The sequence below is a fragment of the Tachypleus tridentatus genome, chromosome 7 (genome assembly GCF_004210375.1).
Source record: "Tachypleus tridentatus isolate NWPU-2018 chromosome 7, ASM421037v1, whole genome shotgun sequence".
NCBI classification, from domain to species: Eukaryota; Metazoa; Arthropoda; class Merostomata; order Xiphosura; family Limulidae; genus Tachypleus; species Tachypleus tridentatus.
Genome location: NC_134831.1, coordinates 157,891,134 through 157,963,222, shown reverse-complemented (window position 1 = coordinate 157,963,222; position 72,089 = coordinate 157,891,134). Strand labels below are relative to the sequence as shown.

The 72,089-nt window shown below is 32.4% G+C and overlaps 2 protein-coding genes and 1 long non-coding RNA gene across 4 annotated transcripts; 2 read left to right on the top strand and 1 right to left on the bottom strand.

Annotated features, from left to right (window-relative positions):
• The first annotated feature begins 27,193 nt into the window (after window positions 1-27,193).
• Window positions 27,194-34,409, top strand: LOC143258180 (uncharacterized). The gene is made up of 2 exons (XM_076517183.1): window positions 27,194-27,277; window positions 33,576-34,409. Exons 1-2 carry the CDS (start codon window positions 27,238-27,240, stop codon window positions 33,980-33,982), a joined length of 447 nt encoding a protein of 148 aa, XP_076373298.1. The 5' UTR covers window positions 27,194-27,237; the 3' UTR covers window positions 33,983-34,409.
• Window positions 34,410-44,961: 10,552 nt separating this feature from the next.
• On the bottom strand, window positions 44,962-51,526 carry LOC143257002 (uncharacterized). The gene is made up of 3 exons (XR_013031655.1): window positions 51,209-51,526; window positions 47,651-47,735; window positions 44,962-47,302 (listed from the first exon to the last, which is right to left on the bottom strand). It is a non-coding gene; the product is annotated as an uncharacterized LOC143257002 (long non-coding RNA).
• A 3,672-nt stretch (window positions 51,527-55,198) lies between these two features.
• Window positions 55,199-65,033, top strand: LOC143257001 (apicoplast pyruvate carrier 1-like). 2 transcript variants are annotated; one of them, XM_076515034.1, is made up of 10 exons: window positions 55,199-55,329; window positions 55,875-56,142; window positions 58,379-58,505; window positions 59,128-59,255; window positions 60,318-60,444; window positions 61,882-62,190; window positions 62,478-62,600; window positions 63,399-63,608; window positions 63,899-63,998; window positions 64,834-65,033. In XM_076515034.1, exons 1-10 carry the CDS (start codon window positions 55,296-55,298, stop codon window positions 64,947-64,949), a joined length of 1,542 nt encoding a protein of 513 aa, XP_076371149.1. In that variant the 5' UTR covers window positions 55,199-55,295; the 3' UTR covers window positions 64,950-65,033. The 2 variants fall into 2 exon arrangements, with proteins under 2 accessions (XP_076371149.1, XP_076371150.1); XM_076515035.1 differs by lacking the exons at window positions 55,199-55,329; window positions 55,875-56,142 and adding an exon at window positions 57,082-57,248.
• Window positions 65,034-72,089: the final 7,056 nt, after the last annotated feature.

The window sequence follows — 72,089 nt, the reverse complement described above, 5'->3', positions numbered from 1 at the left end:
AAATGTTTTGGTTTTTATATTTGTACATCGAACTGGGTGAATGATGTAACGTCACAAGAAATTTAGCTTCCTTCCATGAACTTATAACACAGTAATCAATAAAGTTTAATTTAATAATGAATTATTATGTCAGAACTATTTTTGAGACCTTACTCAAAATGGGTCATGGTTAATACCTTCAACAAAACAGCAATATATATAAAGAATAAAACGTATACATCATTGAAATGTCATCTTCAATTATCTAGAAAACAAACACAATAGTAATTATAACTGAAGTATATGATAAACGATGGAAATATAAAACCTTATAACAAGAACAAATAAAAAGTAGGTATTCCAAATGAAATAATTAATTTAAAATAGAATTATATCAAAAGAACGATTTCTGTTTAGGGATAAAGAATAGTTTAATTGTTCAATGACTTTTTTGTTTTTAAAAGTTCAGTATTATACTTGACTGCTGAAGGAAAAATCGGATGTCCTATTTCGGTACTGTGTAGGTAGACAGCACAGTTGTGAGGGTTTGTAATGTATTTTTTGTTACTTTAACGGTTTATTTCATATCGATTATGTCACTTTTAGTCTATCCCTAAAGGGTTTATTATTTAACAGTTATGTTACTAAACATGAAGAGATAAAAATCATTAAAAAGCCAAAAAAAGTTGCATCGTCACTAAGTTTATAATGTATGGCATCTTTTGGCTCAAGATCTATAAAGTTCTCTAAAAATAGGAGTTGTTATGATTTTCTCTTTAAAACGACTTATTAGTAAAGTGAGTTATACATTAGTGAAACATTTACTTTCAATTCTTTTGTAGCAACGTTTTTATATGATGTTTATTGATAATTGCTGAAGATGTTTAATGAAAGTAAACAGACTCTACCTGGAGAAAATTATTTCATTTTTCAACATTTCTTCATATTGTCTCATCCAGTGATATACACCTTATTGAAAATATGCCCTGTCGTAACCAAACAAACCATCTAGCCCCAGTTTGCTTTAAGCTACCATATTGCATGAAGTCATCAGAGCACATTTCAGTTTCAGTGACTAATTGTCGTGTATCATTTTACAATATCAGTTTCTTTCTCAAGAGATACGTAAGAAACAGCACTGTCTTATAAAACTTTGAGAAGGTTTAAAAAATTCTTATCAAAGCAACGACAGATGAACGAACATTATAGTGCTTTATTGCATAAATATTAAACAGTAAATTGAGATGGTATTTAAGATATAGTTTCGAAACATCTTGAAAATAACAAATGTTAAGAAATTCACTTCTCGTATTCTATAGATCTCTCTATCTGTTTCCCTTCAGTTTTTACTTACTTTTCTTGGACAATCGACAGTAATCCACGAGGCAGTGATAATTTTCCAATGATTTTGAGAGAGACTGGCCGTGGTCGATGCCATCCGACCCGCGTGCCTCAATGGGTATTTGACCAGGCCAACTGGCCTTCTTCCACTACTACCGCAGAATTTGATTCTGCCATCGTGTGTAAGCCATCGATAGGTAACTGTGTGACAGCAGTAACTGACTTTATTGCCAAACAGTTGCTCAGTGTATTCCTATAACCTCGACACGTTTCCCATAATATCCCCCCGTTCTTGGTGAAATTTTGCCTACCACATAACAAGAAAAGTTTAAAAGGGGCTTGGGATATCTTTTGTACGTATCCCACGTTTTAAAACCGCATTGAATTTCAGCAGGCAAGTGCACATGCTCGACAGATTAGACGTCAAAGCCAGAAGAAATCTTGGATTAACTACATCCTAGCATCTCTTCTGCCACCAGCTCCAAAGTAATATGGAAAAGATTCGGAAGGCTAGTGGCGAGTATACTTTTGCCCCCTTTCAATCTTGTTCTCCGATGGCCAGGAAGCTGCTGGTGGTCAGAGGCATCGCCAATACTCTTAGCGAAAGCAATTAGCATTTTTCCTTCATCTCCAGCTTCTTAGCCATCAAAGCACGGGCAGTACGATCGTCTCTATCCTTTTGGGCTGATCGTCTCTATGACTATAATCGCCACCTTACACTGGTGGAACTTAAACTTGCTATTCATTGGTCTGGCAATATAACAGTCGGACCTAATAATATTCATTACGAGATGCACCATCTCTCTCCTGCCTATCTTGCTATTATTTTGGTTATTTCTAACCGGATCTGGCAGGAGAATGTTTTCCCGATGCCTTACGCTACAGACTGCCCTCAATAATTTAATGAAGTGGATCACAGCAAACAGTTTTTACTTTTTTCTCTCTCCAAAACTGTTGTCATGCACTTTTGGCGTCAACGGGTATTTACCCTGATTCTGAACTCCGTATTGGTAAAGTTGTGCTTCCCGTGATATCTGAGGAAAAGTTCTCGGGGCTGATCTTTGACCGTAAGCTGACCATTAATCCACACACAAAGCAGCTACGTGTCAATTGTACGAGGGCACTGAACATCCTCCGTGTCCTCTCGTCCACCTCTCGGGGAGCGGATCGATTTTCTATGCAAAAAATCTACCATGCCCTTATTCGCTGAAACTGGATTATGGGTCGTGGGTCTGCCAAGACTTCGACCTTTCAAATGTTGGACCCTTTTCACCATCATGTGCTTTGGCTCTGCGCAGGGGCCATCCGAACGTCTCCAGTTTAGCGTTTACACACGGAGTCCCACGAACCCCCGCTATACTTTCGTCGTTTGCAATTGTCTTCAATGTATGTTTCAAAACTTCGATCTTTACCACAACATCCCAAATGGGGTTGTGTTTTCCTCTTTATGTACGCCACACTGTAGGTCTATCTTTGAATGACATAGCGGTTTCCACAAATCAGCCCATCCCACCATGGCTAATGACTATCCCCAAATGTGACCTATCTTTCTGTCATCTGAAAAAGGCAGATACTCATGACTAGAAGTTTCTCTCCTTCTATTATTTCAACATATTTCGAACCATACTTCCATTCCCATTTATATAGATGGTTCGAAATCAGGTGACTTTGTGGGCTCTGTCATGGTTTGCTGTTATTCAGTTTTTACACACAGAATCTTCCCTACAGTTTCTGTGTTCACTGCCAAATTTTACTCTATTTCTCTTGTTCTGAATCACACTGAAGCTATGTAGTACACGAACTGTACTATTTATACCGATTCACTGAATTCTCTGTTTGCTTCACGTCAATTTTCACTCCGTTCTCGTCTATGTTCAAGTTCAATTGGCTCACTTCTCTTTATTATCCACTTCTATCAAGTTTTTTTTTTCTGGATAACAGGCTACGTTGGTATTCACGGGAATGAGCTCGCTGACATTGGCATTTTCAAATGTTTATGGTCCTAGAAAAAATAAAGTACTATGTATTGAATGTACTTACCTTGTAAAACAACATTCACAAACATGAATGGGTAATATGAACAAATGAAAAGGACTGAAAAAATGAAAAATTATTTCATTTTTAGAGCTTTTTTGGTGACACATGAAGTTGAAGTTCAATATTACCGAACGGTTTTTCGTTATCAAAGTTCACATTAACTGAATCTCATTTTAATGATGCAAATACTTATTCTTTTTGTATTGTTTTTCTACGGCCTACTTATTTCGTAATTGATTCACTAAGTTGTTTACAACACGATTGTCTTGACGTTGCGTATACAGTAGTTATTTCACTGAATATTGTTTCCTCCTGTTTCAAAAATATGAATACAGTTGCTTACATCTTTAAGTGTGTATCTGAAAATGTAAATATTTCTACTGAACGAAAAGTAACACTACACTTGTTCACAAAATCAGTCAAAATGCTGGAGAAGAAACAAAGGGAACAAGTTTTATTAATGAAACATGGTTCGGACACACATAATAGTGGTACTTACCACTATTTTACAAAACTCTTACACTCATTCCAAAAAGTGTTAATGGGAGTAATGAAGAATTTCCGACAGTTTGATTGAAACAAGAAATATACTTCCACTTCCATCTTTTGACATAGAGTAGAATTAAGTATCTTCCAGGTTATTTATTTTTATAATATTATCAGTCATCTAGCCTTTTGTTCATTATGTAACTAACATGTCTCCCAGCAGAAATTAAAATATCGAGTTTTGATATGACGTAGTTAAACTAAGAGCATGTCATTACTGAGATGACATATTTCGAGATGTGTGATTACAACTGAATTTTTTATACAGTTTGTTTGCAATTCATAATATGTCTATAGAAACTAATTAGACTAAAATTATCTCAGCTCGCTTTAACGAAAACTATGACTATTAAATAAGTCAAACTTATTCATATGATATAATACGAATTTAATTTGTAGTCTAATGTTCCATTTGTAAACTTATTTTAATCAAATTTCTCTACTCTAATTTGAGTCTCGTAGTAATATTTGGTACGTAGGCAACATAATCAATAGAATTGCACCAGTAACACTTGCCATTATCATAAAAGAAAGCAGGAACATTTTCTAAAATTCAATCGTTGTTAAAGAACCTGAAAAAAGTATTGAAAGTTTACTCTTTGATGAAAAGTAAATTGGTTTGTGAATGAATTTAATTCTACTTCAATGATAATGAAAGGCATTAGTTATGTTTTCCACTTTAAGTCTAGTAATTTAAGTTTTAATTTTACATAAGGAGAAATCCAAGAACTTTTTTTAAATATACACGTTATTTTAGTGTTTGTGCTTCTTTCTAAACACTTTAAATTCAATAATATAAATATTTTACTTTAACAAACAGATTCTTGTGGGTAATGTATAATGATTTACACTCTTCTTCCTGTAGTTGGTTTGTTTGTTACGAAATGGACTATATGTACTCTGCTTACTACGTGTATGAAAACCCGGCTTCAAGCGTTATATGCTCGTAGATATTAAGCTGTGCTACAGTTATTATGCGGACTTATAACGCTAGAAACCAATATTCAAAATAATGATAAAAGAAGAAGGTAGTAGTAGATTAAACTCATAGATAAATGAATTATGTTTTGTTATTAAAATACGTCACTCCAGTTTATTAACTGACATATTATTTAGCCAGTCTCAATTTTCAAAATTTCCAAGTTCGGTAGGTTTAAAAAAAGATGAATAAATAATGTTTGAGCATATAAAACTATTGAGAACACTTAAAAGGGTTTTCTTAAAGTTAGGAAATATTTCAATGAAAAAACTAGGAACCTAAGAACTTTATTTATTAATAACCATTGATAATTAATTAGGCATCAATTAGTGCTTTCTGAGGATATTAACTCACGGAATTTAAAAATGTTTTTTCGTGTAAGCTCTAAAATAAATAATACTGACTTTAATCAATAATGTAAAGGATTTAATGAGTTATGTTCGATAATATAATCTAGATTATTTTATTTCGAGATATTCTAAACAACTGTAACCAATAAAATGAATTAATAATTCCTAAAATAAAGAGTCAGCAAGTCTTTTTAATAAAAAGCAAAATAAGATACCAGAAATCTGAAACAAGTTGTGAGTGTTTTATTTCAATAAACATCAGGTACGTTTACTAAAAACATCTAATTTAACCATAAGAAGCAGATTGGAGATTACTAGGATTTATAAAGAGGGGAGTTCTGAGTGTGTCTTATAAGGAAATAAGTCCTAAAATTTGGTTAGCAGAAGCGACTTTTAGCCACCAACTATTTGCCTATTTCTATAGATAGTGCTCCAAAATGAAAAAAGACCATTTATCTTATGTGCACAAGATGATTGAAAAATTAAACAAATGGTCAGAATAGAAACACTGTTACCTTTCAGAAATGTTGTGCTTATTCTACCCAAAGTAAAGCATCAGTCAGAGGGCTCTCGTGCAGCCAAACATGATGGAGTACGAGGTTGTAGAAGCTAGAAACTAGAGAAACTTGGAGATGTTGAAGTCTCGTTACAGCTTCTGAGAGCTGAGGATTAGAAAATAACAAAACACTTATGTAAGGCCTTTCATAAAATATTGATCAATGAACAAGCACCAATAGAGTGCAAAAAAAACTTATTATTAGGTAGTTAAAGAAAGTTAATCACTAGAAATAATCCACCAACTGGCTTTATACACACTCTTGTCCCTCATTAACAAATGTTTCAGTCACATCATCATTACAAATATCAGAAGCAATAACAGAAATCATCTTTGAGAGCAAAGTTAGTTTTAGAAAAGGAAAGTCATGCATACATCAGAGTTTTATACTATGACAGATTTTGGAATAAATACAAAATGTAACAGCATGTTATATGTGGTCTTCATAGACTTTTAACACATTGGCTCCCACACGACCCACCGGAGGGTCGTTATAGTCTTCTAGGAAGACCAACACGACCCACCAATGGGTCTTTATAGGGTCACTTATTGGCTGGGACACAATGGCGACATACACATTCTTCCTGAAAAAAGATTTGCTCTTTTGTTTTGAATTTTGCGCAAAGCTATTCAAGGGCTATCTACGTTAGTCGTCCCTAATTTAGCACTGTAAGACTAGAGGGAAGGCAGCTAGTCATCACCATCCAAACCGACGAATAGTGGGATTGACCGTTACATTATAACGCCCCCACGGCTGAAAGGGCGAGCATGTGTATTGCGACGAGGATTCAAATCCGCGAGTCTCAGATAACGAGTCGAACGCCTTAACCCACCTGGCTATACTGGACCTCCTAAGAAAAGGTAATTGTGAAATGACTAGTGAGACTTTGGAAAGTGTACACAAAATAGACTTGAGAGCCAACGTGTTAAGGAACTTCGACAGCACACATAGAGAGCCTTTATGTGAAATCCTACGACATTTGATCTTCAGTTTTGAATAAATAAAACACTTAATGTATTTTTATACGACTCAGAATGCTAAAGTATGATTTCCTAAATCACCAACATAAAATACTTCTAGCTCTTTAAGAATGATTCTCTTGCACATAGAGACTCACGTTATTAAAAATGGAGTATTGTCTCTATTCTATGATGCTGGTGAATACGAACTGTATTACAAGTAACAAAAGTAAACCATATTTATTGAGACACATAAATATAAAAGTTATCTGTTGCTTCAAATAATTGTTGATGTTTATAAAAGAAACCTTTGAATTACGAAGTTATTATGATACCAACACAGGGTATTGCCTGAATAAATGTAGTCAGCCAACTTGCAACATCTTGTAGTTAATGTGCAACGTTGGGTTATCAATAATTATATAGTAATAAATATTTCCAATATAAGATAACGTTTAGTATAATTATCTGTAAATAAGGCATCGCTGAAATATCAAGAACAACATAAATTAATACTGGGTTTTAAGTAGAAGTTTAGACTATTAATGCACTGTGTAATCAGATTAACCTGCTACATGGGCCCCGAACCTGATGAGGTGCAGCTACGTTGTGACACATAAGTTTAGCAGCAGGAGATCCGTTGAATGATTCTTTTCTTTGTTAGAACCATTGGTTGAAAAAAGCATTAGAGAAACGTGCCAATAAAATATGGGTCTTTAACTTAATCGAAATCAATGAAACATTTCTTCTCGTAATTTTTAATTTTAGCCACAACATATTCTTTTTAATTTTAATAACCTAACTTGCTTTCACAAGCACATTAACCAACAGACCACGTCCAAACACAAAATTTCCTGAGCGATAACAGTGTATCTTTGATGAGCATATGTTTGTTTTTCAAAACATCGATATCTTGTGCACACAATAAAAATGCTCTTCACTAATTTTGAAGAACAGACTGTTCGGAATTGGATTTATCAATCACATTATTGTCTTGGTATCGATAACAGTCAATACATGTATTTTCTTTAAGGAAAAAAATGTGTTATATTCATTGTTGATACACATCTTTTGGTAAGGCTAGTGTTGCTGAACATACGCTTATGTTAAAAACATATCGAAAAATAAAATAAAATTGTGATATAAATGTTGAAGTTTTAAGTTTATCTTCAAAAAATATTCACTAAACTAATATTAACATACAGCGTTTACTAAAAAACAAAGTTGCCTTTGGGCTATTTGTACTATGACCACCATTATTATGAAGTTCCGAAATTTATTGTTATAAGCAATGAAACATATACCTAAACGCTTTATAGTCTTAAATATGATGGAGAAGTAATTTCTTATTCCTTCAACTCAACATATAAAGAAGTAACTGTGTAATTGTTGGTTACGTTTTCCCACTTCTGTGTCTGTTCTGGAGTTCCGTACTACTACATTTCATTTCGAATTATTCTGTCCCTAATTCAGCCGAGTCATTCAACATTAGTGAATGAAAAAGAAAAAGCCAGCTTAGTCATGTTACAGCCCCCGAGTGGCGCAGTGGTATGTTTGTGGACTTCCAACGCTAACAACAGGGTTTAAATGGTTAGAGTTTTATGGATACACAAACTCATACGCCCTTATTTGTGTAGGTTTTGTATGTTAATAACCGTACGCGTAAAGCGTATATTTAAATATATATATTTAATAATAATAACTGATAAAAACAATTCTAATAGTAATGTTAAGTTTATAGATATGAATAATTATATTTTACAACACACCTGTAAATACTTAAAACCAAACTGATGTTTATATTAACACGGAGACATCATTTGATATTTATTGAATATGACACAATTTCACAAAAGTGCCGCATCTGCTACAGGTGATTGTAGTTTCCAAGTAAAAATTATTAAACATATCGTTTTTCATTGGACTTATTTCAGGACTTGCGAGGAATAAACCTTCTTCTAGTCATTGGGCCATAGTTTAACCAAACTTTGCGGTACGTTCTAAAAGATTAGTGGTTGAATGAGTTTCCGTACACTCAAAAAATAAAAACCTCATTACTGAGGCCACGAACGAAAACCCAAAGACCATAAATATCGAGTCATGTCATGATAGTACATTGTAACACGTGAAACTATACAGGTAGTAAGTATACCATGTAAAATCAGATGAAATCATGAGTGATAGAAAATGTTGAAAGCCTGATATCAAATTCTCACATAGGTAAAGAAGAAGATTTCTAAGACTTTCTTTTTCTATCATGTAGTTCCTGTAAAAACCTTAATTACAGGCTGAAATAGGAATTACCAATCGTAAGTAGATAAACAATAAATATTACAGTTGGAACATTACTGCATTTAGATTAGGGGTGGGCGACTTATTTTTCTTCGTAACCACAACTCTGGCGAATGAAAAGAACGTTGGCTACACTATTCAAAAGAAAAATAAATAAAAGAAGTTATTTTAATCAAATTAATTGCATATCAACTAACCTTCAATGTGAAAATTAATGGGGTTTTTATCAACAAGTTTCGTGAAATTTGGCTTAATATCTATGCTCAATGAGCATCTTAGCTCTGCCTCTAAATTTATGTCAGTAAGCCGAGATTTGTATCTATACTTAAGAAATTCTAGCATAGAAATTGTTGAATCTCACACTCATGTAAATCCAAACATGGAAAATAATTTTGAAATTGCTGTCTTTAAATCTGAAATACTCTCATTTATCAGAATAGTGATCCACATCTCTCTGATAAAATAATTTGTTTATCTTTTATATGTTCTACAATTTGCAGGGTAAGCATCTCGTCTTCAAATCCACACTTATAAAAAATATATAATTTCCTTACTGAAATTTCCTAAGTCAAATTGAAATGGATCATGCAAAATTCAAATATCAATTTCAAATTTTTAAATTCAAAAGTAGGTGATTCAAGTGTTTGAGATAGATTTTTGATCCAGTTCACATAGAGATCATCTTTAGCATCAGATAAATCATAGTCCATGTTATTTCTAGAAGACTATTCAACTTTGCAAAATGTGCCAAATTATTCTTTATAATTCTTATGCAAGGATGTTCAGCTTTAATTGAAATTCATGAAGATATTGTGATTGCTTGCTTATTATATTACCTCTTCCTTGAACTTCGTATTAAAATTATTCAAGTAAGCCATCATGTCGTACAGAAAGTGCAAATCACACAGTATGAGAAAGTTTCAATTTCATGGACAATTTCAATCTTACCTTTTTCAACAAGATACTCTTTCATTTGAGGAAATAAGGAAGTAAATCGTTCCAAGATTTTTCCTCTACTTAACCATCTTACATTTACAAAATCAGTAAGATCATCAAAAGTGCAGTTACTGCTTTTCTTCAAAGACTCAAAAAACTGTCGATAGATGAGAGAGCTTCCACTTATAGTATAATTCACAATTTTTACAACAATTTCCGTTAAATTTTTAAATTCATCACTTTTAGACATCTGAACACATAAATTTTCCTGATGCAAAATGCAATGGAAAGATGGCTGCGTAGACTTCATAATATTTTCAATTAAATGCTGCTTCCAAAGAGAAACAAATCCTAATTTAGCCTCAATCATGGCGGGAACACCATCTGTTGTGACGGAAACCAGTTTTTGTTTTAATCTAGATCGACTTTTTAACACTTCAATAAATTTTCAAAGATATTTTTCCAAATGTTCGATCTTGTAATCCACAAAGGGTAACCGTTTCTTCCCTCCCTTGAAGATCTGAAGTTACATATCTAGCCCAAATATCAACCGTGCAGTGCTACTAACATCTGTTAACTCTTCTAGTGCTAAAAAAGCACAAACAGTCTTTTAGTCGTGCAAGCAATTGATTTTCTATGTATTTCACTAACTCTAGCATTCTGTGTATAATTGTTCTTCGACTTAATTGCAAATTATTTACCTGTTGAGTGTGTGCGTGTGTGTTTTCGTATAGCAAAGCCATATTGGGCTATCTGCTGAGCCCACCAAGGGGAATCAAACCCCTGATTTTAGCGTTATAAATCCGTCGACTTACCGCTGTACTAGCGGTGGCCTTATTTTTTGAACAACATCATCTTTAATTTTTGAATTATAATTCTCCAACAGAGTTTCAATTAGCACTATCAATATTTCTTTTTCTAGTTCAGCTTCAGAAAAGGATTTCTTTTTTAGCTAGAAACCAAGCTACTTCATTGCTAGCTAACATAACTAGTTCTATCGATGATAAAAATATTTTAAGTCTCCATTTTGTTCATGAAGTTGTGCTTTCAGACGGCAAATTTCATTCACAAGACTTTTGCTATCAACTGGAAATTTTACATCAAATTCGTTGTGAAAATTGTTAAAGTGTTGCATAAGGTTGTATACTTTATTATTCTTAGAACCTTTGTGACACAAAAGACTCCCAACTTACACTGAATTATCATGTCACTTTTTTCCAGTCACACACCATTCTCTTTTCGGCAGTAATGCCAGAATAAATTAAACTACCTTTATTTTCTGAGTGTTCACTATCATCTGGATTCTCTTCTCTTCGAATTATCCCCTTATCCATATTTTGGGATTAAAATATATATTTAAACACTTGAAAGTTCCACAATAAAAATATGTTTGCAAGAGCATACAAAACAACGTGCACTCTATAACAAACATCTAAAAAAGACTGAGATTACAAAATGGGCGGAGTTTGTAGCAGTAATGAAGCGCGCGACATTAGCGATGACGTAAGGCAGAGCAGTTTCTGATTGCTAAATTTGCGATAAAAAATAAATGATAGAAAAAGTTGATTGCTAAACTCGAGCCGGCCACAATTGTGCTATCCACTGGCCACATGTGACCAGTGGCCATAGAGTTGCCAACCCGTCATTTAGATGTTAGTTGTCTAAAATAATTTATCAGAAAGGGAGTGTCCATAGATTCATTTTGGATTGAATCTCTTCATTATTGTTCATTACCAAAGCTTAGGTGAGATAAGAGTATTTTTACACTATGCTGTTACTATCGTCGTTCTCTAAAATCATTCTCAAAGTAGTTCATCATCTACATAAATTATTTGAAGAACCCAATAAGTGCTTTTTTTAATGTTGATTATGAACAAATATTAATCAAGTGAAGATAGAACTGAGTACATATCTGTATTAAAATGTACAATTTTTCAAGATCTAAAAACTACAGAAGGAAATAAAAGTTATTCAAAAGCGATAACAGTTTTACCACAAGAAAACCATCAAAGATATACCTGCCAACTATATCAGTGTCAATGAATGCTGCATAAGGAGTATTCGTATATCTTTCAAAAATCTATTAAATGTTTTACGAGACATTTCCATCATTAACTTTAAGGAAAATACTTTATTATGTTAATACTAGACAGCAAGTGAAAACTGTATTAACGAAACCTAATGAACATCTTTGTGTCATTATGCTTTGACATGGTTTAAGGAAATTTTTATCAGAGCTGTGACACGGGGAGAAAAACATGATTATACTTTATTATTACCCCAAAAGTGGAAGCTGTATTAAAGCTATAATTTAAAAACATCTGAGTTGCAAAATTATTCAGAAATCACTTCTGATATTCAACAGTTCCTTAACAAGTCTGTTCTTTCCCTCCACAGGGAAAAATATTGTCACAAATACCCCTGTGAAAGAGACATATGTGTATAAAACAAAAAAACTGCTTGTCTTTTTACAATCACAAAATTTACGTTCATTAATAAATTAAGTGTTTTATTATAATTTAGTTTGAAGAAATAATTAATGCAAAATTGAACCAATCTCACAGTTAATATACATTGACACTCATTATGTATCATCTGAGTAACTGAACTAATTTTGATAATTATATTTATCAGACAACAGTATTAGGCTTAAGGCAATTTTAATACTATTTTTGTGTGCATTGCTGCTTTAGGCTTTATCTAAGAAGAGGATTATATATAGTATTTCAACCACCTTATTTTAAACATATTATTAACATCATGTTTTTTTTTCCGTAAAGAACAGTGTAATTTAACTAACTAATGTCTACCATATCAGCCGATGCTGACACGTTAACCTCAGTAGCAAAAGTCATTTAGTCCAGTTTGTTTACGTATAACATATTTTGTTCAACATGTTTATTACAGTTAGAGCTATACCATACAAAATAGTGTAAAACAACTAACCATATCAACTGAAAACCAGAGGTTATTAACCCAGTTGAGATGTATGTAACATAGAGGTTTTTCTTGCTCTTCGATGTTTCAGATTTCAACAGTTTTAACAACTGTAGAAATAAATTAGTTCAGTCGATTCATGAGTTACACATTTTTTTATTTTCCTTCATGATAACAATTTTTATTGAAACTTCAACATAAAGTATACTAAAAATATGTGTTTTTTTCTAATTTCCCATACAGGTATGTAGAGATATTTACATGTTTCCTTGTTTATAAAGTTCACAAAAGCTACACGAGGGCTTTCTGAGCCAGCGATCCGTAATTTAGTAGTGTGAAACGAGAGGGAAGGCAGATAGTCATTACCATCCACCGCTGACTCTTGGGCTAATATTTTAAAAACGAATAGTGGAATTTACCGTTACATTATTACGTTCCCACGGCTAAAAGGGCGAGCATGTTTGTCGTGATAGGGATTCGAACCCGCAAACCTCAGGTTATGAGTCGAGTGCATTAACCACCTGCCCATGTCAAGCCTATTTACAGGCAAAAATATACTAAACCACAACTTAAATAATTCTGTTTTGAGAGTAAATTTTAGAAATAATGTGATGTTTCATTCTCAAGATCATATAATTTGATGTCATATTTAAAGGAAATGTACTAGTGAAAGTAATCATGAAAATAAGAACTCATTTCTGAAATACGAATAGCTAATTCCGACCTACGAATGAAATAGATACTGTCATACAAAACGTAACAAACCATCCTGAAGAAGAAATAACACGATAGAGAACTAGAAGCAAGAGAAAGGAAAAAGCTGTCTGGAAGAGGAAAAAAACATGAAATATTAGTTAAAGTTCAAACGGTTTACATTATGTATTGTAGCAAGCCATGAACCTTATTTAGGATATCTTCAAATCTAGAATATAAAATGTGTTTAATGTAACTAAACCTTTAGTGAGAGAGTTGGTCTTTAAACAAACTTAACATATAAGAAACATTTATTTAATTATCTCTAATTTACGATTCGGTAATAAAAAGATTGATATTATGGTGTTTTTATCAACATGTTAGTAATCCTTGCTCTACACTTACTGATGTAAAGAACCATTTCAAAAACTTCAGCAGCGTATTTTGTTCCAAAACCTTCAGCAACAGCAGCCGGAATACAAACAAAAACAAGGGGTGTAGTAAAGAGCCCAAAAATCCAGATCATGTACATCACTTTTCCCCCATAAGGTGTCGCTACTAGAGTGAACTGTCTTTACACCCAGTAACAGGAGAATCGTTAGTTGAGGATTTATGCACACACACACACATATATACTGCGATTCCATGTTACTAAATTAAAACAAAATGTTAAAGAATACAATAAACCTGAAGAACATGTTGATAAACAATAAATTACTTTATAATCTTATAATCAAAGATAGTTTTTACTCTACGTGTATGTTATTCTGTACTCATCTTGTGTTAAATTTATATTTCTTTATGTATCTTTTTATTTAAGTGTGAAGAAACTGTACTGAGTACTTGTTAAATCGACTGATTAAATATGTGATTTAAAATTATTTGGATAATCCTATTCCGTGCATTACATTGACTTATTTTAAACAGTTTCAAGTGTTGTTGTTTTTTTTTAATTTTCAAACCTATTTTCACTGTTTCCATATATCTGAGTATTATTATTGAAATAAGTTTTCGCTTTACCACCAAAGCAAACAATTGCTTATACTGTTCTCAAGGCAGAGATCAGGTCCCTAATTTTATTTCTGTAGGCTCTGTGAACGATTTACTATTAAATATATATTTTTATGTCGATGTTTGTTTAAGTTAAAATAATATTCAGAAATGTATATATCTTATCCTGTTAAACCTGTATTGCAAAATTCCCGTTTATTCACTAAAGCTGTAGATAATTATTGAGTGTAGGAATCAAAAACATATGTGTTTACGAAACACAGGTGCATTGTCTATATTGTTGTGCATACTGAAATTTCTAGAAAACCTCCTCACAAGACAGTGAATATTACTGATTTAATACATCTGACTAGAAACGTTTATAAGCTTCAAACATTACTAGCCGTTTAGCTTCAGCTTATTCACACTGGATATTAGAATTTTTAAAAAGGCATTATATACGTTCAGCTGTAAAAACTGGACGTGTGATCAACGAAAGATGTAGAGATGCCTCACTTACTGTTAAGTGAATTTTTTCCACCTAAACACGAAATTAATTTGTTCATCGTGAACATTCGATACGATATCAACAAAGTTCTAGAGTAAAGAAAATGAAGACATACAATTTTAAGTTTGTAAGACCTTTGTATATAGGTTTGTAATGCCCGTTATAGTTAATTGTGTTGTTGTTTGTATATTAAAATATTTTTACTAAAAGGACTTACTAGACTCTATACCGAGTTTCTATAACAGAAAAATGCACACCCCACATAGCCCATTGTGTATCTTTGTGTTTAACAACAAACAATGAAACAAGCACAAGAATAGCGATAAACAAAACTCATGGGTAAATATCACAGCTTTATTTCCCCACCCGATATTGTATTTTTGTCTTTGAAATACTTTCTTTAGCCCGGTAGTTAAAACATCAACATTAAAGTACGACTTTGACTTAAGTAATGTAAAGATTTTATTTCTACTGTATTTTAAAATGAAATAATTAACACTAATATCAAAAAATAGTATTGTACATATATATAATGATAAAATCTAGTTTATTTTTTCCAAAATATTATAAATATTTGAGACCAATTCAACAAAAAACGAATAGGAAAGAGAAGCAGGATTTTGATTGTTTCTTGAGAAAACGTAAAATAAGGAACAATAAAAGTGAAAGTACATTATGTGTTTTATTTCAGGAGGCGTCACATAAGCTTTCATAAATATTAGGTTGAGGAATAATTCGTGAGCGTTTTCAAATAATTTCATTCAAGCATTACATGCAAGACTATACAATACTTCAATACATGAACACATGACACCCAAAACATTTATTATGATACTTTATTTCATGTAATACCTAGGTATATAGTATGCATTGTTTTAAACGAAATTGCAAGAAATTAAATGCGAAAAGCAGATGGTGTCGAAAATGCTCGATTTTGTCCACTTGACATTCCATTTAATGAGCTGAAAATGAAAGCAAAAATTAAAGACATAAGAAAATCAAACACACCATCTATTAGAGCAAAAAATTAGCTACCAAATGACATGAAATATTTTGCGAAAGCGTTTCATTTATGAATATATTTTTTAACTTGAAAAAACGCTCACGAATTATTCCTCAACCCAATATTTAACTTACCCATCAGAAGCAGGGTAACAAAAATGACTGTTCACTATTCATAAAGATAGGAGTTAAAGATATCCCTGAGGTCACTATTCTTGTCAAGAGGCCTTTGTTTTTGGGAAACCACTGTGAAAAGACTGGTAATTTATTTTGTGTTGTGATATTTAAAATAAAGAGACTAAATGTTACATCATTTTATAAGTTTAAAAATAAATCATACGAACTCTATAGATTGGGTTTATTTGTGGTTAATCCTCGGATGATACACCAACTCGTTAGGTGCAACACTCATTAACAAAATTTACAGTCACATGATAATTACCGACATCATCACCAATAACAGAAATAATCTTGGAGGAGAAGCCAGTTTCATAAGAGGGATGTCATCCATACATTAAATTGTCATATTATGATAAATTTTGGAGCAAAGTACAAAGTGTAACAGCATATTATATGTGGTCTCCATAGGCTTCGACAATCTTCATCATAGATAATCATTGTGAAAAGTCCTACAACTTTATGGAATCCAATAAATGATGTTTAGTTTTTAAAATTACATATTTACTGTATTTCTACATGGTTCAAAGTGCAGGAATATGGCATCAATCACCAAGTAGCTTGAGACTTTCCAGATAAAATGCTTCCAACTCTTTAGAATAATTTTCTTGCTAACACTTGTTCAAAACCTTGCAATTGAAACTAGTCTCCATTCAATAATACTGATCAACCCGAAAGGTATTACAAATACAGCTATCATTAAAAGAAGTAAACTATCTTTATTGAGATAAGAAGTGTATAATTTAGCTTTTTCTACAGACGATTATTGATGTTTATAAAATAAACCTGTGAATTACGAATTTATTCTAATATCAACGTAAGGTGTTGCCTGAATAAATATAATCATCCAACATGCAACTTTTTTGTAGTTAACGTCCAACGCTGATTTGTCAATGAAAACATAGTAATAAATATTTCCAACATAAAATAATGTTTAATCTAGTAATGAGAAAATAAAGTATCTCTGAAATATCCACCTAAACCCATATAATCAATGGTCGTTGTATGTACAGGTTTAGTCTGTTAATGCACTGTATAAGCACATTAACCTGCTGTATAATTCTTGCCCCTGATGAGGTTTGACTATGCTATGACACAAAAGTTTAACAGCACGAAACCTCGCTGAATGATGCTTTTATTTTGTTAGAATCAACAGATGAAACAACATCAGAGAAACCTGCTAATAAAGATGAGTGTTTTGAATTTAACCGAAATCGAGAATATCTTGTCCTTTGTAATCTTTAATTTTAGTAACAACCTTTTAATAACATGAACTGCTTTCACAAGTACACTAACTGCTAAGGCACAACTAGACAACATTTTCTAAACGATAACAGTGTATCTCTGCTGAGCATCTCTTTATTTTTCACCACATTGGTACTTTGTGCACGCAGTAGAACCGGCCTTCTCTAATTTTGAAGAACAGGCTGATTGCATTTGAAATATTATTGATCGTGTTATTATCTTGAAATGAATAACAGCTAATACAAGTGTTTAGTTTTAGGCCGAAACGTGTCATGTTCATTGTTGAAACGCATCTTTCAATAAGGCTAATGTTGATGCAGACAGGGTTATGTTATAAACACCTCAAAAAGAATCTTTGCGGAACTATGATTAATATACAGTATTTGCTTGAGCACAAAGTTACATATGGGCTATTTGTACAGGGAACAGCATGGTCATCGAGTTCCAAAATTTATCGATATAAGCATTGAAATGCGCTGAGATTATAGTTTTTTACATGATAGAAAAGTAATTTCTTATTCGTTCAAATCATATATCTAGAAGCAAGCGTGTCATCTATGGCTGTTTTCACGCTTCTAAGTCTGTCCTTGAGTTTTGTATTACGACATTTCACTTCGAACTATTCTATCCCTAATTTAGTTGAGACAAATGGGTAACAAAAATATAAAAAAAGCTCAAACATGTTACGTTATCTTCCGTACTTAGTGTTATATTTACAGGGAGGGCTTTTATAATGAAGTTTGCATGTTACTACCTTTGTCCATTTCGTATGTTGTTTAAAATGTTTTATGTCACTGTCTTAAGTAAAAATGGTTACGTCACCCAGATTTTATATCTAGCGAGACTGTATAACTGTAAAAGTTGATGAAAAGTGACACATACGTTAATATCTGAAGCCATCTGTTTTGAAACATGAGTTTTGGATTAGTACGCCTGTACATCTAAAACTATTAAATAGTGAGCATGCGCACAGTTAGATTAGGTGTGTTAAACATTGTGTGAAGGTTAAAACTTATTTATTAAAATAACTTTTTACTTTTTCGCCTGAATTTTTTATGCAAATAAAACAGAAAAAGAAAGATTGTAATATGTCAGTAGATATTATTGATATCAGTGGTTAAATATCTACTGTTTACGTTAAAGTAGTAATTACTTATTAAACTTTTACTTCTGTTTGGTACCACATTACTATTATACCTTCATTACTTATCAGTTGAATAATATTTCTTTATATGATAACCAGCTTGTTGTTTTGACGTGTTGTTGTTTTTATGTTGTATAAAATTTCATCTCCTAAGTTGCTTATAGATTTACATATTTCCTTTTCTTATATCTTGTAATCTATTCAAGCCAAACCCATTTTAACAAGCCTAAGAAAGCCCCTAATTCAATCCAACGCTGCCATATTCCATCTTTTATTTAATAACTACCAAATTCCATCTTTGATAATCCCTGTAAAATATTTAAACTTGTCATGTTTCATGTAAACAATCCTACGTTGGTGAAACTATAGTAGATTAGGTGACAGACTTCGTGAACATCTCTAGTATGTACATAACGGCATCCTCAACTACACAGTCCTAAAACACTTCAGTTCCTCGAATCATTTTATAACATGCCTCCCATAATAAGTTTTAATGCGATAGCGTATATCATAAACGTAAATGTAACCAAGAATTTATTACATCATATGATTACTAGATTTCGTCTATATCCCTTTGCCACACCTGTAACTTGACACCATCTACACATATTTCCCTTATTATTATCATTAGATTACCATTTTATCATTTTAATTTTATGCTTATTGCGTCTATGTTTCATTTTTAATTTCCAAAACCCAATTTTTATTATTCGAATATTTGTTTTCAGTTTTTAATTGTTTATAGAAATGCATTAACAATGTTTCTTACAACAATATACTTTTGCTAACAAGCTACACGAATTACGTACATAATAAAGAATTTTTATATTCTTATCACTATACGAATTTGTCTAAGCCTTTTTCTTTGTGACGCGGTGTAAAACTATCTGAAGAGGACTTTAACATGAAGTTTTGAACACTTTCTTTTTCATTATTTCATTAGATATAATCCTGTACACTGTTGTTTATAATGTTTATGTATTATGTCATACAATAAATACCATTTTTATATTGTTATTGCTTTGTTTAGCGTTCTTTTACTATACTGTCTGTTATGTACTTTAGAAACAAAGAGTTAATTAAGAATACAAACTAATTTTATACCTAGAGCAAGTTGAATTTCGGGAGGAATATATTATGAAATTGACACAAGCCTCTCCTAGGAGTGGCGTATAGGTACTAAATATGTTAAAGTTTATGTGATCTAACCATTAAAATATTCTGTCTTCAGCTTAAACAAGTTAGTTCACGAGATACAGTTAAAACATAAGTTTTAAGTTATTTTAGATAAGTTATTTAAATTATGAGTATAGTGTTTCTTTATTTTAACCACCTGTTCGCCAGTTTCACATCAATAAATGTATAAATAATAAAAATGATAAAATACTCAAAAGAAATCGAAATTAGGAGAGTGAGATACGGGTGCTCAAGCTCACAACATCCCACATATATATCACCTTTCATTGCCTCCTGTTGTATCTCGCTCGGACAGTAGTAAACCCTCGTATTTATAAAGCTACCATCAGTGGTTCGATTCCCTACGGTGGACATCCTTATGTGGCTTTGCTATAAGAAAAATACACAAACATACTCATGTTCTGGGAAAGTGACTGTTCTCCAAAGTAAAGAAGAAGAAAAATAAGTAATAATAATAGGCATTACAACTTGGGGGTAAGTAAGATATGTCTGTGGATTTCTAACTTTAGAAACCGAGTTTCAATACCAGAGGTAGGCATAGCACAAATATCCCTTTGTGTAGCTTTGTAATTAATTACAAACAAACTAAACTAGTGTTTAATATCGAATTACTTAAATCTTCGAATCTGAGAAAACTTTTTTTCTGTTCTAGAATTCAACTCTAATTGTGCAAACTATTATGTGAGTAGCGTAGTTGTTGTTCATCTAGTAATAGGTGTCACTAGTGTGTAGACATGTTTTATTTTTATTGAGTTCTAAACAGTTGGATAACTCATTTTTATCTATAATATACTAGGTTTGTTTACCACTAATGATTACACTTTATATTGTTCACATATATGTATATATATTCCAAGCTTATAAAATGATATAACATTTAACTTGAATATTAAAAAAGGCATTTTACAAAATACATTATGAAATATTGTTTGAGTGATTTCATAGGAAAAAGGGCAATGTAACTTTGGAGTTACGTAGCTTTAGCTCTTCTATTTTTAAGTAGTGTACACTCATTCTTTGTGAATCCTACTAATTTCCAACCTTCTTCTGACTGGTATGTCACAAGTTTCTCTAAACGTACGTGATGCTTCTTAAAATAAAACATAAAATATCGGTTCTAACTTTTCTTTATATAAATATATTTTTTTCTTTATTAGATCCACTTTTATTTCTTCTAGATGTTGTTTTTTCGTAGTATTGGTATAAACAAATATTCAGGATATCTTTGGAAACGTCACTAGATTTTGTCATCTCCTATAGCCTTTTAAATACTCTACATTATTGTATGAAATCATTTGTAGTTATTTAAAGCGTAAAATGAATATAAAATTTACATTACTTAAGATAAAGATGTTAAAAACCACCACAAAAAATCTATAACCATGAATGTGTGTTTCTTATAGCAAAGTCACCTTGCTGAGCAGACCGTATGGAATCAAACTCCTGATTTTAGCGTTGTAAATCCGTTGATTTATTGCGGTACTAACAGGGGACTTGAATAGGAATAAATGAAATTCTTATATTTTACTTTTCTTTTCATTTTACATGTTTTGGAACAAAATATTTCCTAGCCTAAATTAAACTCTTTTATGTGTTTAATAAAGCTTTGAATGGTTATATGTTATATATTATTGTTTTATAAAATTAATGGGACTTGGAAGTTCTAACTGTTAAAACTGACTAATTGATGTTTTAGCTACCGAACTGGAAAAAGATGTTCTATTATTATATCACACATGTAACTAATGTTATCACTTTCTTCCAAGGTTTTAACTATAACTACTTTTGTTTGTTTCATTTTTTTATAATTAAGCGCAAATGTACGCAAGGGCAATCTGTGCTTGAAACAGAACATTGATCTGTTGTGTCGGGTTTGATCTTGAGCTCAGCATGCAGTAATTGTATGCAAGTACAAAGAAAAAAGAAGGAAATGTTTAATGTTAAAGAATATTTTCCCCTAGTGACAAGATTATAACTGACATAAACTCAAGAAAAAAATATGTTGAATTTGTCTTTTAGTGTTGCCTTTGCTTTTGTCTAGCAGCTAATGGTCAGTTTGTATGTTGAAATTATACTGCAACCTCACACATCAGTGTAAAAAAAACCAAGCCTCAGCAAGATCTTTTACTGGCAGAGTGGATAATTTTTAATACATATTGTAGTCTTCAAATATTCTAAGAAAGTTGACCAGTCGGTCGGTAGGGTTCGTAACAACTGGTAGTACGAGGTTACAACTCTATGCACATTTTTATTGGTTTTTCAAAGTCTTTAACTAACCAGAGTTTTGTTCCCAGATATAAGAAATTTACTAGAACGTATCGCTCTATTGCCTTTGACCACAGCATAGGAATCCCCATAAAAATCTACCACTCAATAAATAGGACTCAACATCTAAGACAATAGCAGAATTCTCAGCCAGGCATTTGATTAAAACCCAATGGCAGAGATTTTGACTTACTCTATGGGTCTTTACGCTCAAAGCTAATCATATTACATACCCTGCTATACAAAGGAGCAGCAAATGAAGGCCTGGACTATTTTATGGAATATTTCAGATAAATAATTGTGTAGAATGAATGAAATTGAGAACAGACAGTTCAACAAATGAATCTGACTGGCGCACTCTTGGATACTCTAAAAGTTATATATCAGGGATAACCGGAGAACAATAGTACATTCGTTTCCAAGTTTCAGTTTGAATTCCACCATGGTGAATAGGATGATCCGTTAGGTCATATTAACATTTGCAAGATTGCCGAAACTGAGGGTATAACCATCAATGTGAACAATACGTGATAACTGCACGTTAATAAAAAATGCTTTGCAATGGCAAGAGAAGGAGGACACTCTGTACCTCCTGGTATGATAGATATTTTTACTTTGGCAAAGACAGTTACCATGATGAACCAGTAAGAAGTACTAACTTTAAACCAGTCGTTAAAGATTAATATACCAGTGATGTCTGCTCTTCAGAGCATTCAGTATATTCGTATTATCCACAGCATTGTGTTGTACCAATATCAAAACTTTACCTTCCAACTACTCATGCTTGCATTGCAATGAAACCTTCAGTGACTGAGCAGGGATAACTAAGTCTGCCTGACGCCACCTTTAACATGACAGATGGCTTTTTAGACTTCATCATACTATATAATGCATTCGCTATTTTTGAGAGGTTGACGAAACTGTAGGACCAGCAATGGTAGAGATTACTGGTCTGTGTCAATGACATTTGGATGCTTGGCCATATGTTCAATTCTGTAGCTGAGAAGTTGTAAAAATAAATTAAAGGGATCATTAAAGTTAGCGTGAAAGTATAACCAGAATAAAGATTGCTAATCCACGCAAGAGTGGAATTTGTCGGTGAACTTTTAATTATGGATGTAATTTTTAAATATCTGGTAATATATGTTATCAACCTATGACAAAACAAGAAGTCCGCAGATACCATAGTTTTTGTCATATTACCAGTGTTTTCCGTCGAATAGCTCCATGATAGATATTATATTATCCAACCTCGTAAAATCTGAGAATCACTTTTCAAGGTTAAGAAAATACAGTCAAGCATTCTAATCAATATAACTTTATCAGTGAATCGTCAGTGCATGTCAGTCAATTCAAAAACAAACAAGGAGTTTCTCTCACACACTGACATAACTCATAGTAAAATCATAAAAATGTTATGGTAATTGTATTGTAGAATATAATGAATCTTATTAAGTGGTATTAAAAGATCTTGTACACATATTTTTTTTTATGTTTTCTGTTAACTTTCAACAGTTCAGACAGTTATGTGAGTAAAAAGACAATGATTGAAAGAGTTTTGAAAGCCTTGCTTTCTAAACCGCTAGCAATGAAGTGCTCAATTGAAGACGCTACCTGAAAGCTCCAAATTCCAGTTTAAAGAGAATTCTATCAGGTGGTTTTTCACGGTATGATATAAGCTCTACATTTCTTTGTTTACTACTGCGATTATTACATACGTGAGGAGTGTCATATGATTGGAAAACCAGTGATGGATAGGGAAATGTGCCTTTGTTTTTGAAACAATGAATGTAATTTTTATGTTGCGACAATCACTATCTCGATCCACTTAAATGGATCTTACTAAATTTTAATCACGTGTTTGTGATGCTAAACAATACATAAGTCGCATTGGAATGTTTTACAGCACAATGTTTCAGTTTTGATGATGAATTACTTGCCAGGCAGTGAATTGTTATTGTAGAATATGTGTGTTCAGAAGTAATCACAAAACAACACAATGGACTATCTGTACTTTATTTATCACAGGTATCGAAATCCGGTTTTTAGATGTGTAAGTCCATAGACATACCGCTGTGCCACTGGGGAACTTTTATTGTAGATTTGAAATGTTTTTCTTTCTTGTTTATTGCATACACTTTATTGTATGTTAGATTGAGAGGGTCTGCTGTCATTTGCATTCTTCATTTATTTTGTTCTATAATTTATGTTGTTGTTTTTTCTCGTCATGAAATGACTTTAAGCTTTCCTGGATATGCATGTGTGTGGAAAAGAAAACAGTTGTTTTTATTATTAGTATCATGTGTAAAGGATTACATATGCATTGCTTTTTTATTTATAAATATATTTATATATTGTTCAACACACAGTATTAATTGACTGTTTCCCACAACTTCTGTTTTCACGCATGTGTTAAAAGATTTCCAGTTCAATAATATAATCATATTTATTAAAGAGTGGATGGTTTATGAATGTACAGAAGAATAGTTTGTTGTAATGGATGCAGAACGTGAATAGTAGAACTTCATGGCTGCCTGCCATGACGACTTAGCAACATGACCCTAACGACACGCTCTCAAATGGCAACTTCTGGAACTATGACCTCGTAATCTTTCATGACACTCTCCTCGTTACCAAGCTTCTATCTTCATGTGTAATAGCGGCATATCATCTTCTGCCTATAAAGTACAAACCTTACTACTTACAGGAACACAACCACATTAAGTCTCTCATAAATGCTTGTATAAGGATTTTTTTATACATAAATGAAAACTCTATCTATACATTAAATGAAATAATAAATCACTGCGTTTTATTGTAACACTCAACTATGAATAATGAAGACAAAGAAATGAGAGGGTGACTTGTGATGATGATAATAATAAATTTTGAGGCTGAGTAGTTAGCTTAAGGCCGATGAATCACCTGTATTTTCGGAAAGCTCTGCTACAAACTCCATTGAAACACATGTAGAAGTTGAAGGAATGAGATAAGGAAGAGTAACAGCAGCTGACTCTCACGTCAGTAATACTTGGCTCTTTCACCTTCCTCCATAAATCTTTCAATATTCCTCTGTCGGGTACTATTATGTCATTAAACCCCATTTTAACTTAATGTTTCTCTCTGTTATGGAATCCATTTCTGCGACCACATCTTCCTTGCATAGGAAAGCTGACAGCCTTTACTGTGATGATGAGTTTAGTGGGTTCTGTTCCTTCAGCATCTTCATCACTATCACTGGAAGCTTTCGGATCTTCAAGTTCTTTATTTGTTGGATATTGGTAATGAGGTTTCGCAGCAAACCACCTACTCATTCCTTATTTTCAATATGTTTAGCAAGTAATACAGCATTGGCAACTTCCTTCTTAATCGTCGGAAATTTGTCGAAATCGTTCACGACTTCAGCCCAAAGATAATGCCAGCATGCATTTATGGAAGACTCTTTCACCTCATTCCATCCTATTCTGGAGATAATAATTTTGCCTCCCAGTACCACTTCCATCCTGTAACCGATAGACCAAGGCCTAATAAAATTATTCAAGTCTCACTATACAAGGAATGTCTACCGACATGCAACCCAAGCCATAAACACTGCTGTTTATAAAAAACAATAACTTAACCACACTTGAAAAGCTTACAACATTAGGTACTGTATTGCTCTGTGTCAGAATCATGCACAGGAACATTATTCAAAACGAGAAGAATCTTACAGTCGAGGTTCTTCTTCACCAGGTATTCTTTAACCTCATATACTAAATGATTGTGCAACAAGTCATTCAATAGCATTCTAATTATCTAAGCCTTTTTATTTCAGCATCAAACAAGAATAAAATGTCGCTTATTCTTACCTTTCAATGTGGATGGAATTACGAAATGATACATTAACAAAGACTTTCATTTTAAATCACCTCATATGTTCCTGAAAAAAAAAAAAAGTAATTTGATCCAACCCTGAAATTCCTTTAACCCAGACACTATCTTCTGCTCCTTGGTGTTGTTTGTCCTGTTCCCCATCTCTTATGAAAGAGCCCTGTCTCATCTCCATTAAACACCTGTTGAAGATTCTATATGTAAAAACGGCTCGTTTGGGTTGAGAAAATATTTTCTCAACCCAAACGAGCCGTTTTTGCATATAAATTTCTCAACAAGTGGGTTTCTCGACATTACTGATTGTTGAAGATTCTATCATTTTTCTTAATAACTTCAAAAAACCACGACGGGAACTGAGCGGCTGCATCACTATCGGCTAACCCAGCTTCACCTTGCACGTTGAAGTGTTGGTTATATTTGACAAACCAGCCTTTATTGGCCTAAAACTCACTGGCATCTGCAGCACTTCCTCTCGCACTGGAGACTACACATTCGTACAAACAACACGATTTTTCAGGTATAGTTATGCTGTCAACAACAGAGCTTCTTCACTGATCTACACATTAAATAATTTCTACATTTTCTACCATGAATGGATTCCTCCTAAACACTTGAGAAACCTTAGCACTTATAGGAGCAAATGCTTTAAAACTTACACAGATTTTTATCTTCACTCCTTCATTCATGCCATATTCCCGGCCTGTGGAGACTACACTCATTTCGCTTTGTTACTTATCAATGATCTGAACTTTCTCAACTAATGTCATAAGTTTGCGGCTTTTCTTTATCCTATGAACTCTTAAAGATACTTTTCTTTCGATTCCATACTGCTACCTAAAGGTAATAGTGAAAGGCAACAAAAAACGGCAAAAAATAAACTGACTACACGGCACTGAACTTAGCCTTATCACTCAGACACATGGTGGGTATGGGGTGAAAGCTGGGAAACTGGAAATATAACGATCTAAGGTGCTCATACTTTTGCGTGTTCGGTGAATAACACATGATCGAAGTTTCTGTGTTCGGCAGACGATTGGTTGCTTTTATTTTTCCAGGTTGGTCCGTGTTGGTCGAATTCGCATTGTCGGAGGATTTACTGTGCTACCGTTTACGCTAGTTGCGACATCTCACGGTACAAATATTATATTTAATCTAAATTTGTGATCCACTTGCTACATTTCCTGTCCAAATTGTATGCATTCCTGCTGCTGTTGCTGAAATGTTTGGAAAACAATGCACAACTGTGATTTATGGAATGATCTACTTTGTGGCGGTAAGTAACTAATATAATATGTGTATTTTCAACTAACTGACAAGTTACAAGATTTATATATATTTCTTGGTTGCGTCTAAAGCTTTTATTCAAACAACAAGAAGTATAACGTCTTTGATCAAACAATCGTTTCGTACCAAGAAATGCATTAAAAATATTTAAATAAAACATGTTCCACTCAGACATATCATTTAGTTTCTATATATGGTTATCAAAACTAACTTTTTCTACTTCATCTGCATATTATCTCTTGAAGTTACACTAGTCTTACTTTTATTAATCATCTGAGTGATTAGTAATAATATATTTTCATTCACCTGATACACGAGTCTACTGTTATCTTTGTTTTTAACCATTAAAAATTAAATGACCGCACGTTTTCTTTTCGCTGATACGTCAGTTTACTGATCCATTTAACTACTAATTCACTATGTATGCCTTCATGTAGGGTACTTGGGGCTGTAGCGTTTCCAATAATTATTCTGTACTTTGGACGGTTAGGAACATCTTGCTTAATTGGAAGTATTTGATTCACTGGTAAATTATGTGAGTTTGTATGAAAAAAAGTACCAATAAAATGCATTCAGTTATTTTATATCACAACTTCTATACTAATAAATGTGCTGAAATGTCAGGTTTCAAATAAATAACAGATTGATAACATTAAAAGTAAAATATTTAGCCAAGTCTAGTCGCCTTTCAATTCATTATCACATTTCATTTTTTTCATAGCCATTATCAAAACGTTATCATGATCACAAAAGCCAAGTGCTGGCCGACCAACTGACAATCAGTCAGTCGGAAACACTCGATTTCTCAGAATTACGTGGCTTGCACGAGTCCATCCCCAATGATACAGCGGAATGTCGTTAGACTTACAACACTAGAAACCGATTTTCGATATCGATGGTGAAACAGATAGTTCAGTGTGTAGCTATAGATCAACTACAAACAACTCCACCCTTTTTCCTATAGTATTTCCTCTTTTTATTACCCGATCTACTTTTAGTTGAATTTAATCGCTGGTATGGATTTAAATAGCTCCTACATTTTCCTAATATTTTTTCTGTTATATAAAGCTTGTCAAAGAGGGGGTTTTTGTACCAAGGATTAACTTAGCACTGAATGAAATTGATTTGTTGTGAAGAGACGTTTCTGAACGATGATTGAGAATTTACAAGAAATATGGTTTTAAGAGAACTATTACAATAATAAATTTGATGTGATAATAAAACAGCTTCGATCAATGAATGCTGGGAAGACCATCTTTAGGTAAAGAAGGTATTGTTCATGATAAACTCTGGTCTTCGGAAGCTAGAAGGAACTGTACTTTTATCATGTCTGTTTACGGGAGACAAAGTTCCACATGTATATTGGAGGATTTAAATTTGGTAGGTTTTGGTTTCCCGTAATTATTGACTGGCTTTTATTCTAGCTGAATCAAATATTCTCCAAACAGTAAATTTTAGTCTTTACAAAAAATCTGATGTATTATAAATGATTCCCCTCGGCGGACTTAACAGATAGCCCGATGTGGTTTTGATATAAGAAAACAAAACAAAACAGTATTACAAATGGAAAGACGTCACAAACGCTTTATAACACTTCATTGTAAATCGGCTTCAGCACTGGTTTCATGTAGGAAATCCAAACTTAAGTTTTCATCTTCTAACATGAATATATAAAATACATAAAGTTCATGTGTTTAGTTGTGAAGTAACTAGACTCAATGTAATTGGGTTTAAAGACCTAAGATATTGTAGTTAGTCATTAATCTCACTGAAATGTTCATCCATTATGTATGTGGGGAAGAGAGTGTAGGCACACATCACCCATAGTTGGCTGATTATATAAGTTTTGATATAGTAACAGGAAATTGTGTAACGACACATCGTCTGTTGTACCTTAAAGATTTCTCGATAAAAAGCACACAATTAGGGTACACTTCTACTATTTCTTTAGATTTTTGCTCAAAATTTAAACCTTCGAATACTTAATCTGTTAAATGGGTCAAATATCACAAAGCAGAGTGTACAGTTAGCATCTAATTAGGTCATAAGAGCAATGAAAAGAAAAATATCACCCAACATTACTCGAGTACTTAATTTGTTAAATAGGTCAAGTATTACAAAGCAGGGTGTACAATTAGCATCTGATGAGGTCATAAGAGCAATGATAAGAAAACATTACCCAACATTGTTCTTTGTACACATTCAGCGAAAACCATCAGCAAACACTTATAAACATTAATTCTATATTGAAGCCTAGTACATGCATTTTTCTTCATAGAAATAATATCTATAACTTTCACAGTTTAGTGGACAAACATAGCCTATTTTATTCTTACATAGGTTTTCTTGCATCAATGGTATTTCCTGAAAAATACTAACAAAACCAGTAAAGTCCCATGGTAGAAATGAACTGATCATCATCCGTGTTATTTCATGATTTACAACATCTTACTGTTGATTGGATATAGAAGATTTCTTTAAATAAAGAATATTCATTTTTGTGGTTTCCTTTCCTGTGTAAAGTACATTTAACTGCAAGGTGTGTTTTACTGATGATCTACTGTTGTTGCGGTTATGAAAGTTGAGATGACTTGTTGCTGTAAAAACTGTTATTATATCAGATGGAAGATTTATATAAAACAGCGTAATAAAGCATTAACAATGTAACATAGCTTTGTTTTATCTACTAAATATTTTTATTTTGTTTTAACGTTCCCTAGTGACAGAGTGATACGTCTGCGGACTTACAACACTAAAAATTGGGTTATGATACCTGTGGTAGGGAGAGCACAGATAGCCATATGTATAACTTTGTGCTAAATTACAAACAACAACAACAACTGTTTTAACAATGGATTCCAGGTAGTGGAGTGATGTAAAATTGCAGTATTTAACATATTATTTGACAAATTTGCAATAAAAATGTGAGAAAAATCTGACTTTTACAGTTATAGTTAATGTTCTGTGTTGTTATATATCAGATGAAATATATTAGTTTTGTTTTCATTACGTTCAATTTGTGCATGGCAATAGATGTTGGTTCTCAAATTGTGATCATTGACTGCCATATGACCAATAAATGAAGGCCAGTAGGAGGGACTAACTGAGTAGAAAGTATACAATAAAACAATAGTAGGCTGAATGAAATGTACTTGACAATCCAGTATCTTAGAGTTAAAAGATGTTTCAATTAGTATTGTTTGTGAATATCAAATGTTATCGAGCTGTCAACTTGTCAGAGGAATAAATTTGAAGAACGCAATCCAAAATTTTAGGTGAATAATACTATTATTTCTTTACATGTCTAAACAATAACAATATGTATCTTGATGAATTTCTAAACTACAGTAGTTTTAAACAACGTGAGTCTAGATCAAAAACAGAAAGTAGGAAGTCAGAAACAGAAAATAATTGTCTGATTTATCCTCAAATGTTGGGAATGTCATGAATGTACATTTAGCTTTCTCTATTGTTATGTAAAGTTGGAAAATATTATAAGTTCATTTTTAGTGACTGTTAAGTTTTGTGGCATCAAATACTGTTCTTCTTTGTTAGATCAGCTATTTTGGTTATAAATTATATTCTGTAACGGTAAACAGTAAACATGTTGTATTTGTAAAATGAGAAAAAAATCTATTTTGTAAATAAAAGAAACAACAAAATTCGAATGTTGTTTTAAAACTTTTTAGAAATTTTATTCTTCAAAGCTTCAAAAATAGAATGTATGCTAATTATTTGTGATAAATCTTGCATAAAGACGTACTTTCCTAACTAGAAGTTTTGTTAATAAATGTTAAGTATGTATGATACTTGATAAGTTTATAATAACATATTACGCTATGATGAAACACGTCAGTTTTAAGTGATATGGAGGAGTAATAGTGGTGTAAATCTTCTGAATAAATATAATTTCTACCATCATATTTTGTGGGATGTATCTTATGTTAAATTAACGGTGATTTATTCTATTAGACTAAAAACACGCTAGAAAACGTATTTTTCTCAGGTTATTATCATACTGGACTGTAAGTAAGTATTTTATAAAGTAACATATTTTTGTAAATTATGTGTTAGTATATTTTGAAGTTTTATTAATAAATATTTCAGTATGTCGAATATTTACATGTACGCTGAAAACACCGTTTCGATGAACCTGGTGGGCGGAGCACCGACAGATCGTTGAGCATATTTGTTCTTAATTTCAAACAAAGAGGCAAATACTTAAATATACTGAAGATGAGTGTATGTATGAAGTTATAATGAAGATCACAGAACTGTGATTTGTAACTGACGGCTTGTATAATTTTTAAGTGAAAGGAAAATTAATGCTACTGCAACAGTTTCAAAATACACGTGAGGAAATATCAGCTTTGAAATAGTAGGTAAACTAGTTTCTCTGAGTCTATTAACTGAAATCTTATATGTTTAGTTTGCATTGGATCATTTATTCCTTTATTTATATTGTTTGAAGATGAGCACAAAGCTACACAATGAACCATTTGTGCTCTGTCCACCACAAGTATCGAAACTCGGTTTCTAGTGTTGTGAGTCTGCATACATATCATTGTGCCACTGGAACGCCTTTGTTTATATAGTGATATGTTTTTAGTGCGATGTATTAACGTCTTTTCAGTTTGTTTTCATATACCGATACAAATAATTAAAATATAAGCAGAAAAAGTTGTCTGAAAAATTAATCCTGTGTTTTATAAGAATAAAAATATATAATTTTATAAAGACACGTAGCAATCGATATATTTACCCACCATCAAACCCAAAGCTGAACAAAAACGCAGCTTGGCGAACTAATGAATGAATATTCGCTGTAAAATTGTTAAAAAAGTTGTAAGTGACGCTACCAGCTTGGCCACAGATTTTTATTTCATTCCTTTAAATCACACACTAAATTTTTTGTGGCACACTTTTTCACACCTAATTAGTTTTTAATTACAAATATGTATATATCCGTATACTAGTATCATTTTTTGGTACAAAAGAGACATAATTGAGAATCCAATGTATCTTTGCCTGAAATATCACTTACTCATTTAGATTAAAATTTGTTGAAATGGTCTTTTTTTTTCATTCCATAAACAATTATGTAGTTATTTAAGCAACATTATAAGTACAATAAGTTTTAGTTCTGCTTAGTCGACGGCCTGGCATGGTCAGGTGGTTAAGACACTTAACTCGTAATCTGAGGGTCGCGGGTTCGAAAGTCTGTCACTCCATGCTTGAACTTTCAGCTGTAGGTGCGTAATAATGTAACGATCAATCCCACTATTCGTTGGTAAACGAGTGGCCCAATAGTTGGTGATGACTAGCAGCCTTTCCTCTAGTCTTATATTACTAAATTAGGGACATCTAGCACAGATAGTCTTCGTGTAGCTTTGCGCGAAATTCAAACGAAACCAAACTGCTCAGCCTATACCAAGAAATAATTATTGTTAACATACAGACGTTTTAAAGGTGGTTTTAAATGGGTGATTTTTATGGTCACCATTTTGTTTCATCATGATCCCTATTATTAAACACTGCCGTGCTTAATGATAAGCTGTTTGTAGTACATACGTGTATTTTGAAGTTTTGTGAATAAATATTTTAATATGTGCGACAACAGTTTTACTTAGACTGTGATTTTACATATATACACCGATGATAGCATACCAATATGAATTATTGTATTAGTTGGTTAAATACATTTGTTAGAAACGTGAATAATCAATCCATGGAGTCTCATTGTACAGAAACAATACAAGGATTTTACGCTAACTAAAATGAACATGTCCTGTCAAATATTAAGAAGTAAAATATCGTGAATACACATTCAGTGTTTTGTATCACTATATAAAGTGAAATAACTACATTTACTGTTTTTAAATTCAATGACATAGAAAAGCTTTCTATTACTAGTTAAGTTAAAGAAAGGTGAATATTAAATTTAGAATCTACTGTTTTTGAATTTGTATAAAAATATACGACTATATAGATTTTGAGCAATTTATTTTCAATATTAAATGTAATCTAAATACATGTATGAGATTCATGTCTCATTAATGAATACATACTTATAAATAGCAACGTATATAATGTATTGTAATTGGCTTTTCGACCTTTTGTTTTCATAAAATATTTTCTGTTATATTGAACTCTTTGGTACTTATAACTTAGTCGGACACCAAAGTTAGGCTTCGTACCAACGTGTACGGTTTTCATAACGTGACAATAATACAGGGTGTTCGGAAAGTCACTGTGCAGTTTTGTAATCATATTTTATTATATTTCAGATTTCAATTCCAATATGGTTTTAACAACTGAAGAACGTGTATGGCTCGTCGAACACGTATTCCGAGAAGGTGTTAGATACACAGATGTGGTGCTACAGCGATTTGCTGAAAAATTCTCAGATACACCTGTTCCACATCACAATGCAGTTCGTAACCTTGTTGATACGTTTCGGGAAACAGGATCAGTGGATGATGCCAAACGCTGTGGAAGACCAGCAAAGCTATCGAAGGAGAAAAAGTTGGATATTTCTGACAATGTGATGCAGAGTCCATCAAAATCATTACGAATGTTAGCTCAGCAACATGATATTGGTCTTAAAACTGCTCATAAGGCCGTCAGAAAGAAATTAAAGCTCTTCCCATACAAAATAATGACGGTACAAGAACTGGAAGCAACGGTCAGATGACAAGTGATGAAATCAATTACTCATGGTTTCAACAGGATGGTGCTACTGCCCACACATCTCACAAAGCTATGCAGTTATTAAAGGAATGTTTTGGCGACCGCATTATTTTTAAAGACGTATGGCCCCCACGCTCACCAAATCTTAATCCACCAGATGGATGACTTGAAAGCAGCGATAACAGCATTCATTCAGTCAATTTCAAGCCAGCAACTGATAGCAGTGTTTAGAAACAAAATAAGAAGAATCCAGGCCTGTATTGATGCCAACGGGAATCACTTTCAACATTGTTTATAATTGTCATTCATATTTACCTCCTGTATTCTATATTGAAACATGTCTATTAATAAATATATAAGTGCACAATGACTTTCCGAACACCCTGTAAAATAAGTTATTTCCAGGTCCAGGTTGTAATATTCTTATCAACTTTGCCCTTATATAATGATTTCTGTCGATTTTGCCTATCATAACTCATTGCTATTTTTGTTTAATTTGAATTCAGTTTATAAATGTATCTTGAACATTTAAAAATAAATTATTGCATCAAAACAAGAAACAGTGCTATTTCTCTTTTCTTTATTTTATTTTCAATTACTAACTATTAATACTTGTAAAAAAATTAATGCTACATTATAAAAAAAGTTTCAGTGGGTTAGCGGTAGACCTATAGGACTGTAATAAGAAAACACAAGTTTCGATTCCCTGTGGTGAATAAAACGCAGATAACCAATTTTGAAGCTTGCTCAAAAGAAACAAAATCAAACAAAAATTGTGGTTAACTTTACAGTGTTGTTTGTTTTGAAGTCTAGCTATTAATTAGACATTTGTACTCTGTCCTGGTTTATAGTGTTGTGAATCCGTAAACTTGGCACTAAACCACAGATGATGTGGTTAGTGCTGGATATTGTGTTAGAACTTGGAAGAGATACACACATTAATCTCAGATAAGTGAGCACTACAGTGGCATAAGGGTAACACACATTAAGAAATTAATTATGTTAGCTTTAATTGCTTGTTAGGAAAAGCTTATATCATGAATTATTTTTTATATAAATAATTGATGTTCGTTTTCATTTTTTAAACTTTGAGCATATTAAGAAAACTATTGCCTATGGTAAACAGTTTAACAGTTTTACCATAGAGGCAGTTTTAACGTAATCATTTACAAATAAAGCAGACTTCTTCCGTATCCATTTGTGCAATTTCTTTTGACAATATTACTTGAAACACCAGCATTCTGACTGACAGAGACAGGAAGTTAGGGAGCAATCTGAGGGTCATGACGTTGAATCACCGTCTTGCCAAACATGTTCGTCCTGTCAGCTGTGAAAGTGTTACATATTGACAATTAATCCCATTGTTCAATGATAAAAGAGTAGCCCAAAAGATTATGGTGGGTGATGATGACTAGCTAACTTCCCTCTGAGTCTTTCACCTCAACTGATAAGTTAGGAACAAACAGCATAGCCAATCCTCGTGTGGCTATGCGCGAAATTGAAACCAAATCAAATTGACAGTTCAGGAACACTAACTACAAGGGCTACACCTACTCCAACACAGGAAGTTTATCGTAATACAGATACATTCTAGTTTTACATTTCCTCATTACTCTTCTACAAACGACAGTTCATTTTCTAATATTATCCTTTTCATGCTATTTTCCGGTACTTCACGAACAAAAAGTGCAACATGAAGCTGTGCCACATCTTTCTGGAAGAAACATTTCACGATAACACCATCAAATTCTAACTGACAGATATAAGATTAGAGTCCTTGAAAATAATTTATACTTTTATCAGCTAAATGATCACTGTTGATAGAGGAAGACAAAATTTACTATATTCTCCCCACATATCATAACTGATACAAATTGTAAAACTAAATATGTATCCCTCAGTACAGTATGACAGTTTTATTAAAAATATTTAAAAAATCATAATAAACTACGAGGAGAAGTAGTGGAGTAGAATCAGTTTATAAGAGGTTTACATATTGGGTGTATGTAACAGAGTAGAATCAGTTTATAGGAGGTTTACATATTGGGTGTATGTAACAGAGTAGAATCACAAAAAGGAAGTTTTCATCTTGTCTATATGTAGCGGAGTAGAATCAGTTTATAGGAGGTTTACATATTGGGTGTATGTAACAGAGTAGAATCAGTTTATAGGAGGTTTACATATTGGGTGTATGTAACAGAGTAGAATCACTAAAAGGAAGTTTTCATCTTGTCTATATGTAGCGGAGTAGAATGGATGTTGTAATTTTGCAGTTTAGGTACATGGAGCAAACGAAAGGAAATGAAATATAACCAAAGGCTGACAGAAAGGTTTGTTTCTCTTCACTCCGCTGCTTGTCTGAGTGTTAAAGAGCGCCGAAATTCAAATAATCTTGATTTACTATGATCGAAACATGAAATTGCATTAGTTAATTAGGTGTATTGCAGGAAATCAGGAAAAGCCGAAAGGGAAAATGAGACAGAAGCGAAGGAAGGAGAGCTTCGTAAGACGATTTATTGACAGCCGGGAAGATGTGAGTTGTGGGCTGTCAAAGAGAAATAAGCAAGGAAATGCAGGCCACGTACATCAGTTGCTCTTAGAAAATCGTGAGACGTAATCGTAAATGAGACGTAAATATTTTTTTCCATAACATTTGTTATTTTTAGGTTCATATTGTTCATTTTGTTTGTTTCTTTGTTTGTATGTAATTAAGCACAAAGCTACACAATGCACTATCTGTGCTTTGCCCACCGCCAGTATCAATACTTGGATTCTAGCAGTGTGAGCCCGCAGAAATACTGCTGTGCCAATAGGGGCAGGTTTATATTGAACAAGTTAAACAAGTTGTGCGAATGATCTGAAGAAACGTAAGACAGACATTTTCAGGGCTTGGACTAATGGATCCAAATATGAATGGAAATTTTCCTGTAAGATGTAACAGAAGAACCCCGATAAAACCCACTTTCACTGGTATGACTCTATTGGTGCCTGTAACTGAAAGAAAATCATGGTATATATGGTTATACATTTTTATTAAGGGTGTAAATCATGTTTAATAAGGAAAGGTATCGTTGCCATGTGTGTGGGGTGGCGGCTAGTGATGGGAATTAACGTGTTAGTGCAGAGCATTTGCGTGCTTTATTACACACATACACGTCACTTTGATGGGACTACTAGCTAGCTCTATTCTTGTTTGTCTCACACCCTTAAAAACTGACTTTTCCCAGCGAATATATTTAATGTTCTCATAGGAATAATAATGCCCAAAATTATTAACTGAAGTTGAACGGTTGGTAATATTTGAAATATATAATGTTCTGGTCAAATTCTGTAGTTTTCTAATGAATAGGTGTTAATCACAGTTATACCTTCCTAGACCCAGAGCACATTGGCTGTAGCTGTCCAGTAATTCTCCATCATCCTATCTTGACGCGTTAGTTTTGTACAAATCACGAGAATTTGTAGAATGTTCAACAAAATTCTCGCGCTATTTCGTCAGAGAAGTATTATTGATGTTTACACTCAGGAATATTCTACATATTACTAGACCATGAAAAAACACTATACAGAAAGAAGTGTAAGCGTTATAATAAACGTAATACGATAAATCCATTACAGAATATACTATTATAACCAGCCATGTAAAAATTGCTATTATTGTTAAGCATTGTTTCATTTATGACAAAGACATGTATATATTCTTTTTCACAGAAACATTTCATATTTTTCATTGTTTAGATCACCTTGAATGTCAATGGAAAGCATATTTATAAATATAAATAAACCTGATAATTCTTTAGGTTGATCCGAGCAAAGCCGTATTCTCTAAGTGCTTCAGCTTTACTCATTATGAAGCCAAAAAAGTACGGAGTAGACTTGACAATGTCTAGAGTCATTTCATTTCTGTTGAATATATTACTGGATGTTATACAAACAACTAGGTTCAGCTTAAAACTAATTAGTTACTTAATTGAGAATAGAATGTTGTATCTCTACGTTTAACGTTTGCTTGCCTTAATCGAGCTCCTATACTTACGTAATCAGGAAATATATTTAAGAGCGTTTCGAACACACGTCTTTCCTCTATAATAATTAACTTTCTGTGAAAAAAAAGATTAAATACGATTTTATATTAGAAAACGTTAACACTTTGATTACTGAAGCACTTTTTAAATTATTTTCTGAGTATGTTACGTAGTTACATTCAAAGTTAATTAAACCACTTTACTATCAATATATTTTAATAAAATTATCATTAATAAGTATGTTGTGATTTAAAGTTTTACGTAATTGACGTTTCATGTCTATTCTTTTTCTTTACAAACTTGTGAAACGGTAAATAAAATTTCAGTTTTATTGTCATGTGAGACGCTCATGATTAAAAGTATTTTAACTTTTCTTTCTTTTGTCTCTGTTCCACTATGTGTTATGTACCAGTTTTGTTTAGCAAATTAAACTAAACGTGTTTACCACTACCTTACTTGAAATTTCACAAATGGAGTTTCAAGAAAGACTGTAAATGTTCTCTATACGATAGAAGCCACGTCTACTTTCATAATTAGAAAGGGATGCTTCTTCCCAACAGCTTTGAATTGAATTATACTCTTATACCCAACAGAAAGCTCAGATTTAAATACTATACTTTTCAGGATTATCTTAATATTGATGCAATATATCCATTCACAAGTCAACCCGCCGCTAAGTCCATTGTTGATGATCATTGCCCATCGCTCTTGGAAACTTTTTTACCTTCCACATATTAATTTGAGAAACAGTTAAATTACCTTTAGGTTTTACTTTTACATATTAATTAATTATGAATAATTTCTTTCAAATTTTTAATTTAAAAGGTTTAAATATTTTTTATAAAATAAACAAAACTTCCCCTCACTTCACAAGGCTTAAATTTAAAGGGAGTGTAAAACTTTTGCCAGAATCTAAAGATTCTCTGCATTCGTTAACGTGTGCCAACATAAATAATCAAAGATGTAGAAAGGGACTACAGAATAAAATATTTGATAGAAACTCTAAGTAAAAAGGAAAAGATATAATGTTATGCGTATGACCCAAGAAAGATATTTTAAGATTATTCAACGAAGACACAAAATATATGTATATATTTCCGCTTCTTAATTTTAAAGAGTTCGTTGGACGATATGTTGATGATAATAACCAGACTTTATAATATTGGAGAGAAAATGAAAAATATAAACATTTGCCTTAATTTTTTTTTTTTTTGATATTCGTTTATCAGATTCTATAAAGTAGGAAAATGAAATGTAAAAACTGTAAGGTACAAAATACGAGGTTTGATCAAAATGTTCTAAGGCTTCTTGCTGCTTTTACAGGTGCCAGTACAAAGGCAGTGAGCTTCACTGAGATGTGTATAAAGTACAAATAGCGCTCTACCTCATGATTAAGGAATTTCTCCAGACTTGATACCCGTGTTGCTAAAATGTGTTCAAAGACAGAAGTATATCTTGCCACTGTCGTAATAAAAATGAACAGATAAGAAGAATAACGTGTTTGCATCAAATTTTGTGTGAAAATGGTAAAGAAGGAACAGAAATCCTGAAACTGTCAAGAGCTGCCTTTGTTGATGACTGCTCAATTAAGGCTGTCGTTTATTAGTGGATAAAACACTTCCAAGATGACCGGGAATCGGTCAAAGATGAGCCACATTCTGGGCGACCGTCGATATCGTCTACTGATGAAACGGGTTTGCTAAGATGAAAGAAAAACTTCAAAGTGAACGACGATTAATTATCCGCTAAATTCCTGATAAACTAGACATTTCTTTGGATCGTGTCAGGCGATTTTAACTGAAAAACTTTGCATGTGTCGAATGTCTGCAAAATTTGTTTCAAGGCTGTTGAAGGATAACCAAAAGTTTCACCGCTGGCAAGTGTGTGGGGATCTGAAAAGAAGGCTAGAAATTCATCTTAATTTCATCACATCATTATTACTGCTGATGCATCATGGATATATGGTTGTGACCTTGAAACGAAACTTCAGTCATCCCAGTGGAAGTCTCCATCATCACTGCCTACGATAAAGGCACAAGAGTCATGATCAAATGTGAAGATAATGTTTATCGTGTTTTTTTTATGTTCGAGGTATGTTCATCATGAATTCGTACCTCATGACCAGACATTTAACCACGCCTTTTATAAAGAGGTCTTAATTCGATTGAGGGAGAAAGTTAGAAGAAACCGCCTCTAGCTGTTGGACTGTGTCTTGAGTGTCACGCTTTTCAGTGTGAAAATTAATACTATCACTGCACAGTTTCCTCCTATCCTCGCAGACAGACTCTACCTTGACAATTTTTACATTTAGTGTCAGGCATGAGGTGTATTGAGTGGTAGCTTCAGACTGCCCTCAATTATTTTTTGATGTGAACTGCAGCAAATGGTTTTTACCTTTTCTTTCTCTAAAACCATTTGCATGTATTTTTTGCAGGTAATGGGATATTCACTCCGTTACCGAGCTCCGTCTTACTGCTGTTTTTCTTCCTGTGGTTTATCAGACAAAGTTCTTGAGGCTTATCTTTGACTGTAAGCTGACGTTCATTCCTCACATCAAGTAACTATGTACCAAGTGTACAAGGGCCCTCCATGTCCTATATTCGATCCAAACAAGATTACAGTCTATTGTCTTTAGTTTCTGTAAGGACCTCGGCCTTGAAGATGTTGAACCTCGTTCACCATCTAGGGGCTTTCAGCACTTCTTCAGCTAAAGTTTGTACACTGAGTCTCAAAAACCTCCTATTCACCTCCGCTGCTTGCAACTTGCTTTACTATATGCTTGAAAACTTGAATAACGTTCATGTCTCCACTTGTCATCCCATCCTACCAGAACTTATTACCATTCCTACCTATGGCCTTTATTTGAGTCACGTTTTGAAGGCAAATATTTCCAATTGGATGTACCGTCTTCTATTTGCCGAATATCTTTCGAACTATTATCCTATCCCCGTTAATACCGATGGTTCAAAATCAGTTGGCTCTGTCATGGTTTGCTGTGATTCAGTGGATGTACATAGAAGCTGTGCAGTACATCAATTGTACAATTTATAACGACTCATTCAGCTCTCTAGTGACTCTGGAATCCCTTCACGTTTGTTCTCAACCTATTCTCTTCGATATTCAAAACCGATTGGTCCATTTTTTATCTTCTTTGACTTGGTGTGAGCCACGTAATAACAAGTTCTTTTTTCAGATCACAACTTCTGTTGCTCTTTGGCCATCTTGTTTCCATAAGGATCGGAAAGAGTAAATTGTTCTGGCTATTATACGCATTGGTCACAGGTTTTAAGTACCGTTTTCTTTATATGGGAGTGATGCACTAATGTGAGGCTTTTGTAACTTGAGTCGTTTATCCCTGACGCTGGACAGTGTCATTGACAATGGTAACACTGTCCGCCTTACCTTTGTTTTAAAATGTTTGAGGGTCATTGGTCTTTCTAATTCTATATAAATTGTTTTTTACTTGTTTTTTGAACTTTTATAAGCTTTAACTTGGTTAAAAAAGTAAAATTGTTGTAAAATATAGAGGTAAAACATAAAAATGAATGAAGGTAAAGCAAAAGAACGTTCAAAAAGCAAGTACTGACGCAAATATCCTAGTTGCTTTGCACCAATAACCGCCACCAAACCAGCTGTTGTATAAACAACATCACTATTTGAATCTTCCAATCACTCAACATTGTGTATTATTACAACAACGCGATTTGACTTTTCCAACTACTCAGTCTTGTATGTGTTTTGGATAGTTTTGATTTGGTTTGTTTTGTTTTGAATTTCGCGCAAAGCTACACGAGAGCTATCTGCACTAGTCATCTCTAATTTAACAGTGTAAGACTTGAGGTAAGGCAGCTAGTCATCACCATCCACCGCTAACTCTTGGGGTACTCTTTTTACCAACGAATAACGGAATTAACCGTCACTTTATAACGCCCCCACGGCTGAAAGGGTGAACATGTTTGGTGCGACGGAGATTCGAACCCGCGACCCTCGGATTACGAGTCGCACGCCTTAACCCTCCTGGCCATGCCGGGCTAACCCTACTTGTTTCTTGCAACTTCTTACAAGTGTATGTACTTTCAAAAACACGACTCTTCCAACTACTCACTGTGAATATTCTTACAACGAGATAAATTTACTCGTCAGACTACTTACTTACTGTTGTATATAATTACGACAGCTTGACTTGATAGATGAAAACACGTACAATGAGCATTCCTTTTATAAACAACACATTTACAACCAAGATTCGCAAGGCCATTAAACGAACTCAACTGACCATCAACGTAACACAAAAACTAAGTAAAACACTGAAAGAGTTATTTGTTTACTCTTCTTTCTTACATATTACATATTACAAAATATGTAATAAACAATCATGGTACGCTATAAAAAACTGAGCAGGACAAATATGCCACTTCAAAAATGTAGTGAAACAAATCGTTTGTAATGTACGTGAAGAAACCTAAATACCCTTTCTTATGCGTCCGTAAAAACAAATCGTTGCTTTGTACACTTATAATCGTCCCCCGCTAGTACAGCGGTAAGTCTACGGATTTACAATAGTAAAATCACCGGTTCGATTTCCTTCGGTGGACATAGCAGATAGCCCACTGTGTTTTGCTATAAGAACTTACGATCAACCCTAAAACGCTCCAGTACAACACTTGCTATACTTAAAAAAATATATAAAAAAATAAGGTTTCTGTCTTACAAACAACCAAAGATGTTAAAGAGAAAATGTATAGACGTTATACTCATTAAAGAAGAAAAAAAAAAAACGTACACAAAATTGAATAGAGACAATTGATGGAACATATGAGTTAACTACAATACATACAACAACACATCATACCAATACACTCGACACTATTTAACACTTGCATATTCTGGAGTACCACACAGTCTCACAATTTATCTTTTACACTTCTGTGTATCATTTCCACTTATCATTGTTTCATAACAGCTTCTATTTTCCGTGCATGTATTGTTTTAGCTAATCATAAAATATATTGGTCCAAAAGAATTACGTTAATCGCCATGAAAAAGTCCTTTGTCCTGGGGGCATTGTGGATTGCAGCATTGTCCTGCTGAAAGATCCAATCATTTCCACAAAAGCAAGGGCCTTCAGACAATGAGGATGCTCTCTGCAACATGCCAATGTAGCCAGCTGCTGTTTGACACCCCTGTATAACCTAAAGCTCCATTGTTCCATGAAAGGAAAAAGCACCCCAGATCATGATGGAACCCTCTCCACTGTGTCGTGTAGAAAATGCCTTCTGTGGGATATCCTTATCGTGCCAGTAACGTTGGAAACCGTCTGGAACATCCAAGTTAAATTTTTCTCATCAGAGAACAAAACCTTCTTCAACTTTTATACGTCCCATGTTTGGTGCTTCTCAGCAAAGAGAAACCGAGCTGTTTCGTGGTGTCGAAGGAGACGTGGCCTTTGAAGACGTTTACGGTTTTTAAAGCTTTTCTTTCGTAGATGCCATCTTATTTTTCTTGAGCTGCAATCTGCGTCCGTAAGGGCCAGAATCTAGTTCGAAAGGCAGCTGGTGTCTTGACAGACAACCCGTCGAATCCCCTGCTCAAATTCGGCGAAATTTTCATGGGCCAACCACTTGAAATTCTCGTTCCGTATCCCTCAGGGTTTTTAAAATGTTGCAACAGCAGTTTTACTACGCCCAATCTCACCAGCGATGGCACATTGAGAGACCTTACTTTTGAAGCTCGACAATTCTGCCACGTTCAAACTCTGTCAACTTTTTAGCCTTTGCCATGTTTTTACCTGACGTAACACAAGAGATGTCAGTGGGAGATGTTGATAATGCTAATACTTGAACACAAATGAATTTCATTACGTGTTTACCTATTAATGCTTCGTTTCAGTACGGTTTCAAACTTTTGACCAGCTAGTATTTAGGCTAATTTCATAAAGTTTACATTTTCCCTAATAAGTGCTAAAAAAGTGTTTTTTTTTATTTTCCCTTTTATTATTTTCATCTTTCGAAGCTCTACTCAAATAAGTGGTTGAGTCTAATAACCCAAAATGCATATTTTTCTTTATGTTCATTGGCTTTAAGATTTTGACCAGCAGTGTATGTTTAGGTATTTTATAATTGCGGGATTGTTTGATTTTATCAATCAAGTTCTTGATTTTTCTTCTGTTAGTATCAGGCTCATGTTTCACTACTGTGATGTTCTGTTCAGAAAAACTAAGTTTATTTTTACTTATAAGCTCATGGACTTGGGAAGGTGTTTTTTGGTTTGTTCGTTGTTGTGTTTTGGAGTCCTTTTAACCTAATTTTCAAGTTACGTCCTGTTTCAACTATGTAAAAAGCTAAGCAACTGTTATATTGTATATTTCAAATGTTTCGTAGTGAGGTAGGTTCATTATGCAATTTTCTTAACATGTGTTTAATTTTTACTCCGAGAGTTTGCTTGTGGTGCATTACATGATTAGAAAATCACTTTATGTAATCTCCACTGTATGTGTTTTTTGTATGAATGTTAGTGGTGAATCCTTGGTTGTGGGAGTCGTGTGATATTAATGTTTAAAAAATTAATCACATAGTTGTTTTAATTTTCCTCCGTGAAATGTATATCTTTATGTAGATTGTTTATGTGCTGGAGAAATTTTGTTTGTAAAACTTCACCTCTATATCTAACCAAATATGCAGGTTTCTATTCAGAAGTGACCAGTTCATGCTGTTCTATCTGATGTAAGAAATGAGTGACCAAAGACTGGACAATGTATTTCCCATGGCTAGTTGATGTAACGGGAAGATGCACGAATTTTTGTATAGAAAACAAGCAAATGTGGCTAGTTGTAACAGTTCGATTTGGTGATCATTTTTATATTGATTTTCTTTTTGTAATTTTGTGAAATGTTTCTTCAGGTAAGTTGTATTGTTTCATGACAAGGGGTTTGAAGATCATGCAAATAAAGTTTGAAAAGTTTCAGATAAAGAAAAGTATTTTTATTTTAACATAAAAATTATTTTCAATTTGGGACATTCAACCCTCTTACTCCATATATTTATGGACAATTTTTTAGTAAAAATACTTAATTGAAAATTCTGATTTTGTCTGTGTACAAGTCTTGTAGTTGTTTTATTCAGAAGAACTTTTATTTCCTTACTTAATAAGATTTACCCCATGCAAGAATGCATGTGTTTTATATATATATATATGTATACATACACACACACACACATATAAAAAAATATTAATACTAAGAATTAAGTAAAATTTAACTTACTTAGCCCCCAAATGGTAAAACCTTATTATTTTTTTAATTATTTTTTCTTCTTTACTTTGGCAAACAGTCACCTTCCCACAACTGTCTGCAGGCAGTGAAGGATGATATAAACATGAGGCATTGTGGGTTAGAGCATTCACATCTCACTCTCCTATTTCTAATTTCTATTATTTTATAGTATTTATTCTTTCAATTTATTTTATTACTATGTGCAACAAGCAAATAGAGGTTAAGACTAATAGATTATGCATCCCCACTGCAATGTGGTTCATGCTTGTTGAGTCACCTCCAAAACCAAGGGTACATTCTGTATCCCACATTATAGTCTGTACCCTAGAATCCTTTCAATTGGTGCAACATTTTTTTATTTTTGTTGCAGCTTGTTTTTGGTTATAACCAAATATATGGAGCCCGACATGGCCTGGTGGGTTAAAACATTCGACTCGTAATCTGAGGGTAAATGGTTCGAATCCCGATTGCACCAATCATGCTCACCCTTTCAGCCATAATGTGACAGTCAATCCCACTATTCATTGGTAAAAAGTAGCCCAAGAGTTGGTGGTGGGTGATGATGACTAGCTGCCTTCCCTCTAGTCTTACACTGCCAAATTAGAGACAGCTAGTGCAGATAGCCCTCGAGTAGCTTTGCTCAAAATGCAAAAAACAAACAATAACAAAATAAATATATAGTGCAATATTGAAAAACAAAATAACAAAAGTAAAATGATAAACTTTAAAACAATAAGTATCACAGCACTAAAAGACTGTATTTCTGTCAAATCCATAACCGGTATTTAACATGAAACTGTTTACATTAAGTAATCTAGCTTACCCTGTTAACACAATTATAGTTTTACATTTTTTTCCAAGAACAGCACTGTTATTGATAGTTTTTTTTTTAAAAAATGTATAATTTTACTAATTTGTATTGTTTAACACACAAGAAAGAGACATGATTTCTTTCAGTTGAAAAATTTATGAAAGGATGAATATTGTGTGGGGTAGTTTATGGTAGACATCTTCAGAGAATGTTGTTAACTTATTTAGTTTTTGCATGGAGGCAGACAGTTATCTGGATATATGTACACTTTAGAGCAAAACACTTGCTTGCTTTGAATTATCATAGGGAGGTATTGCTATAAAAATTGCATTGGCTGTTCAGGTTAGCACTCAAACTAAATGGTGGTCCATCCATATGTTTATTTTCTCTCAGACTAGAGTGCTAGTATTAATATGACAAACATGATAATGGCATTTGAAATTTTTTCTAATAAAGAAAAATTTGGTCATTCTTTTATTTGTTTTACCATTTTCCACTCATATGGATAGGGAGTTTAAAAATCACATTATGATTCTTTATGTTACACAAGTCATCTGTATTCATACTGAGCTTCAAGACTGAAGCATGAAAACCTTTGTTTTAGTGAATGTTTACACTTTTGATTCCAAGGAAACAAAACTCATTATTTCATTTTTTTACCAGTATAATTTGATAAAAACATAAACATTTTCAGTGGAATAGCTTGCATTATGAAACCTGTTTATAAAATGTTTTATGCATTTACTTTTTTGGAAAATGAATTTTAAAATAGGTGCATTTAAGCAGTTTCAATTATTGAAATAATATTGTCATTAGACCAAAATATTTGACACATAATTATGATAAAATTACCTGTCAGAAATATGGAGTATTTATGGCTATGGAGCCATATTTCTTGCCTATTGATTTTTGGCATCAGACTAAATCCTTTGAAAGTCCATATCAGCCAACAGGACACCACAGAAAAGAAAGTAGACAAATTTTTCTCAGTTGTAAAATTTCTGTTTTGGACTTTTTCTTATTAGAATAGAATATTTTATTCTGATAATGAAGGCATTTGAATAGTATCAAAGTGTATTATAAACTCCAGTCACAAATGTGGAATTAGAAGGTAAGTAGGTCCCAGGATTTTATCTTTCTTTGTTTTTGTTATTCTGTAGGTTATCCACTTGAAAATTCCTTCCACTTCTTTCTCTGATAGTGATGAGCTATCTGAAACTGTCAATGGTCTGTTATTTTGTGGATCAACTATATTCAGGCTTTAGAACACTACAAACAATCGTAAAATAGATATATTTCAGGTTTCTTTTTACTCGCATCTACCTGATCTCCATAAAATCTAAACAAAAGTAAAATTCTATAGCATTTACATATTACACTTGAAGAATATAGTGCATTTATTGATTACCATCAGAATCATATTAAAACAAGTGAATTGTAAATAAAAAAAACTTAAGATCAAACCATTTTAAAGTTTAAATCAAAATATACATTAGCAGGAAAAGTGAAAAAAACAACTTATCCATGAAGTAAAACATGATTTTCCAAACTTAGATGATAATTTACCTTTACTCAAACAAGTGTGGCCACTCTTCCAGTTTCATTGTGTGGAGGGATTCATGTGATTAAACCATGGAAAAAGGATCTGCAACTGAGAAAGACAAAATGGAAGAATCAGTGTGGAACATGATTAAAAATTGTATAAATTTGTGAAAAATTTCTTTGTATCCATACAATCTGTAAAAACTTGCAAATTATAATTAGAAAAAAAGATATTTGTAGATCTTAAACACAATTTGATACTTTAGTCCACCATGAGAAATTCAAAGTTTTCATTCCATAGAAAAGTTGTCAGTCAGTACTACCTAATTATACTGTGTGAATTAAACTGAACTTTAAAAGTCAATATTAAATAATGTTTCAATCTAACTTCTAGCAGTTAACAAAGATCTTTGGAACCTTTTTTGTTCATCAAGTATTGTTTTTATCCTACTTCCTATGACATGTGAGAGTTTGAAAATACCATTCTTGGTACTCAACAAGTAAGTGCATAAATTATGTAGACAAAATATAATTCTTGAAAGATCTAGTATTATAAAGATTATAAATCCATTTTCACTTTTTAAATGCTATGAAAAGTCTCCAAGATGATAAGAAAAACAAGTTCACACTGGAATAATATTGGCATAAAAAGTGTAATAACTTATTCTGAATTCTGTACACAATTTTGCGATATATGTATACTTCTGATAATATTAATTTCTGTAGTTGTAAGCATGTTTTCATAAATGTTTATGTCCATTCACATTATTTTTTGTCTTTCTTTATTCTCCTTCATATTTCAAGCTATTAATTCTGATTGTCATTGTTAGGTTAGCTTTATAGTCATGCACTGAGCCCATACATGTGAATTGTCTTTATTAACATTACAGAATAAAAAGTAATTTGTTAAATGATGTTAACATAAATAATTTTTTTAAACTAGTATTGAAACATTCCAACATCTCTATATTATAGTTGGATCTATAGGACTGTCAAATTATAACTTTTTGTGAACAGTATTGCCAGTGGATATTTATACTCATTACTAATGAGTTTTTTTTTAATTATGAGTAAAATTGAGGAACAAGACTAAGAACTAGAATCAGTCTACCATTTTATGTTTTACTAATACTTTATATTTGTGAGAATTGTAATCAGAGATTTCCAAATGATTTGGATTTATTCCATTGTCACTGTATAGGTATCAAATAAAGCCAATTTTATATATTCTTATTTATCAAAGACTTAAGATTACAACAAGCTGATAAGATCATAAAAGATATGAAAAAATAACTTCATTAAATTCATTCAACAATACGTTTTAGATTTCTCAATTCAGCACACTTCTTACTCATTTTCAGCTCTTACTGATTACATAGTTTTGTGTACAGGAAAAGGTAAAAAAAAAAAGATACTATAGTTAATTAGAGTAAAACAGAACATAAGATTATCATAAATCCCCAAGACTGCCTCAGAAACAAATGTTTCACAGCCAAACTATTTTCTCAGGTTCACATGTCAGTAGTTTGATTCAGTATCTTAATAAGAACTTATACATGCATCTTTAAATATAATGTAAAACAAGGTTAATCATATAAAACACAACATTGTAATTTATTAACAGAAGACATAAAATAGAGTATTGAATAACATAATACTTTTGATTTTTCCAAGTGTTATGAAACTTTAGTAGTAATACCTCTCTAAAGTTTTCTGATTCTTGGATCTAGTTGTGTTAATTCTTTGTTCTAGTAATAAACACACAATTCATTAAGGAGAAGCAACAAATTTTTATAATTCTGCATGCTAGTATTGCCATTTATTTGTTGAATATAGGTGTGGTAATTCTTTGTTCAGATGATATGTACACATTTCACCAAAAAAAAACAATATATGCTTACAATCCTACATATTACTGTGGTGATCTGATCATTGCACCTGGATGTGTTAATTCTTTGTTCAGATGATATGCAAACAATTCATTAAAGAGAAGCATAAGATACAGTTTTACATATAAATGTGGGTTTAAGAGAAATGGGGATAGCCTGTAACAATTTTAGTAAAATAGTGAACAACAATTAAAACAATTATTATAAAAGTTGAGTTAGAAAAACACAGGCTCAAGAAGTCTTGATACAAAATTATACTAATCTTGGTTCTCAGTTTGTTTTTGACGAAGAAAGGTCCACCTTTCAAAATGCTTGGGTTATAGGGTTTTTTACCATTCTATAGAGCTTTGAGTTCATTATCCAACTTACTGTTTTGTGTATTGAGAATCATCAATTAAGTATGTCACAATTATAAACCTTTATTATAAATTCTTTAACTTGTCTTAGACTTAAAAATCCTTTTCACCACTGAAAGCTCCTGACAATAAAATCTAAGTTTCATTACTCTTGGTTGCTAGAGCACTGATAGGCTATGTTACAGTAATGTGCTTTATTAACCAAAAAGTATTGAAAACAGTAGTATTTACAATATAATAGATTTATTACAGAATATATTATAATTTCATCCTGCAAATTCACATATGAACAGTAAAAAGTGGTACTACTGAAATACCATCAGTCTTATGGTAATCTAATATTTTATCTGTTATCCTTTAATAACCTTTTATTTAATTATTTATTTTACTTTCTGATTAAGTACTGTTTTATTAAAAGTTATGACTTTTCAATAAAGAAGATTTGTTTTTCGAAGAGGTGCAATCATTCTCAAGTAAGCAAGTTTTAACGGTAAAGACGATTTTTAGTATTTAAATCAACATTCAACAATCTAAGTGCATTTAAGTTTTGGAATTGATAGTTGTTATACGTGCATGTGCACATGATTCAGCATCAATTGACAGATAAATTTGTCTTAAGAGAAAAACAAATAAAACTCAAAGAAATATGAAAAACTATGAAATATGTTATGTGACATATTTGCATAAGATCAGGAATGTTTGTTGAAATCACAATTAAAGATATATACAGAGATGTGCCTAGTTAATTGTTAGTTGCGGGATTGTTTGATTTTATTAAACCTTTCATGATGGGCTCGCTATAAAAAACATGATGTTTTTAAACAATACCTTTAATACAGCTTCCATTCTACATAATATATACTTAATAAAGTATCATAATGTTCGTTTCTCTGTCGCAACTCTGATAAAGATTTCTTTTAACTATCTTAAATGATAGTGAGACAAAGTTTTGTTTAATACATATTCCATGAAAACCAAATTATTATTTTACAGTGCTATTTGGTAATGTTTCATTAAATAATTTAAACATGCTGTGACGTTCTCATGTAATATGGTAGTGTAAAAGTACTTCAGTGTAAATATCTTGTTTTATCAAAACTAGGCTTAGTGTGTCTGACTTTTGATGAAACTTTGAAATTGTTTTTCTTTATTAAGTAAGTAAATGCATTTTAATCCCATACACTGATGTATACTTCTTTATCTGTGATAAGATACTTCATTTCTGTAGATTGTTTGTTCTTCATGATTAAGTAAATGTCAGTAAAACATCCTCAACATCCGAGACAAACATTGCTATAAAATAATCTATGATAACGTTTAGAAAACGTATGACTTACTCTAGTAATAGCATATTTTACAATGAGAAAGCGTAGTATATCGTAGTTTACGAAGTTTGTGATCATTAAGATATAGAAGAATCATCAGGAACTTTGGAAATAAGACGCATAGGTCACCATAGTTACATACGCAGCGTCTCAAGATACCTTGGGACGAACTATTTCTCCTAAGTGAACCCAAAATCGACAAAGAAAGAAATAACAGAAATTATCAAACCAAAAGGTTGTTTACTAAGCTATAACAATTCCCCTAACACATGTATCAAATTCAGCTGCGTTTACTTGATCAGTGTTGACCTTGTCTGTAGTTATAATCCTGTCGCTAGGTGGCAATAATGATTAAAAATAAACATTCCTTTCTTTTGTTCTGTTCTTGAATATAAACCCTATATGCTAAGCTGTAGATCCTATCTGATAAAAATTGTACTGTTAAAATATGCTGTATGTTCCTCAAAAGCACACCATTCATTTATGCTTATGGATCTGTTAATTTAATATCATATTAACATAATTTAAGGTGATAATCAATGATTATGATATAAACTTTCAACATCAACCTAAATAAGTAAATAATACTTTTTTTAAGTACAAATAGAAGTTATAAGTCCAAACACATTCCGCTGTGCCACTTACACTGAAAGGCCGATATTTTAAAGTCACATTTGTTACGCTTTTGTTGATAGTAATTATTTGATAATAAAATGGTGCAATTACGCTTTAAGATGACGTTTTTACAAAGAACACTTTTCAGTCTCTAAACTCGCTCTTGAGATGTTCATATAATTGTTTGTTTTCAGTATGTGTATGTTCAAACTGCTATCAAAGTGAATAAGATTCGTCAAGAAATCTTGTTGAAATGGAAATAGTTGTACTCTTAAAATTCTGCATTCATTAAAACAGGCTATACTTCTTTTCATTCATAACACAATCAGTTTTCAGCAATATGTATCATTGAACTGGAAACCTTTTAAAGCATTCACGAAAATATAAGTTTTGGAAAATAGTGAATTTACACTGCGAGTTGAACGATATAAAAATATAATTATGTATAAAACTTAAGGAATATGAACGTTTTGCACATGACACTGTTAAATAAAATATTTTATCTTTGTTTTGTTTTTGAATTTCGCACAAAGCTACTCGAGAGCTATCAGTGCTAGCCGTCCCTAATTTAGCAGTGTAAAACTAGAGAGAAGGCAGCTAGTCATCACCACCCACCGCCAACTCTTGGGCTACTCTTTTACCAGCGAATAGTGGGATTGACCGAAACATTATAACGCCCCCACGGCTGAAAGGGCGAGCATGTTTGGCGCGATGGGGATGCGAACCCGCGACCCTCAGATTACGAGTCGCACGTCAAAAAATTTACACAAATGATACGACAACATAAGTGATACATGTGAACGACTGCAGACTCTCTCAAGTTAACATATACGAAATTATATACAACAAATAATAAAGAAAACATATATACAACAAACAAGAAAGAAAACTATTTTAGTTCTTCAACGAAAGTTTACTACCTGCCAAATAAGTCATCATCAAAACGAAAACATTATCTTACTAAACACTACAATATGATTTGTATATGGCGTATTATCACAAACGTATATTTGTCTAAACAAATATGCTGTTATGTACATATACCACCTTAACCCTTTGAGTGCATAATGCATTTCCTCTGATTGCAGCAGGAAATCCTTTTGTAACTTTTGAATTACCTACTAAAGTTAAAACTCAGTTCTAATGATAGCATTATCTATAAATATCAAGTTATGCTCAGTTATATTATAGGTAACACAAAATAATAGTAACTAACAATAATTCTACATTTTAAATCTTTCTTACCACATGAATAAACAGTGAGGACTAAAATTCGTTCTCTTACAACTTTACCTCAATATACACTCAGAGTAAACACAACCACCACGTTACTTCTAGAACTGTCATTATTATCCAGGTATATAGATGAATACAGGGCAGTGAGGTCCATTGAGTTCTCACCACTAAGATAGATTAAGATATTGATAATCTCAAGAAAAAAAAATGCATTCGTTGTTCAAAAAGCAAAGAACTCATTGCCTATACATCACCGATCTTTCAATGGCATGACTGTCCTAACTTGTGTCATAATCACAGTAGTAAATATAAAAATGTAGAGCTAAGATCATACCATGGAATACCACTTGACAGAGGAAAGAGACTCATTTTAAATTGATTTTTTATTTCATCGCTACCATCTTCAATCGAGCATTTCAGTCGTTGTCTTTTTAATCACATGACTGTCTGTATTGTTGCTAGATACATTTTCGAGAATCTCTCCTATTGAATATTAAAAGTAACCATTACAGCACGAGGGGCGACAGTATAATGTTGTTGATCGCTATAACCAGTATATAATAAATCTCGGAAACTATAATTATGATAAACGCTTATTAATCGAAAAATTACAGATATTTGACAATGAACGTTTATAGATTTCGGACATTACGAACCGTTCAACTTCAGAGAACTAACATCAGACGCTATTATTTCAACGAAGACATTATGTAACTTCAAAAGTGAGAAACTTAAAATAGAACTATTGAGAAAATACCCTCACCCTTCTATCCTGTGTATATGTTCCACTTATTATTAACTAATGCATTTCATTTCTGCTATTGTGTTCCAGGTATATTATGATAGCCATTCTTCTTTCCTTTTCCTCTTATACCGGACAATATATTTCCAAATTCTCCTCAGTTTTCTTAAAGTCAAAGATGATCATTACTGTTTGTTCTTGTATAATGCTAAGGCTGTTCTTTAAATAAAATCATTTTTCCTAATATTAGGTTTGTTAAGTTTGGAGACATTAAGTGATCTTCTATTATCACATAATCTTGAACATTTTACTTTATTGTCACAAGCTAGCGCGCATCCTATTAACGTAATGTATGATTAGTTTACCCTCTTGTTTGTTGTTTCACACTTGCTGAAATACGACTGTTATAACCTGAAAATATGGCTTCACAAGACCCTTCTGACTGATATACTTCTGTTTTACCAGCGTAACATGTTTTAAACATGTTTATTTTTACCCTGTACTAAACCATTTATTCAGAGTTTAATGTATCATGCGAATTAGTGATACAATTATGACTGACTTTAAACTACAGCAAATACCAAATAATTTAAATATAAGTATTTTTTTACAAATAAAGTTGATATTTTAAAATAAATATCTTTAATTTCATTATTTCTATAAACTGTTCTAAACATTTTAATATTAGAAACGATATTAACAGTTGGTTCTCTTTTCGAACATTTGTTATTGCTCGAGTGAAAATATTTTCATTTTGTTGTTTGAATGCTCATTTCTTTCACAATAGGAGATACAGTTGCAAATACGTTTTATATTTATATACATCTCAAAAATAAATAAGGTAAGCAATATAAATACTACAATTATAAAGTTTAACTTTGAAGAGGATGTACTGAAATATGATTAATATACATTGTTGTGTAAGTCCAGTATTGCATCTGGGATATCTGTTGTGAAACACCAACAAACAATAACATACAGCTAGCTAATGGGAATTATTGTACTATAAACAATACGTAATTTCATAATTATTTAACATATATATATATATATATATATATAAAGAAACAAGTGGGTAATTGACATCACATTGTTACACTTCTCTATCTGTACTATTATATTTCATAACCAATCACTAAAAAACCGCCTCATGTCACTGGTTTGTCAAAAAAATAGTTACTTTACTCTGTTTTGTTAGTCTACTAATAAGAAGAGAGAGTTATTTAACTGTAAAATTCCAGGATAGATAATACTTACCTTAATACTAGAAACCATCTGTGTAAAAACACAAGTTTTTCTTTGTTTTACCCGTACATTTCAATGCATTAAATAGTGAGCATGCGCACAAACAGAATATTTGCAAAGTAAGAACAAATATAATTTCAAAAAAATTTATTTCCCCCTTAGAGAAGTAACTGTGTTTCCTAGGTTTGATTCCTCATGAGTTGTGTGACGATTAAAGTTAATTCATAAAATAACTATTTTTTGTCACGGACTCTTGTTTTTATGCAAAATAAAGAAAGAAATAAGACTGGATTCTGTAAGTAGAAATTTTTGTCGCATTTATAGCAGTGGTGCAGAGTAATTTAGAATAATAAAAGTTCAAACTTTACAAATTTAACCTTTTAATCTAGTTTCACGATCATTTGTACTTTACTAATTGCACAAAGTTAATAAATAACTCTACATATACCTTTCCATGTTTCAGTGTTCTTAGGTACCATTTTACCATTTAAGGTTCATTATTTATCATTTGAATAATCTTTCTTTGCATGATAACCGGGTAGTAATTCGAGTATAATGTTAATTTTGGTAGGTTTTATAAAGTTTTAGCTTTTAAGTCATTTTTAAATTCACGCTTCCCTTAATCTTATATCTTTTAGTTTATTCGAATCGACCCTATTATACATTATATTCCCAAACGTTTTAGTCAGATGCTCCCTTAATATGAATACAAAGTTTAAGTTCCCACAATATATAAAATATCATAATTTGTCTACTGTCTAGATTATCATATGTATTACTGTTTTGTTTTTTCTGTGAATGTTAAAACTATAAATTACTAGTGCTATTCGTATATAAAAGTCAGCAGAATGGAAGCTCGACCCTTGGTATCAGTTACTGGATGTTTCCTGATTTATCTGGCACTCGGTTCAACACTAACGTTTGGAAACCTCACTCCTTACTTAACTTCTTACCTGAAACAAAGAGTGAAGAAGGACATAACATATGAAGAATCTGGTTGGATTTTCTATTCGTATATCTCAACAAGCTCACTGCTTTACTTTGGAGGCAAACTAGGTTTTCTCATTGGACGTCGTTTGAGCATGATTATTGGTTCTTGTATTTTCTGGTAAGATATACATATATATATATAGATATAGATATTAATAATTACCAATAAAAACAATTTGAATCACAGTGTTAAAATTTTAAATATAAGCAAATAAAATATACAATGAATACACGTCTTTAAGTGAAAGTAATCTTCATATTACCAAAGAAACTTTATCTAATATTTAACTGGATGAAGAGGATACGTTTTTACTGAAGTCCAGGGTTCACTACAAGCTATTAGGTTTTTAATGAAGTTGTAATTGTAGCATATGTCATTGGTTATTTAGTTTATATTTCTTCTTGTAGTTTAGACATGTTACTCTCCATGTGTTTATGAAAATATGCAACATATACATATGTTGTGATATAGCAATTTCTACTTTTTTGTGTTATGAGTTTGTTTAATGGTCATTTATTAATTCTTCTATCGTTAAGGTTAACTATGAAGTTTTAGTTATATTAAAGCGCTAATGTTCGCCTTCTACTTATAACGCGTGGAATTTTAGTGTGTATGTATTATAAAACTGTCACAAGATTTCTCTGGCAATGGCATATGTATACTAATGTTGTGAAAGGTTATGTAAATTAGGTGGTCACATGAGATGGAACCTCATGACCTAACGACCAAATACGAACCCTGCCTTAAGTTCAAAAGAGTTAATTTACTAAATATAGTTAAAACATATTCTTGCTTATCGTTATTTAATATTGTTTTGAACTCGATGTTTTTAAACTCATAGTATTCTTATGTTTTTAATTAGGTCTTTTCTTCTATATCTTCTTCCTGGTTTCATTATTTATTAAAATTATTGTTAATCTTGTTATATTTATGCTCTGTTGTTCGTTACATGAAGTTCTGGCCTGACACGTTTGTTCTAGTCGATTACAACACCAGTGTAAATGTATATAAATATAATCCTATACGCCCCTTTTTATTTAGTTTTGGTAGGACAGTATCCGTGTGCATATCTAAAAAAAAAACGTGATGTATGAATAATATGACGTTAGCATTTGTTTTGCAGATGCGATCCTACTAAATAACTTGACCTCAAACTAATAATTTAAAATATCTGTTTCCGAGATCAGTGTAATGTACAACACAATTATTGATACATCCAAGTAGTAAGTTGTTCATTAACTTCTAGAAACCCCATCCGTACTGTCCATTGTTAAATCTATTTCTGTGTTTTTATTATGAACAAATTGTGTTTTTGTTGTTCAATGATGTTTGTAGAGGCGTGTTCAATTTAGACTGTTAGAAACATGATTGAGAAAAACGTTTACTGAAGATGATATTTTTTATCATTATATATATTTAAATTGGCATTATCTTATCAAATAATACAAAATAACCCACCTAATTAAATAACATGTCACAACAGTGGAAGAGGTTATATGTATATTTTAATGAAAATATCATAGACTTTCGAGAAAATTCAACACTGAAGATGATATCACGACGCAAGAGAGGAAATTTATTGAAATTAGTAACGTACGGTGTGGAATGGTTAGTCCAGATGACCTTTTCATTAAGAGAGAAGACTTACTAAGATTCCTGAAAGTGAAATGGCTGACAAGGTTCTGGAAATAGTCATGGTAGGCATAGCACATAGACTTAAACTCTGCAATAGATCCTGAAGAGTTAACAGTTGAATGAGTTCTCGTGAACCCAAGAAATTTAAGTGTCATTAATGGGACCATGGACACAAGTAACAATAAGTTTCGTGCTAAGTCTATATGGTAAATTGCAACATGCAGATTTAAATCAATAATACTTCCCTATTCTAACGTAAACCAAACAAATAAAATATCTCATAAGACTGGTAATGGAAATCTGACCTCAACATTTAGAATTGGCTGAGTTCTTCAAGAAACAAGAAGCGATAAAACTGAGTAGAAGTTCCTGGTCATCAATCAAGATTTTGCATAAAGTACAAGAAAGAGAATGAAATCAAGAAGAAGGATGTCTACCTTTTGTTAAGGATTTATTATATTTTGAATGTTCTGCGTGTATGAAAATGTTTTTCAATATAAGAATGGATATTGGCAAATGCAACTTAACGAAGCAATTAGTGAAAAGATAGAGTTTACTGTAACATAATAGATTATGGAAATTTGTTGTGTTACCATTTAGAATGAACAATTCCTCTGATACATCGCGTGTAATAACTAAACGTGATCTCTCCAATATATCCAGGAACATCATACTCGTCTACTTGAATGATATAATTACAAATATTTTAATATTTTAGTTTTGGAATAGCAGTAACTTACTGGAGTGTACAACACAGCCTGGTAGCAACAATCATCACATATGGCGTGGTTGATACTTTTGGCTATATCTGTTGCTTTGGTCACCCTGTAGTTACGGCTATAGAGGTGAGTACAACTGTTTTTAAAACATACTGTTATAGAAATGTGTTTACGAAAAATATACGTTATGTTAAATGTTTAATTAAATTTTCTATTCATTTAAAAGGTATTATTTAACTATTTTATTTCAATAACTAAAAGTCTATAAACGTACATAATGATACAAGTTACAGCATATGAAAAATGTGAAAAAATGTTGTCGCTTGACTATTACTCTCTGTGTCAGATTTAGCCTTGAAAGTATATATGTGTAGATACGAAGTTGAACGTCTAAATTATTGTTTAATACATAATGATTTAAATTTTCCAATTTCAGAAAAAATTTAGCACTTCGATTCAATTGTGCAAATGTTTATGGGAGGTCAAGTTATTATTCTGTTGTAAATCTAGATACAGGTAACACTAGAGCTTAAACGATGTTTACTTCTTTTTATCGCTAAACTTTCTATAATTCGTGTTCATCTTTAGTATACTGGTTGTGTTTAATTATATAAATACCGACCTTTGCATTTAATGACTACACCATTTGCTGTTCATTTAATACAGTCTTAAGCTTATAAATGCTGTAACGTTTTGTGTGTATATGTAAAAGGCAAGTCGCACAATAAATGACCAAATCCTTTCACAGTGGTTTCCCTCCAAGAAAGGCCTCGTCACAGGAATAGTGTCTTCAGGGGTAGCTTTATCTCCCCTCTTTATGAATATTGTACAGACATTGTTTGTGAATCCTAGTAATCTCCAACCTGCTCCTGATGGGTAAATTATAAGTTTCAGTAAATGTACCTGATATTTATTGAATTAAAACAATCACATCTAGTTTTATGTTTTAATGTTTTATTTTATTTTTATTTTTTATTTCAGGTTTTATTCATTCTTTTTTACTGATTACAGTTGTTCAGAATATCTCGAAACAAGATAATCTAGATCTTATTATCGAACGAAACTCATTAAATCCTTTACATCATTGTTTAAATTTAGTATTATTTACGTTAGAGCTTAAATGAAAGAACATTTTTAAATTAGTTGAGTTAACATCCCCAGAAAACACAATTGAATTCCCTATTAGTTGTCAATGGTGAGAAATAAAGTTTTTAGGTTTTTAGGTTTTTTCACTGAAATAACTCCTAACATCAAGACAATTCTTTATAATGTTCTTAATAGTTTTATATGTCGAAAAAATCATTTATTCTCATCTTTTATTCAACTTACGGAAGTTGAAATTTTAAATGCTGAAATTAATTAAATAATATTTCAGTTAATAAACTGGAGTAAGGTATTTTAAATACAAAAATATAACTCATTTATCCATGAGTTTAATCTACTACTATCTTCTTGTTTTATCATTATTTTGAATCTTTGTTTCTAGCGTTGAAAGTCCGCATAGTCACGGCTGTCCCGCTGTGGGAGAGACCTCCCAGTGTCCAAACCACATGTCTATAAACATGAAACTCAAGAAGCCAGGTTTTCATAACCGTAGAGGGCAGAGCACATATAGCCCATTTTGTAGCAAACAAACTCGCTACAGAAAGAAGAGTGTAAATTTTATCATCATACATAACCAACAAGATCCTGTTTCTTATAATAAAATATTTACTTTTCTGAAGTTAAAGTGTTCAGCAAGAAGCACAAGAGACTCAAAAATAATATGTATAAATAAATAATGTCTTTTTAGTTTTCTAATTTAAAATAAAAGCTTAAATTATTTGATTTAAAATAGGGGATCTAACTGGTGACATTGGAAATATTTGATGTAGTGTCGAATTCATTGACAAACCGATTTATTTTTCACCAACAAGTGAACTTTCAATACTTTCTCAGGTTTTTTGACAGTGATGAAATTTTAGAAAGAGTTCCTGCTTTGTTTCTGATAATGGCAAGTGTTAATGGTATAATTCTACTGATTGGGCTGCTAATGTACCAAGAATTACCCCGAGAGTCAAATGAGGTTAGAGGATTTTGCTTATAATAAGTTTACAAAAATAACAACAAAGTAAATTCGCATTATATCGTCTGAATAAGTCTGACTTATTTACTAGTGACAACTTTCACTATAACGAGTTGGGACTATTTTAGTCTGAATGTTAAAGTTTTTATTAAAATATACTGAATCTCAAGCATATTATACAAATAATTCAGTTGCAACCATACAGACTGAACTACTGGAGATATGATTTTTTAATAATAGCATGATTTAGAAAGAGCAAAAAAAATAAACTGCATTATTACAAAACTAGACCTTTAAACTAGGAACTATGTTGTTTATATAATGAACATAAAACTGGATGATGGATAAAGATATAGACATGATTAAGGCTTCCCTATACTAAAATCTGGAAGTAAATTTTTGTTTATATTACATTGTTTGAAACACTTCACTACTACTACTAATAGTTTTTGAATAAGCGTAAAAGTTTTTTTTAAAATACTGTTAAATAACACTTCTGTTTGTGTTCTAGACACATTTTCTAAATTATATTTATATTTTTTTCTCTAATATTCGGCTGCTTTAATTAACAAGATACATAATTAAAAGATGTGAATCCATAGCTGTGAAGACAAATGCTTATACTTCTAACATAAAAACATTAAGGAAATTACAACGTTTTCGTCTAAGGAGGCCAAGCCAATATTTAATAGTCTGAATAGTGAGGTTTGTGTGTGTAGACTTATGTGAAATTTCAACTAAATTATACAAAAAAAAAAAAAAAAAATCAGCTGTAACCACACCACTCGAAATATTTCTTTTTTAATAAAGGATTGCCATCCGTCTAACTACGTTACATCGAAACTGGGAGACATGTCACTTATTAATGAACAGAAAGCTATATGAATGATAAACATATAAACATGAATAACCTTCAAGTTATTAGTTCGGCTATATACCAAGAGATGGCAGTAAAAGTATTTTTGTTGTTTCTGTCCCATTGTCGAAAACACTTCACTACTGTCATTAACACTTTCTGGAATGAGAATAAGAGTTTTGTAAAATAGTGGTAAGTACCACTATTATGTGTGTTCGAAATATGTTTTATTAATAAAACTTGTTTTTTTATTCTTCAGCATTTTGACTGATTTTATTAACAAGTGTACTGTTACTTTTATTGTTCGGTAGAAATCTCGACATTTTAAGAGCTGTGAATACAGATGTTTATACTACTAAATTAGTGGAATTACAGCATTTTTATCTAGAGAGGTAAAGCCAGAATTTAATATAAATGAACTGTAGTGTTTTTTACGCAAATAGTATCATTCAAAATGACTACTTAGTAATGCCGTAAAAGGAACCTGAAAAGATATCTCACGTAGCTGGTACGTCTACTTTCCATTATTTTGTATTGTGTGTTATTATACATAAACATGGGTATTCGCATTTTCAACACAGGAAGAAACAACATCCAGTGAACTAACTACTGTATACGCAACCTCAAGAAAATTGCTTTGTAAAGAACATAATGAATCAATTACGAAGGACGTAGACTGTAGAACAACAAGAAGAAACGAAGAATTACTCGCATCATTAGAAGAAGATTCAATCAATCTGAATGTTGCTGACAAATCACCGTACAGTAATGGTGAAGTTGAGCTTCATGTGTCACCGAAAAAAGCTCTGAAAATGAAAGAATTTTATCTTTTACCAGTCGTTTTCATTTGTTCATATTACCCTTTCATGTTTGTGAATGTTTTTTATAAGGTAAGTAGATGCAATTTATAGTAACTTATTTTTAAGTTTAAGTGCGGCTTACGTAAATATTAATGTTATTCTCACCACTAATAATCTTGAAAGAACAAATGAAACCAAACACTAAAGTATGAAAATATTAATTTGATTATAGTGTTCAAACCTAATATAAGGTAAGATGAACTTGTAGCTACAAACAAAATACCAACAACAACAAGATTGTGTTGAGGCACTCTTACCGGAGTAGGAAAAGAAAATTATTCTACAATTCAAAAATATTTTTTTTTACTTTTTCTCAGACATATGGACAAACGTTTATATCAAATGACACGTTTCTGTCTACCATTGGTTCGGTAGCTGGAGCTGTTCATGCCTTTAGCCGAGTTGTTGTGGGTTTAATTCAGGATAAACTATCTTACAAGGTAAGAATGTTTAAAATGAAGTGAAATGTGTTTGTATTAATACTTGTTGGAAAAGTATTTGGTGTATAAAATTTATGGATTATCTGTAAAGTACAGAGCTTATAACGACAAAATTCTGGTTTTGATCCTTAACCCAGTATTGTTTGTTTGTTTGTTTGTTTTGGAATTTCGCACAAAGCTACTCGAGGGCTATCTGTGCTAGCCGTCCCTAATTTAGCAGTGTAAGACTAGAGGGAAGGCAGCTAGTCATCACCACCCACCGCCAACTCTTGGGCTACTCTTTTACCAACGAATAGTGGGATTGACCGTCACATTATACGCCCCCACGGCTGGGAGGGCGAGCATGTTTGGCGCGACTCGGGCGCGAACCCGCAACCCTCAGATTACGAAGCGCACGCCTTAACGCGCTAGGCCATGCCAGGCCTTAACCCAGTAACAACATGACTTTTTTTTTGCTTTGCACTTAAAAAAATAGTAGAACCCTATAACAACACAGAAAGGAATTATTCGACAATTTCTGCTCACATACCTTATCGGTAGATTTGATAAGTCCGCGATGTACTTTTTCTCCCTCAAAGAAAGGATACAACAAAGAATTATAAAATTTAATACAAAAATTGGACAGAATAATAGGTACATATACCAATAACCCAGTTTAAAATACAGCTTATAAAATACTTCAATGTTTATCTTCTTGTTGTCTCAGGTTTATTATATTTTAATTATTTTTTAAGTTTAGTGACATTGGGTTATAATACATATATGTGTGTCTGTGTATCTAATTGTGTGAATCTTTAGTTAACGAGTCTACTCTTGCTGGGAATAAAGACAGTATTGTTTTTCACTTTGGTGGCGACACCTTATGGAGGAGAAGTGATGTACATGATCTGGATTTGTGGGCTGTTTACTACATTTTCTCTTCCATTTGTCTGTATTCCTGCTGTTGTTGCAGAAATTTTCGGAACGAAATATACTACTGAAATATTTGGAATTATACTGTTTACATCAGTAAGTGTAGAACAAGGATTACCAACAATTTGTAATAAACACCCTAATATCAGTCTTTTATTACCGAATTGTAACTTAGCAGATATTCAAATAAACGATCAGCGAAAGAAATGATTTATCTATATAGGTCAATTTTTTTTAATTCTATTCCTCCTCGTAAAGTTTTATTTATATTAAGCAAATCGTATCTTCCAGATTTTAAAAGAGCAGATATAGATTTTATACCTTGCTATAATACACATGGTAATCCATTCAAATTGTAACTCCTATTTCATAATTTTGTTTTCCAGTCAGTTTGTTTCTTCCTTTGGCCTTTAGTTCTCCATCACTTTACTTCTTCTTTAGGCTGGCTTGCTACATTTTGTTTGGCAGGGACTGTTTCATTCATAGGTAAGACAGTTTATATCACACCTTCTTGTGAAAGGAGAAAGAGTGGTTTCTCATTTACTTAATTTTAACATGTTTTATTTTATTTTTCATGATTATTTATTCCTCTAATACATTTATCTCATGTATGACATCAAGTTATAAAACAGTGACAATAAAGTTATATATTTTTTTCTCCAAACTCCATTCATGAACCAGCGTAATATAACTCATGGTTTGATATTTATTTATAAAAATCTCATACATGTTTCTATTGGACAAAAAGACAACATTTTAGCAGATTTTATTTTTAATCTTCAATCAACACTGTTCATGAACACAAATAAAACTGGAAAAATGTTTGACTCATGAATCAACAGATCTAGCTTGTTTTCATATGTTTAAAAGTGTCGAAATCTGAAATATTGAACAGCAAGAAAAGCTTTTATGGCAATTGTATTTCATCTCGATTAATGACATCTGATATTCAATGAAACGCGTCGTAGGTAATAGATATGTTGAACACAAAGTAGTAGAAATATTATTATAAACACTTCATTTTCAAAATATCTAAGAGAATAAAGAAATCAATGTAGTATTAAAAATAACAAATAGACTAATACTGTTGTCTTGTAACAAATATAATTATCAAAATTAATATCAGTTTCGAAACGAATTCGTTAATGATACTAGCATAAATTAACTATGAGAGTGATACAGTTTGTTATTTATAGAATATAAATTATAGCAAAATGTTTTATGCATTAATAAATATACGTTATACGATTGTTTAATGATATAGAATTTTGAATTTTCTATCTATATATCTGTTTGTTATGGGATTTTTTTCTCTTCACAGGGATAATTGTGACTATTTTTTTCCCTGAAACCCAACGTACACAATTAACAATATCAAGTAGTTTTGATAAAGACAAAGAACGGATTGGTTACGGAGCTGTTGAAATTCAGAAGTGAATTTCTTAATATTTGCTACTTCCAAGATGTTTTGAAACTATACCTTCAATACAACTTCCATATCTTGTATAACATGTACCTAATAAAGTGTCATAATGTTTGTTCATTCGTCGCTGCTCTCATAATGTATTTAAATCATCTCAAAGTTTAGAAGACAGTGCTGCTCATTACGTATCTCATGAAAAATAAACTGATATTGTAAAATGACACACAGTAATGATTCACTGAATCACTCAAACATGCTCTGACTGCTTCATGTAATACGGGTAGTAAAACAAAGCTTAAAGAAATTCCTAGTTTTAGAGAACTTCATGGATTCTGAGCCGAAAGATGCTATACATTATAAACTTTGTGACGATGAAACTTTTCTTTAGCTTTTTTGTGAATTTTGTTTCAAATGAAATTATTAATGCTCTACGTTATCATGAAAGACAAAAAATCGTTTTATTGCGTGAGTTAAAATATTTATTCATATAACTTTCTATTATGGAAACAAATATGCCGAACAAATATAGTGTTATATAAATTATTACTTCTAAAGTACCGGTAATATACTATTTGTAAACCATACCATAATAAATGCCACTTTGAGTTTTACAAATAACTCAAGAAATTTCTAAATACTATCTATTTTTTAATGTTTTATTTTAGATATTTCTTTGTGAGAAGTACATGGCACAATATCTGAAAATTTCATGTTTCTTTGTACTTCAGCATAAAGCTACATAACGAGCTATCTGTGCTTTGTCCACTACATATTTCGAAACCCAGGTTCTAACGTTCTTTGTCTCTAAACATACTTCTTTGCCAGTGAGGGGCAAAATTTCATAAACGTTAAGTACGTAGATGTTTCAAGTGGTATTTATAGATAATAATACAATATAGAAACGCGATGACGCAGCTAATCCAGGAGAAATGAATGAGTAACCAGTGTTAGATAGAAGTGACAAAGTGATAGTGTATTTCAAATAATGAAACAATCCACCAATAAGGTTACTAAAACGTAGGTACTACCATTTCTGTGGGCTCGGCATGGCCAAGCGCGTTAAGGCGTGCGACTCGTAATCTGAGGGTCGCGGGTTCGCATCCCCATCGCGCCAGACATGCCGCCCTTTCAGCTCTGGGGGCGTTATAATGTGACAATCAATCCCACTATTCGTTGGTAAAAGAGTAGCCCAAGAGTTGGCGGTGGGTGCTGCCTTCTCTCTAGTCTTATACTACTAAATTAGGGACGGCTAGCACAGATAGCCCTCGAGTAGCTTTGTGCGAAATTCAAAAACAAACAACAAAACCATTTCTGTGTGTTCTTTTCAAAGTGTATTTGTGAATTATATTAAATAATAAGTGTTATTGAAATAAAAACTAATTCATAACTACACCCTTGTGCAAATTAATTGAAACAAATGGTCATTTTACAATATTTTCAGCATGCCGGCCGGTGTAGGCTCGCTAGACCCGCTGATTTCCTTTAATAGTCATTTTTTCACACAGACGGTGTCATTAGCTGTGTTTTGCAGTATGGTCGATCTATTTTTTGGACGTATGACGAAATTTTGAGGAACATTACGTCATTCGAAATTGCGTTAGAAGGGCAAGGAGACCAGTCAAAAAACAACTTCTTACCAACTCAATGAAGAAAAAACAGTATCAATGGGGTCTGAAATACAAGAACTGGACGCAAGAACAATGGAGGAAGGTGTTATTCAGTAATGAGACTTTTTTCTTAGTACAGGGTCAAAGAAGTGCCCCCCGCTAGTACAGCGGTATGTCTCCGGATTTACAACGCTAAAATCAGGGGTTCGATTCCCCGCGGTGGGCTCAGCAGATAGCCCGAAGAGGCTTTGCTATATAAGAAAACACACGTCAAAGAAGTCTGCATGTTCGAATATCTCCAGGTGATAAATTTCGAAAATCTTACATTAATCAGTTCGTAAAACATCCCTTGAAGAAGATGTTTTGGAGCTTTTTCAGCTACTATGGCATCAGAGGCTTACATATCGTAAAAGAGTCGTTCCAGAATTAAAAAAGAGATTTCCAGATTGATCTGGCATTTTTCAGAAAGATCTGGCTCCGTGCCAAACATCGAAACTGGTGAAAAATTTTATGACTACAACGAGAATAAAAGTGCTGGACTGTCCTGGAAACTCTCCGGAATTAAATCATATTGAAAATCTTCGGGCGATTTGTAAAGAAAGACTTCGGGGAATAGACTGTACTACGAAAGATAAGCTGATTGACGCCATAATTGAGGTGCAGTACCGCGGTCTAAAAATTAATAAAGATTGCAGTGAACTCGTGGACTCAATGCCAAAGCGGTTTAATGATCTTCTGAAAAATAAAGGCGGTCATATCATGTATTAATTTGTAATTTTTTTGGATTCTCAGAAGTAAAACGCAAAAAATTGAAAAAATCGTAATGTTCCGTCTTGTTTCAATTAATTTGCAGTTGGCTGAAATTAAGATTAATTTTACCAAATAACCGAGAAAACCTGCCTTTATACGTTACAACAGTACTGTGTAAAGCGATTAGAAATAGTCATATAAAATAACTTCAGTAAGTAATATGTCAATTAAAACGCACGCAGATAATAATGTTTGTGAGAGATATCAAATAATCAATATTTAAAAGGTAGTTTTTGCTAAGTGAACTAGAGTAAAAAAATCGACACAATGGTATACGTATAATGTTTTCAAATGAAATTTACTCACATAGTATTCCTGATTCCATGTAGGGATTTCAGGACGATGTAACACTGATGATACTTACATACTCCTGTTTATTATATTATAAAAACCATTTAAATTACTAACTGTAAACCCAGTTTACAATCAGTTCTACACCTCTTATTGGTTAAAGTGAGCTACATGTTTTATTAGTAAAGCTAGACAATAAAAAACAAACTAGGCTACATATAGCGGTAGGATGTACACTATGTATAGAGATTTGGAAGGTTTTTTTTATTCGCACTGTACAGTTTCTCTATAAATAATTTGTAGAATATGGATGATTGATGTAAATAACTTATTAATGTAGATTATTTAACCACACAACCTTTTTAAAATGCCAAGAAATTATTGTGAATCATAGAACATAAAAAAAATCATTCTGTGAAACTACGTCAAATCACAATACATTTTAATATCTCATTTCGATTTTTTGTTGAAGTAATGAGGTTCACAATATTTTAATTTTATTTCACGGACTATCCTATATTGTGTCAAAGGTAAAGTTGAGTTAAACAAATGGAATGGCGGAAATGCTAATGTTGAAATGTGTGAAGGTTAATATTGTGTGAAATTAACGTCTTTTGCGAGAAACCTTATGTAAAACGTCGTCTCTCTCTTTATATATGTATGTATGTATTTTCGATAGGTAAACATTAAAAAAAGAAACTCGTTAATATAGTCCTAACACTTTCCTTTTATAAGATCTGTTGGTATGGGTCTCTTTAAAACCATTGAACATCCAGAAAAAAATCATATAATGGCGGAGGATGGAGCTGTACTTATAATATTTGTTAGGCTCATTATAGTATTACTTTAACATACTAGTATTTATATCGAAACAGCATATTGGGAACTGGTATGTTAACTTTACGATCAGATTTGCTGTCTCATCTATTGGTATATTATATCCTATAATTCCTACTTTCTTTTAATTATTATTATTTTTTCTTGTGAGTAACCACCTTCTCATATCCGTCTGCAGACAACTATAGTTGGTAAAGATCTAGGACAATGTGGATAGAGAATCCATAACTTCTCACTTTTATTTTTTTAATCTTTTGAAACTGGAGAATTGAAGTTAAGCTTCATAGATGGTGTGCATTTTTATAAAATAAGATTGTAAATGTTAATACAGCTTACAATAATGATGTATTTCACGTATTATTCAGCTTAGATTTATTTATTTCTCTTTTAAAATGTATTTTACAAATACGTTTAAGAATAGATATTCATTTATTATAATTAGATTCAGTCAGAATCTTTGTGTTTAGTAACATAATTGTTTTATGATAAACCCTTTAGACATGGAGTAAAAGTGATATAATCGATATAAAATAAGCCATTTAAAAAATAAACGACTGTATAATCAAAAATTATATGTAAAAAAAATCAAATATTTGGTGCAATCAACATTGTGCTATTCTAATTAACGTAACTTGGTAAGTTTTGTAAGATTCTCAGACTAATAAAATGTTATGTATCGTATTTAAGATCTCTATCAATATCCTTAACAGACGCGAGTTCTGTCGATCTCTAAAAGTCACTAACTAGTCTTGTCAAGGCCAAGCATGGCCAGGTGGTTAAGGCACTCGGCTCGTAATCCGAGGGTAGCGGGTTCGAAACCTTGCCACACAAAACATGCTCGCCCTTTTAGCCGTAGGCGCGTTATAATGTTACGGACACTCCCACTATTCGTTGGTAAACGAGTAGCTCAAGAGGTGGCAGTGGGTGATGAGGACAAGCTGCCTTCCCTCTAGTTTTACACTGCTAACATAGGGATGGCTACCGCAGAGAGTTCCCGTATAGCTTTCCGCGAAAATTAAAAAACAAAACACTTCAGCATTGAAAACCTCAAGTGTGATCAGTGAAAAGCTAGCTTGTTCCCAAATAACAGATTTGTACGTATATGAACTTAGAATTAATTTTTCCGTCGTGAATCATCCATAAGTTAAAAATAAAGTTCCAAATCAGAAAGAAGACGCAATATTTTTTGTAAAACATTTCTACATACGTAATTGTTTGTAATAATTATTTGTGTGACAAATATTGTAAATTTAATACATATGAAGATGTTTTTAACTTCTAAATTTATATCATTGTTTCACTCTGTTTCAGTCTATTTCAAATTGTAATACGTAACATAATATCAGGTCGTCCCTTAAGTAATGTCCGATTTTAGGTTCAGAAAAAGAGAAAGGATTTCAAACGCTTTTAATGTTATTTAATCTATAATGTATCTTCCATTATTATTAATTACTTCCTGCCAACGATTCACAAGCTACCGAATGCAACTTCTATAAAATTCTTGGAATTTAGAGGAAGAGAATGTAGAGAGGGTAGTTTAACATCTTCACATGTTACAATATCTTTTCCATCAAGACAAATCTGCAAACTTCGGAATAGATTATAAGCAAGTGGTGCAAGGTCTAGAGAATAAGGAGGATGTGGAAGGTTTCTCCAGTCTAGCTCCTCAATCTTTGCAGATGTTATCCTCGCTGTATGGGGCCGTGCATCATCCGGGTGTAACACTACACCTTTACGACTATTCAGAGCAGGCCTCTTTTCTTTCACTCAAGTGCTCTAACTGTAGACAATAGAAATGTGATGTAATTGTTACACTGAGTGATTGCAACTCAAAGTGGATCACACCAACATGGACGATCCACCAAACGCTTAACAAGACTTTTCTAGGGTGGAGATCATTTTGGGCAGCGCTTTGGCCAGTTTTCCTGCACTGAGCCATCGTCTGCGGCGCTTAATACTTTTATAAAATAACCATTTTTCATCTCCAGTTACTAACTTTCTCATAAAAGGTGAGTTACGTTCACGAGAGTGCAGAGAAGAGCAAATGTCCACTCTTGCTCTTAGGTTGGCTTCCGTCAAATCATGGCGGGGGGGCATTTCCAAGTTTTGACACCATTCCAAGCTGTTGCAGGTGACGGTGAACTGTTTAATGGGTTGAATTAAGCTTTGTGTTAGTTTTTTAACTGTTACAGCACAATCTCCATCAAGTGCAGCCAGCATTAAGTCATCATTAAACTCAACAGGACGACCTGAACGTGGAGCATCACTTAAGCTGTAGTCACCTTATCTGAACTTCTGCAACCATCTTTGACATATTCTTTCTTTAAACTCATAAAGCATTATATTCCTAATGTGCTCCTCAGACATATCCACCTTCATAAGGGTTTATCTAGTTAATGATTTGAAAAACTGGAGTTGAGTTAGTTTCTTTTATTTGTCTGAACATTTTTCTGCATGTCCCATTACATATTTTAATCATTAAAGTAAAGTACAAAGACAGAATGATGATGTACTTTCTGTATTAAATTTTCGGACATTACTTATGGGTTGGCTTGATATACTGAATGTTCGTCTAGAATAAATTATAATACGAAACACATTTACTTTTAAGACACGAAAATAGAATTTTGCTCATCATGTGTCACCATTAAATTTAAGGTACTTTAAAACAATCTCCAGAACACACTGTGTTGCATTAACAGGAATAACAGTTTAACAAGTTTTAATTTTTTGTAGCTCGGACTATGATAATCCAGACTATCACACATTTGTAGTGGATATGCTCTACTGAATCCTTTCTTCGCAATCTATTAAGAAGTGCATCAGATATAATATTTCGAATTTTGAATGAATTTTATTGGGTTTTTTTCTGCGCATAAAAACTTCGAAAACGTTAGGTGATAGAAAATATAATTAACTTTTAAAATAAGATCTATTCCGAATAATAATGATGCGATTCAAAAACTACTGTTAGTCACTGTCTTATTTACTGTCGTTTGTTGGTGTGCATCAACAGAAAAATCATAATTTTAATAAGAAACACCCTAAATGTGAAAAAGGTGCTATCTAAAAAGGACTCAGGGTGCGATTTAAAACATTAAAATAAATATTAGTGGTGAAACTGGTAGCTACAGCTATAGTGTTGAAAAAATTTACAGGAAATATGCCTTCATAAAACAGCTATGCCACACATATTTTGATTTATCTACCAGTTTGACCGCTAATTTCGGTTTCACTTCATTAAATCTTACATTCGATACTTCTTTGGTCGTTCCACCTGAGGCGTTTTTGACCAGAGAGGGAAAGGTTGAAAAATATTATTGTTATTTTTCTTCATGATACTATCCTCGACTAAAACTTCAAAATAAAATATACTAAAATATAAGTCCTCTTCCTCTCTTCCAAAGTATGGATTTTTTTACCATTAAATATTAAACCACGAATTATTCGTGATGTTAGAAAAACACGCAGATTCAAGAAGTCTTAGTAAAAATGAACAAAAACCTTATTACCTGATCTCTTTTGAATAGTGGACAAATCTTCAGAAGCGAACAGGGAATGAAAGTGTGTAATCGAATGAGTGATATACATAAAAAAGTTTAGTGAGAT

Coding starts and splice junctions, on each gene's coding strand:
- LOC143258180 (XM_076517183.1), top strand. CDS start 27,238: ATGCACAACTGTGATTTATGGAATGATCTACTTTGTGGCG. Junction 27,278..33,575: donor GAATGATCTACTTTGTGGCG/GTAAGTAACTAA, acceptor ATTATATTTCAG/ATTTCAATTCCAATATGGTT.
- LOC143257001 (XM_076515034.1), top strand. CDS start 55,296: ATGCAAAATAAAGAAAGAAATAAGACTGGATTCT. Junction 63,609..63,898: donor GAATTATACTGTTTACATCA/GTAAGTGTAGAA, acceptor TTTGTTTTCCAG/TCAGTTTGTTTCTTCCTTTG. Junction 63,999..64,833: donor AGGGACTGTTTCATTCATAG/GTAAGACAGTTT, acceptor TTCTCTTCACAG/GGATAATTGTGACTATTTTT.